Raw genomic sequence first — 72,089 nt, 5'->3', positions numbered from 1 at the left:
AGCAATTTTAATGGGCAGAGTTCTTCATCAGTCAGTCTTATTTCTCCACATAACAAACATCACTATTCTTCACCTTTGTATTTATTTATTTTATTTATTTATTAACTCCATGACTATGCCACCCAATAGCCAAAGCTCGCTGTGAGGTTCACAAAATAGATGATTCACATGTGAGGCTGGGAAGTTTGTGATTTGCCCGAGACCACTCACAGAGCATGGAATTAGCTCAGACACGTTTGCTCAGAACTGCACTTACGGAGCTCTTCCAACCTCTACAACAGGAGGGAAGCTTCTTCTTCATTGACTCTATCTCTGGATTGGGGAGATGTCAGGAGCTGGCAGGAACATGTGGCATTGTGCTCAGCTACCCCATGCAGGGAGCTGCCAGAGCTACAAACTGGAGCATTTACCTAAAGCAGGGGTGGGCAACTGGTGGCTCTCCAGATGTTGTTGGACCGCAAGTGCCATCAGCCTAGCTAGCATAGCCAATGGTGAGGTATGATGGCAGTTGCAGTCCAATAAGTTGCCCATCCCTGCCCTAACGCTAAAAGGCTCCTGGTTCTGGAGTGACTCTGTTCACTCAAGGTAGCTCTTCACTTCTCGTATCACAAAGAACTGTAAAATCTTCCTGTTCAGGTTGGGAAATGATATTCCTTAGTGGCTCTTGTTCTGACCCCTGGCTCCTCCTAGTTGATGGCTACCTATGATTCAACTCATGCTACACTGAATGTAGCCCACAGCGCTAGATGACCGGAATATGCAGTGTGGGACATACACACACAGGGCAATTAGCTCATATCATCACTAATGGGAGCCAGCTTCTTCCTCTTAAATCCAGAGCTTCCACTAAGCCACAGAAATGGTAATGGGGCGAGTGAAAGTGGGAACATGAGTTGCGGCAGAGCACCACTGGATGGGTCACGTGTTATAAGGCATACGTGCAACAAGAAACTCAAATTTATTCAGCATCTTGTTATGTTGTGCCAAGTGAGGAAAGACTATCTAGGATTTTATACAGATGCTTGCTTTTACAGGCTGAGACATTTTTATGACAATTTGAATGTAGTCAGGTAAGCAGAAAGAAGACTTCCAGATGTTTTGGACTTCAGCTCCCAGCATTCCTGACCATTGGCCATTCTAACAGGGACTGTTGTTGTTCAGACTACTGGGAGTTAAAGTCCAAAATCACTGGAGAGCTGCCTTTTGCTAACACCTGGTGGAGAAGACACAAATCTGGACTTTGAAGCTGGTTGACAAGAAGCAGCCTTTTTGGAAGGGATGCTGAGATGTGCTGCTAGCTGTGGGTGTGGGACTGATGCTTCTTTAAAGCCCAGCATTACCAGTTTGGGGTGCCTGCTTGCTACTCAATGCTCATCTTATATATTTATAGACAAAACCAAGGAGAGAAGACCACCACCATATGTCTGAAGTACACCTCCTTCACAAGGAAATTGACTCTGTAAATGGCTACTCCTGGACCACTATGCATAACTGTGCCTTTGTTCATGGGGAACACATACTTGGTAACTATGTTTACCTGAGTGCTGGCTCCAGCCAACAAGAAGAGCACAGGAAATGCTTTTGGATTACTCAACAGTTCACTTCTGATCCCATCTAGCACTTTGCATATCCATGTTCACCCTTTCGACCCCTTTGATTCCGTCTGTTCAGCAATCCTTTATCCTATTTTGCTTTCATTACATCCAAGACTTAAGTGACTCCCCACTCCTTGGAGGAATAAGTCAGGGATCTATTTCTACACCTTGACTTAAGGCTGCTTCAATTGTTGCCATTTTTAAAGGATATACATTTCAAACCAGCACCCGCACTGGGTACTCTCTGAAACAGTAATATTTGAAGCCTATATTCATCTTTGTTTAAACATATATAGACACGAGGGCTTGGATTCTAACTTCCCTTCTGCAACCAGAACAGAACGAGGCTTTCCCACCTTCTTGTCTCTCTGCAGGCCCCTGCACCCCTGATAATCTGCTCCTGAGAGTTGGGAGGGAACAACTGGTGTGGCATATCCTGCAAGAGGACTGCAGATGGAGGGGGAATCATAGAATCATAGAATAGTAGGGTTGGAAGGGGCCTCCAAGGCCATCGAGTCCAACCCCCTGCTCAATGCAGGAATCCAACTCAGAGCTGCTGGAAATTGTGTCTTCCCTCCCTTATGTGATCAGAGAAGGGATGTAAGATCCAAAACAATGCAAATATATGCCAGGGCCAATTGCAGCTCTTCATTGTATTTCAGCTGTGTAGATTTCTTTTTTCAAGGTGTGTACATGCTTCAAACATTATAGGATTTAATAGGCAGAAAACATGAGCCTTATCTATTAAGGCTGCAACCCTATACACATTTACCTAGGGGCCAGACCCATTTAATTCAGTGGAACTTACTTCTGAGTAGACATGCATAGGATTGCACTAAAATAATTAATGGGTGAGACAAACTTTAGTCTCCATTTAGTTCTGCTCCTGAAAACAAGGTTTTCATCAAGACCGCACAGGGCAGAGGATCTATGTCATGAACAGAATCACATACCTGGAAACAGTCTGAGGCCTGCTGGATAATTTATACAAGAGAAATTGCCAACACAGTTTACTCCCACAGTATCTCAGATCACAAAATCAGCATGAACAATGCCAATCAATTCATACTGAATCCTAAGTGGCAATGCTCAAGGACTGCTATGGTAACATTTGTAGAATGGCTCCACAATTTTTTTTGACCATGTAAACTGATAGGAATTACCTCTATGGGTTGATGTTAAGTACATTTACGTATTATTATTTATTAAGACTTATATACCACATTATTTGCTAAAATGTAATGAGATCATCATTCATGCTTCATCTCTCTAACAGCATTAAAATCTGTGCACTCTTACATATTGGCTGAAATCATGGAAAATGTCTACAATTTTAACAAATAGAGGCAAAGGTATTGCTCAGTCCTAAAGCAGTTATTTAGGAAAGGGAGTTAATAACATTTGCAAAAGATCCCAAGAAAATTTTAAGTACCTGATTTCCCTTGATATAAACTGAAACAAGGAAAACTAGAATTCCTTTGTTCTTTTCGGTTATCTCTGTTACGCCCCCTCCCTCGAATTCTTTTTCATCATTCACTTTCATGCATACGTGGATCGTACATGACAAAGTGTGCTAGCTCAAGCTCTTGTAGCCACAGTTTTATTTCTTAGAATTTCTCAGAAGTGACTCTGAGAACTGCATTTGAATTTTCTGTGTGTGCTAAACTACATTCTGAAGTGGTGACTATCTTCTCAGGCTAAGCTTCCTACCTGCAAAATGTGAATGACACATAATACTGACCTGCCTAACAATAATGTTGTTCACTTTGACTCTAAAGCAGGGGTGGGCAGATGGTAGATCTGTATCTACTACTAGACTAATTAACAGCAGCAAAAGTTTCCCTGCCTCTCCACCACCCTAAATTAGAATGCTAGAAACTCTGATCTATAGTAATTTAAACGTAGATTAGAACGTTTATATTCAGCTTAACCCAGTGTATGGGTACTGGGTACTGTAAATAACTCATGGGTACTGTAGATAATCAGTTCCATCCTCTGAGGCACCATGTTACCTGCCTCCCCACCCCTTCCTGACATTATCTTGCACCTGGCTCAGGTTGGTGGTCCTCCAGTTGGTGGACCTTCTAGGAAAGCCTGAAATCTTCCCATGTGCTGCTCTAAAGCATAATACAAATGCCAAGTATTATTATATCACCCAAAAGTGTGCTTAATAAAATTTGTGAAAAAAAGCCTTAGGAGAGTTCAGATATGCATTCATCATGCCCAGGTTTTCTTAGATTATTATTTTGCACACCAAACTTACTGGAAAATGATACAGAACTCAGGGGTGTCAGGAAATATATGTAGTTTGACAGGTTCCTTTGTCAGCGTGGAATTCAGCACTATGCATACAAAACAACTAGCAAAGTTTGGGGTATAGGGTCTGCATGGTCAAAATGGTTTTAGATAGAGCTGTGCACAAATGACCTCTGGAAATTCTCTACCCTATTTGTGGGCAGAAAAAAATGAGGGGACAATTTCCCTGCATTTCTCAAGGGCAAGGAGAAATTCTCAGTTTCTTGGATGTGGAACTCACTATTAACAGCAGCAAATGAGTTGGCAGCCTGGTCACTACTTTGCATCCGTCACCATGCCCCATACCTAGTTTCATTCAAGGGCATTGTGGTGTGTGTGTGTCTGTCTGTGTGTGTTTGTGCGCGCACGCGCTCATGTGTATTCTATCTGTTTTACACCTTCCCATTGCTTTGCAGCCTCCTCGGCTGCCCGCGCTTCCTGATCTGAAAAAGCGCTATGGGAGGAATTACCTCATGATGTCGTCCCCTGGGCTTTAATCGGTGTAGGAAGCTGGGGAGGGTACAAGTCGCCAGAAAGATTGTTGTGCAGTGAAAGACAGGACACTCACACACATTCCTCAGCCACCTAATAAGTAAGGTAAGCACAAGAACACCGAACCCAACCCATGAGAATTTATCCAAAATTTTCTTCTCCAATGAATTTCTTTTCGAAAGAAATTTCCCTTCTATCAAATTCATTGAGATGGTCGGAGAAAAAGGTGGAAGAAATTTTGGGCACAATACTAGTTTGTCTCTTACATTGTGCTGAGATTTTAAAAACCCTTTTGTAGATATTTGCTTCAAAATTAAAGAAAAGATGTATATTCTGAAAGCAACCTTTTCTACCACACACGTACTTACCCAAATTAGAAAAATTATTCAATGAAATTTGAATGGCACAAATAAACATGAGCTATAAAGCCAGTTTATAATTACACAGCCGTGATATTGTCTTCAGCTTCTTTATCTCCCAAGTTAACACTGCCTGTAACTGTAGACTCTTCATGAGCTGCAGTGTTGTCCAATTTGTTTTTTGAACAATGTGGTATTTGGCCACAAAAGTACATATAAATCCATGGATTAACACAGCTATTAAGATTCCCTAGGAGCATAAGAATGGCTATTACTGGACCTGAAAGGAAAAGAATTTACAAGTCATTCATAGAAGACATATAAATACATTGAAAAAATTGATCTTTTTTGTTCCATTGATCTTCAACCAATTATTTAACGGTAGGTTTGTTTCCCAGCAAGGAGGGTTTTTCAAATGTCTTTAAAAATATTTTGTCACATTTTCAAAATGCATTTTAAATGTTTTAGAATCAGATCAATGTAGCTTTTCACATGCATTATAGATTATTTTAAAAATTAATTGGGAATGTCTCAAATCGTTAGTGCATTATGGCGTAAGTGCTTTAATCTATCCCAGTTGTTCATAAAACATAATTCTTTAACAGCAACATACAGCAACTATCTAGATATATTTCAAGATGGATATTTAATAACATGTTTTGAACAAAAGTTCTATTAAGTTAAAGAAAACAGTACTTTAAAAGTTCAACATAAAAACACATGAAATCATTCATCAAAAAAGGGCCGTCTTACCTTCAGTCCTAGCATCACCGGGGTGCCAGGCAGTCCACAACTGTGCAATGAAGAAAGGTGACCAGCAAAATACATAAGCAACAACTATCACCACTGTCATCTTTATTGTTTTGATCATAGCCTTTGACATACAGTTTGCATTGCTTGCCTGGGATGGCAGTATTTGCTTCTGATGTGTTACTTGAAAATCATTGTAGCTTTTCAAATGCATATTCATGTGGATTGCTCTGCAAATCCTAACATGGCATATGGTGAGGATAGCTGCAGGGAGAAAGAAAATAGCCACAGAAATCCAAGTCACATACACCTTTGTGCCCCAGGGTTCAATGAAGTCAGCTTGGCAGTCAAATAGGCCTGGAGATACCTCATTCTTCCGAAAGATGAATACTTGAGGAACACTAAAGACCAAAGAGATAAACCAGCTGGTGCAGATGGAAGCATTCCAAAGAGCCCCTTTCTTTTGGAAAGAGGCCATGGGGTAACATACGGCTTGGAATCTGTCCATTGCCATAACTACTATCATATAAGTGGAGGCAAACATGCTCAACAGCTGGAGATAACTGATGGTTCTGCACAAGATGTCTGGACCCAGGAAAACATCTGTAATTTTCCAAAAGAGCTGAGGAAGGACTTGAAAGAATGCAACCATCAGGTCTGCAATGCTGAGGTGAAGCAGGAACTCATAGATCCTAGACAGTTTCATTCTCCTCCATAACACCAGTATGAGGATGAAGTTGCCCACAGATGCTGCCATAAATAGTACTCCTAACACAGCGATCTCTATTTGAGCTAATTGTTCATCTCTTGGTTGTCTTTCAGGAAGTTCAGATGCATTTGTTTCAGACGCATAGACACTGTCTTGAGAAAATGAGAAATTCTTCATTGTGGAGCTACTTTCTGAGACTGTCACCTAGGTTGGCAGCTGTGGAGGACAAGCCAGTAAATACACTGCCAGTTGTTCAGGTTTTAATGTTTCTTGAAACGTATGGATTCATACACCCATGAACTTGAACTCTCTCTCATCCTCCAAGGGGTGGGAAAACCCCTTTATTCTCAACCAGTAGAGCTTTATGTAACTTGAGAGGCTGTAGCTGCTTTAGCCAAGATGAAAATTGGGGGGGGGGGGACAATACAGTTAAATGTATACATCTAAAGAAACGTGTTGGCTTAAAGAAAGTGACCCTCCCCCATTGGCATCAAAATCCCAAAACAATAGCAGTGACATCCATGCTTATGTATTAACATATGGGACTGTTGCCTAGTATCTACGTGACAACTGTGTACTTTAATACTTATGGTCGACTAATGACAAATGTTTCTACATCTGTACGTGGAAAAGCTGTACCCCTAGGAATGGATTTTTCAGCATTCTTGGACCCCAAGACAATATAAATTGGCTAAATTAAGTGTATTCAAAGAGGATACCATATTTTCTAATTAATTCTGGGTTTTCCCAAAACTGAGTGCATTTACTATGAGATGAGAAAATGTCTCTAAAAACAATCCTTCTCCACACCCCAGTCATCCCCAGTCACAAAGCAAATGCATGTGAAATAGACTGTATATCCTAAAATCACACTTTTTTATTTTTCACTTGAGAAAAAGGGAATGCAGATCTGAAAACTACAGATGCTATTTTAATAGCTACAGCTTGTAAAATCCCTAGAAAGTGGTCCTGTCTTTTTCTTTCCTTGGGGTGGGCTACATTATTTTCTATTAGAGAAACTAATATTTGTTTTGGGGGGGACATGGATACTTCAGACATTTACCTTTTTAAGATGTACCCACAAAATGTTTCAGTTTGCAGCTAAAAACTGTAATGTATGAAGACAAGAAAAATGTGCTAGCAAGTGTATATTTTATATAGTTACAATTAGCAGGTTTGTATAGATTGTTTCTCAGTGAGGAGACACTCAGAAATAACCACAGGGATGTTTTGCCACGTATTGTATAAAGCAGCCCATAGCATGGCTAAAATGTAAAATCCTAAACATGTGGATTGTTTGTTATCAGCTAACTGTGTGTAAGATTTGGGTGTAAATTCCTGGAATATTCCTCTCTTAGCTTTCCCCCCACTGTCATAAACATCACATAGACAGAATAGACATGCTCCCTTCTTTCTTATTTCCACCAACTAATGGTTCAAATATTCTTTCCATATTTATGAAAAAGAGCCACAATACTTACTTATCTTGCAGCTGTTGTTACGTCCAGTTAATCAGTGTGCAAAAGGCAAGATGAATCCACCGAGTCCTCAAAAATAATCACCCCCCTGGCTGCTTAAAGCGGCATAGCAATAACTGAGTGGCAAAAAACTGTTTCTCCAGCTTTCGTTCGGGGCAGGGGAGAAGGAGGATGTCCTTGCACCAGTTGTCATGAACACTATTTCACTTTGGCTCTTGATGGGTTAAAATTATTCCACAGCTAACATTTGGTTTGTATTTATGTGATTCTTAAGAGCAACTGCTAAAGTACATGATATTCCTGCAAATTCACTACATTCTTCCCTTTAACATAAATCGTAACACTATGTTTTGCATTCAAGGGAAGGATTTAATGAATTTAACTTTAACATAAAACATAACACTGTTTTACAGCTCTGTTTTATGGTGTGTTCAATATTAATGTTGTTTAAACCAGTGGAGGCTGGTGACTTTGATTTTGGTAGGGCTGTAAATCCATTCTGGGTTTCAGTCAGAATCAGCCAGAACTCTAAAAGAACCATCCAAGGTGCCTCCAAAATAGGTTCAGCACCTTGGATAGCACCTTTAGAGTTCTGGATGATTCTGACTGAAACTCAGAATGGATTCACAATCCCACCGAAAACAGAGCCACCAGCTGCCACTGGCTTAAACTAAAGTGCCTGTATTAGAAAAAGACTGTAGGCTTGGCAGGAGAATGGCATGCCACACATAATGTCCTGAATTTCTCATGTTTACAGGTTGTAGTTCTACGACACATTGCAATACCTTTTTAACAGGCTTTTCTTGAAATATTTCCGGGAGGCACACAGTGTTGGAGCGCCCTAGCTGCCTCTTAAAGTCCCCTCCAGTAGCCCAAACAAGACACAGACAAAAGGGATTCTCTCCAAGGCTTTATTCCTTTACAGCTTAATGACTCTTTCAGATGCTAATTGCCAGCGACTAAGCAAGAAACTGCAAAGGGTATCCTAACAAGTTAACCTAAGCTCCATCTATGCAGTTGGTCCCCATTTTGAGGAGAAGGGCGGGAAAGCTCTGAAGCCTATGGGCTAGGAGGGGAGGCTCTCCCCCTTACCCGTGGGGCATCGGGGTGCAGCCATTACCGTAGCGCCAAGCGGGCTGAGCGCCTCCTCTCGGCGCCCTCCACCTCGCGCCTCTCTCTGCCCCGGCGCCTTGTGGGTAATCTGTCAGGGCGACAAGTTGAGAGTGAGCAGGGCTGAAGCCAGCAGTGGGCAGGGCCAGAGACAAATATGGGTGGGTCACCCTTTCTCTCTTTCTCTCTCTCTCTCTGACACCCCCTTTTCTCTCTCTCTCTTTCTGACAACCCCCCTATCTCTTTCTGACACCCTCTTTTCCCTCTCTCCCCCTTCCTTCCTGCACAGCAGGCTGCCAGGGAAGGGACAGATCACTCCCTTCCCTGGCAGAACTGATTGCATGCTGAGGGCTTTTGAAATTAGGCTAAGAAGGCCACTTGTGGAGCTAGGGCTGCAAGTTGTCCACCCCTGGGGCTCCTTCACATGGAGCTTTTATCCTGCTATTGAGATTGCTCACTTGCAGAAGTTTGCGGATCCTTTTCATGACATCATTACCCTCCAGGGCACATCCAGAGGTATTTCCTGGTTATTTTGTCTCAAAAAGATCCAGAACTAATGAACCACCTTTTAAACTCAGAATGTTAAGCAATTAAAACAGTGTAATTAATTAAAGGGGTTTTTCTTTAGTGTAAAGACATCCCTGATCTATGCCTTCAAGGTGAATATTACAGTACAATTTTTTTTACATCTTTTCTTCTCTTGAAAACAGGTGTGGAGATGAAACAGATGTTCACACTTAAAATGGAGAATGATATCATAAACATATATTAACTGTCATTATGCTCGCTGGTCACTCAAGAGATATATCGCATTACAATGTATGTCTCCCCAGCCCTCAAAAATGGGGTAGAGGTTAAGCCAGGGTTACATTTTGAAATATGGAATCATGTCATGAATGTGCACACCAACTTTCATTCCAATATATTAATTTACAAAACATATTTTGCTTTTTTTCTCTTGTCAATTAAATTTGGTATTGGGCGCCTAGAACCGAGCCAATATTTGAATTTGAAATGTAGGATTATGTCCTGAGCATACATATCAAATACCATTCTGATATTTAAATATTTAAGAGAATTATGTTAAAAAGAAACACACAAACCAAAAATGCTAAGCTGGTGAGTTAGACCACAGTCCTTGCATCACTCAGCTAATACAAAACATAATTTGGCACTGCTGCCATTATTTCCCTTAGTTTATGACATGAGGTACATCTTGCCCGTTATGGTGTTTTTCTTGAGGAGTTCTGTCTCAGTTGCTGGCTTTGTGAAGCAGAGTCTGTGCAGACTCTGGGAGCCTGGAAGAAATCCAGAAAGCTTTTGCTTAGTTTGGATGGACATTTGACATCCCCTGATGAGGGGAAAGGAATTCTGTTTGTCTTGACAGGAAAAAGAACAAAACCAAGATCCTTGAAAGTTTACTTTAGAGAAGACAACATTGCACTAGCTTTGACTCTTAGTTTGTGCTGTGGTGAAAGTGGGGCTATCAACCAGTTAAAAATATTTTGAGCCAACTCATCAAATTGCAATGCATATTGCAGTATCAATACAATTGTTGAGAACATTCATATAAATTAGGTGATTTTGCTCAGTTAAACTCAGGGGGAATACTTCTCTGACTTTGTGAATTGACTTTTAAAAGCACTAGTGTTGTTGAAATGCCTTGCAACTGCATAGCAAATAGCCTAGGACAGTGGTTATATCAATCACAAAATGTATCTCACAACCTTTACTTACAAAAGCCAAGCTATCGAAAAACAGATGAAACTTACTTCATAGTTTGGCTAAAAATAGGCTGTGAGATATCCGGGATAGCTCAATGTAATTATGGTAACATAAATATAAACTGAGTTCTTTCTACAAACAGAATGATTGCTAGCAGATGTATAAAAGAAAGGCTAATTAAATATTAGCCTCAGTGGGCACAGATATGAAGAGAGAGTTTTAGAGATTCTGTAAAATTTCACAAAACTCTAGGTTTCTCACTTATTAGCTACAAATTCTTTGATAAACCTAGGATGGTTTCAAATTATGTGATGCATTTTTTTGCAGTCATTTTATTTCACATCCATATTAGAGTGGATGCTTGTGATTCTTGCACCTGCTTACCCTAAAATATGATGTCCCTTGTAACATTTGGAGATTCCTACATATGAAATACAGATTGGCAAAGTAATTAACAGTGCAATCCTATGCATGTCTACTTAGAGCATGTCCCACTGTTATTTAATAGAGCTTCCTCCCAGGTATGTGTGTACAACCTAGGTTGTTGTCACACATGCTTGTTCACACAGACTTGTTATTGCTATGTATACACCTGGGGCTTCTTCACATGGCGCTTTTATCCTGCTATTGAGATTGCTTACTCACAGAAGTTTGTGGGTCCTTTAGATGAAGTCGTCAACCTCCAGGGCGTCTCCCGCACTAAATGGACTTTTATTCCATTTTTTCTGAAAGATCAGAGATGAGCAATCAAATTACAGTGTTTGTGTTCCACTTGAGTTCCCTCATGAAAAGAGGAAAATGCACTATAAGAGGAGCTAGATCACAGCGCCATCTGGCAACTGTATAATGAAACATACAGAAGACTCAGATAAGGGGGGAAAGGAAGCACATGTAAAGGCAGTCTGTCGTGATCCTGCATTTAAAACAGAAGCAGAAAGCCCATTTTAAATGTGGGATTTTAGGCTGGTGTAGAGATGCTGTTGTAATGATTAATGTGGGTCTTAGGGGGTGTTTTAACCAGAGGTATAGTGTTGCAGGCTCTGTGCTTTTATTAATTACTAGAACTCAAATGGGGAAATTAGCTCAAACACTCATTAAAAGTCCAAGAACAGGAACTTCATATTTATAGAATTTTGTTCTCAAAAACACACAGATGCACATTCATTGCAGAGGAAAAAATTGGCTTAGTTAGTATACTCACCATACTGACAATTTGAAAAGATATACAAAAGACGAAAATCCATATCCACAGCTGAGCAATACTTTTATTAGGGCCAACAAAAATTCCACAAGAATATGCAAGCTTTCAAGTTTGCCAGAATTCTTCATCAGGCTAGATGGTACAAAAAGACCAAAAATGTGGCCAAATGCGGTGGCTATGAGGTCTGTAGTTTAGACAGACCCAGCCTCAAAATGGAGATTGCAGACTGAATGAATGAGTCAGTACCAGGTTGTAGGTATCAGATAATAGCAAGAAAGGCATTTGGAGAGAGAGAAGCAGCAATGGTTGATCTGCATTTCTGAAAACACAAAGTGTGCCTGTAACTCTGATCTGCCTCTAGCCTTGGGTGAAAAACACATCTTCCTCAGCTGGCATAGAGCAGAAGTGCAGAGAAACATGACAGTCCTAATATCAGCGAACACAGATATTAATGTTAGGTGGTGTACTAGGTTAAAAAAAAAAAAAGTCAATTAAGGCCAAATTGTGAGAATTACCTAGTGGTTGGATGGGACAGAACCCTCAGTTCAAAGTCACTCTTCAAGTGGTAGACAGTGCTTCTCCTCTGGTGGTAGATTCTACCCTGAATTGCCAAATACGACATTTTCCAAAGCACATGCAGGAAGCAATCCTATGGCCGCTAGACAACAGCTAGACCGCCATAGGATATGCCCTTTTCCGGAAACTGACTGCCCCCACCCCCAATTCCACGCTGCCTCTGAGGCAGCGCGGAATGGCCCCATCCTCCGCACTCGCAAGAGGAGCACGGAGCAGCCAGAAAGGGGCATGGCTGGGGGGGTTCCAGGGGAGGGAGGGCGTAGCTGCGTGTACAACACATCCAATGTGTCGTACAGCAGCCTCCTTCCCCGCTCCATGCTCCCACGGCTACACAGCCACAATTGGCTGTCTAGCCAAGAATGCAGGGCAGGAGAAGCGCGGAGGGAACGATCCCCTCCGTGCTTCTCCTGCCCTACTTTGGATAGGTGGTCGCCTCCGAGTTCGGAGGCCACCAATCTCGATAGGATTGCACCCTAAAAAAGTAAAGGTAGCCATGGTGGTTAATGGGGGGCAGGGGGAATCTGAAATCCACAGTTGGACAATACATTTATTAGGACCAACCAATATTCCACAAAGATGTGCAAGCTTTCAAGTTCTCCAGAACTCTTCATCAAGCTAGATGGTACAAAAAGCAAGGAATGGGGGTTTCATGAAGGATACTTAGATAGTGCTTGACCTAGCTGATCTGTTTGGAGATAGAGTTGCTTCAGGACTGGACCATTTTTCCTGCCAGAGCTTTTGACTGGCCAATACAAAGGTCACCTCCTGGGTTAGTTGGCTGGGTGGTATAATGACAATAATGCACGCATTTCCATGTTTTCCCTGGATGCAGGGAATGACCTTCATTAATTTAATTGACAGGATTATTTTGTGATGATGCCACCTGTTAGGCAATTAGCAAAGAAAAAACAGAATGGGCATTCACCAGTCCCACATGCACACAAGGCTATCTTAGAATAAAAGGAAGCCACACCCTTCTTTAGTGAAGGAAAGGTAAAATCGTTTTACTCACAAATGTTCTTACATATAACATGCACGTATAGCATAGAATTTCAAAAAAGGAGTTTGTTCAGGCTATTTTGTGTTCCATTACAGGCAGTAGTTGCAGTAGTCTGCAGTAGTTCAGAGCCATAGCAGGGTTCCTTTAATGAAACTTCTGGGAGTCAGGGGGCCACATTGCCGCCCTGGGCCCCACTAGGGGCTACATCCCTGCCCCATTGTTGAATTTGCAGCAGCAGGGGGGAAGCTGCAAAATAGACCCCCCCTTTTAAAGGGTAAAGTTGGAGTTTACTGCCGAAATCGTGGTGATGGCAAAAGGGGGTTCTTTTGCTTTAGAATAGGGCATCTCTACACCAGCCTAAAATCCTGCATTTAAAACAGGGCTTTCTGCTTCCATTTTAAATGCAGCATCACCACTGACTCCCTTTACATGCGCTTCCTTCCCCCCTCCCCTTCTCCCCATGTCTGAGTCTTTCATTGATCTCGCTCCTCTTCTTGCCGCTTTAAGTCTTTTCATGGAGGAAACTGAAGCGGAACACAACGGGTAATTTGATAGCTCATTAATCTATTTAAAAAAACAAAGGGCATTTAGTGCAGGAGGGTCACAGCAGGGTCACAGCAGCATGTAAAGAGCCCACAAACTTCCAAGAAGGAGCAATCTCAATTGCAGGATAAAAGCTCCGTGTGATGACTCCCATAGTCTCTTTTTGGTGCCGCCCCCACCACTACAAAAAGGCCAGGGGAGCCGCATGCTGCCCATACCTGGCCCACCCGTTTTAATGGATGTGGGTGTTCTATGGATAGGTAATTCCTTGCAACTGTGGGGTCTTAGATCACACACAGATTGTGTGTGCGTGCGCGCGTGTCCACATGCGCACCTGTCTATCTATCTGAAACTACTTTGGAGTTTTGGATGGAAGAGGCCGAAGTAGAGAGAGTGGAGTGCTTCTAGCTACAGTTACCTAGAACTAGGAGTGCAGCTTTGGAGGGGCCGCAGAAATGTTGTCTTGGGATCTGCTGCCTACTGTAGAAGTGCATGCTGTTTGCCTTCTTTTATTTTCTGCTTGGGTATTTGCAATTAAAGCGAATTCAACAAAGAAACCATATGTCTCCAGTGTTCCAAAGGAACAAAACCCTATAGTGCTTCCTCTAGAATACACCTCCTCTCTTCCTGCAGGTCACAACCTAGAAATCAAGTTATTGAACTTGAACCTGAGTCTAATAAAGGAGTAGGACTGGCAGCACAACAGGAGATCATTACATGACTCCTTTTATCCCCTGGGAGATCGTATCTATAATACTAATCTTTCAACCTGCTTTCAATGAAACCTGCAGCGGTATTGTACATTGGGGTTATAGGTTAACCTTGGATTCTTATTTATGTGAATGGCTTCTTTCACTACCTACAAAAGCATTACTTACTTCAGGGGAAGCCCTATTTAAACAAGGATTTTGCTCCTGAAACTCTAACTCTCCTATCCAACTGAACTCCAGTTACTGAACTTTGTAACTTTGTCAATCTTTTGGTAGTTTGGTATGATATATAACAAATGAAAAAATCTTGAAATTGCAACTGGAAACAGGAAAAGGGTTGTAGACTTTACAAATCTTTTAGATATTTCTCTATTAAACATTCATCTTTATCTACTTAGGTGTAAATAGTATCATCTGTGATTTTGACATTTTCAGTTTCTAAAGCTAAATGTCACTAAGGTAGAATGTAAGTTTTAAAGTTTTCTTATATATTCATGTTTTCTTCTGTTTTTCCTAAATAAACCTTTAAAACTGATCTGGATAGTCATCTGGTAGATGGTTTTAAGGATAAATGAATGTTGAACTGTACTGTAAATATTATCTTCGTATGAGACAATAACTGCAATTCTATACACACTTACCTAGGAGTAAAACCTATTGATTCAATAGAACTGAGTAGAAATGTATACTGTTGAACTGTAAACTGTTTTTTAAAACAAATATGTTCTTTTGTTTAAACTTATTTCCCAGGGAAAGTCAAAACCTGTGGAACTTCAAAGACAGATTTCAGTGTGAAACTGTGGAACTACAATTCATCAAGAGGTTCAAGTCTGAACTCCTGCTATTTGAACAAAAGATAGACTTGTTGTTTTATCATAGTGTACATATTAATCAGCTCATCAATGAAAGGGTGTCTATCTAATCACCCAACAACTCTTTTATGAATGGCAAGTATTAAGATAATTAGAGCACAGTCCTACACATGTTTAGACAGGGAAAACAATCCTACAACTCTCAACATTCCCCAGCCAGCCATGCTAGCTGAAGGATGCTGGGAGTTGTAGTACTCTTTTCCTGCCTAAACATGCATAGAATTGCACCCTTAATGTAGTTTCTGCATTTCAGTTCCATCCAATCTCACTGTTTACCATTCTCTCCACCCCACAATGTGTATATAAACCTGCCACCCGAAGATAACACCTCATCTACCTGATGAAGTGGGCTGTGTCCACTAAAATTTATGCCATAATAAATTTGTTAGTCTCTAATATGCCAAAAGACTCTTTGTTGTTTTTGCTCAAACAGATTAACATGACTACCCCTTTGGAAGATTATCAATGCCAGGATTTTTGTATTACAAACTGATTAACACTGGTAGTCAGTGCTGCCACAAGCTCTCCCACTGCCCGAGGCCAGAGAGCGCACACACGCCACCGCCCATCATTGCCACCACTGTGCCCCTCCCACGGCCACTGTCTCCCTCCTTTCCCCCCGCCCTATGCAGTGTCTGCCTCTCTCCCTCCTTTCCTCTGGCCTTCTGTTGTGTCTCCCTCTCTCCCTCCCCCCTGCCACATCTGTCTGTCTGTCTCTTCCCCCGCCCCGCCATTGCTGCTGTTCACTCTTCAGTCCTCTAAGAGCAAGCAGCAGGTAGGTGAAGAGCTGCATCAGCCAGAAAAATGGTACCGCAGGCATTCTCCAGGGACACCCCTCCCACAATGCCTAGCTCTAAGGACCCCTCAGAGCCAGGAATTTGGGCCTGGCCAGCTCTCTGAAGAGCCACACCAACTGCTTTTCTTGCTGAGATGGCTTGTCAGAGGTCGCCTGCTCACCATTCGCTCTGGGAAGATCTCTCGCGCAGGCAGTAGCGGCAATGGGGTAGGGAACGGGTGGAAAATGCGGTGGTGGCAAAGGGGCAGATGGGCTGGCAGCCTATGGGTGCAGGTCCTCCTGGCCAGGGGTGGGGAGTGCGCGATTCCTGCTCTGCCGTCTGAGGTGGAGGATGGGTTGATTTAGCTGAAGCTCTCTGGGCAGTTCACAAAAATTAAAACCACAAGGTACAGTATAAAACAATATAAAATATGAAAGCTTAAAACTACAATATAAAAGTACAACCAGAATAAAACCTAGCAGTAATGCAGAGATTTAAAATACAGATTTAAAACAGCAGAGCTAAAACTCTATCTATCTATCTATCTATCTATCTATCTATATACCGCCCAATAGCCGAAGCTCTTTGGGCGGTTCACAAAAAAACCCACTAGAATGCTGAAATGCCGGGTAAATTAAAAGGTCTTCACCTGGCGGTGAAAGGAGTACAATGTAGGCACCAGGCACACCTCTCTAGGGAGCTCATTCCACAGCCAGGGTGCCGCAGCAGAAAAGGCCCTCTTCCTGGGAGCCACCTGCCTCACTTCCTTTGGCAGGGGCTCCCGGAGAAGGACCCCTGGAGATGATCTTAGGGTCCGGGCAGGTACATACCGGAGGAGGAGATCCTTCAGATAACCTGGCCCTAAGCTGTTTAAGGCTTTGAATGTTAATACTAACACTCTGAATCAGGTTTGGACATGGGCTGGCAGCCAATGCAGCTGGAAAAGTACTGGCATAATGTGATCTCATTGGCTTCACCCCTCCTTGTGAGATGGCCAACAGTGCCAGTAGTGGTGTTAGCTTGTTCCCGTTCTGTAATATTCAGAGTGTGGACTAGGTGTGAGAAGTGTATTGGCTCACCTGGAGCAGTTGACACCATTTTATGTCTGGCAAGCAGAAGTCCTATTATCACCAAAACCATTTGCTTCTCCCTATACCTGGCTCCACAAGCTATTCTGAGCTTCATCTGCAAGTGACCCTTGCTTTCCTTTTTTTTAAAATGCCATTAAACACTTTTACAGGGGTCAATAACCTCTGTCTTACCACTACAGCCTAGCTACTCAGTTTAGGACCAAGCTCCCTACACTGGCTTAATGATAACATACTCCCATTAGGATCAGAGCCATAGTCAGCATTGAGCCAATGTTTAGGGAGGAGTCTTTTGAAAGCTACATAGGCTCGTTATTTATCAAGCAGCCCAGATTACCATGTTTTCCCAACTGTCCCAAACTGAGTCAGATTAGTAAGCATTGCTGAGTATTGCTGCCATCCCAAATTAATACGTGTTTGGAGCTGAAAAAGGCCATGGATTATGTAGAAGTTTGGCGGGAGGTTGAAAAAGCAAGCAAACTGAGACCTTTGGAATGGGTGCCTCTTTGCAAATCTATATGCGTACCAACCCTTGCAGTTTCTATGGTCAATTTTGCCAAAGTGAATAGGCAACAGTTGTACTGAAGAAAGTATGCTTAAAATTATGGCAAAAGTGTTTGTGTAGAGAAATTCATAAATCACAAGGACAATAACGTTTATTTCTGGCCAGTACTCTTCATTCCTAAATTTTGGATATTTGGGCTGCCATCTAGTGTTTGAATGCAAAGAAGTGTTTTAAGAATATCGTCTTCAGCTGTTTCTGCCAACAAGTATGCATGATTTACCACAAAGAGCAAATGTTTTCCCCACAATATTTCAGTTGGGTAGTGGATTAAAGAATCTTAGTGGTGTTGATACAATGAACAGTGAACGGCATCAGATAAACCTCTCGATTTTGGAGTTTATAGGATGCACAGGAATTAAGCCTTACTGTTGAATTCTTTGCACGCTTTTTAAATTCAGGAAAACTTTTTCCACGCATTATCTACAAAATGTTTGGGCTACACATACTATTTTAAAATCCCTTTTAATCGTTAAACAAAATTCAGAACCAAGAAAAGCCAATATAAATCATGCACATCAAGCAAATAATCTCACTCATATTGCATAATTTATTCTGCAGTGTTAACTATTTTACACAATTTATTCTGCTAGTTGTGGGCAAGAGCAAGGAGCTATGAAGGGCACTGATGCCTTTTCCCCTAGAAATCTTTCACCAATCCATCTGATTTGTGATAGTTCACCAGGCCATGCCTACCCCCTTTCAACCATGTATACACAATCATGAGGTATAGAAACTTATTTTTTAATACAATAGCTGGTTTTCAGGAAAATGAATTCTGTGCTCAGTACCAGTTTTTATGCCTTTTCTTGAAGGCACTGCGTAAGTATATAATATTTAAAAATATGGCTAAGCAGATTTCTAAATCCTTTATCAAAGAGCACCAGACTGCTGTAGTGATAGTGTTTGCTATGGAGGGGGAAGAAACCCAGATTCCTCAGCCATGAAGCTCAAACATATAGCACAATCCTATTCATCTTTACACAGATACCAGCCTCACACAGACACAGGTAATGTCATGCCTGTCCCAACCCCCATAAACCCTCCACACGGCCCTGTGGAAGTCAGGAGTAAACAAAGGCTGTTGTGGATCAATCCCATCATTGCCTTCTCTCCCTCTTTCTAGTTTCCACAGAGCAACTGCCTTTGCCTCACACAATTCAAAGTCCAACTAAACCAGCACGGCCAAAAATTGTGTCTAGAGCAGCCAAAAACCTGGAAAAGCACCTTTCCTGGAAGGGAAAGAAATGACCCTTTGTCTGGAGTGGCTGCAGGAAAGGGAAAAGATGAGAGGGATAGACCCACAGCCACCTCTGCTGTCATCCCACCTTAAGAAGACAAATCAGGCAAGGAATAGAGTGTGGGCAAGAGCTAGTAACTCCTGCTGCCGCAGGGTTTGGGGAGGGAGCTCAAGCCTGAGTTGGGCAAAGCAGCACCAACACTTAAGTGTAAAATGGCAAATAAGTTTCATATGAGCTACTCTGGAACATGGCTCCTCCATTCTTCCACCTACATCTTTTTAGATCAAAATGTGAACCCCCTCTATCGCAGTGAGGGGATCCCATACACAAAGAGATTAGCATGGAACAACACACATCAGGAACATCTGGTTTCAATAGAGCTTTAAAATTATTTTTATTTCCCCAGAGCAGAAGTGAGAGCTACCTATAGAGATTAATGGAAAAAGCAAGCATTGGTAGCTAGCAGCAGTGTTCCCCCCACCCCCAAACAAAAGGTAACAGCAAATACAAGAGTTCCTGTGTTTAACTCAACTCTTTCTTTTGTGTGGACATTATTATTTAATTATTAAACGTTTACAACTGCACCACGTCTGCATGCAAGTGGCTTGGACATAAGGTTTTTCGTATGCAACTGAGCAGAGGACTGGGGCCAGGAGAAAGCCTGAGGAAACAATGTAAATAGATTTGAGCTTTGCTTCAACATTAGGATGTTTTGTAGGGAAGACCAAAACAGCCTCGGTCCCACCTCTGGCCGTGGATATTAACAGTGGACTACATATGCATTATCTCATCCTCAGCCCACCCCGACCCCGACATAGCGTATGCAATAAACCATTCAGCCCCCCAACTTGCAATAACAACAGTGGACTACATCGCAGGACTGCCTGTCCTGAGCCATGATTTCAGCCTACAATATGGGAATAAAGGGCTGCATTTGCACCGGCGAGGCTGTTCTTCAAATCTTTAAAAACTCCCCCGGCGCCTCCCGCGCCAAAAAAGGAGGGCTTTCCCCACACAAAAGTAGGCCTGCGTTAGAAAGCGAGCATCCACTCCTTTCTTTACCGCTACCTGTGGTTTCTAGATGCACGCACGCTGGTGCCCAAGCCCTGCAAAATTACAACCTCGGATTATTGCATTAATTCCTTCGGGGTACCTCTCAGTTCTGCCCCGGGGGGCGGCTGAGACATAAAAACGGCATTTCCAACACGAATTTATTTATTTTATTTTTATTTAATCGCCCCCCTGGCTGGTCACTCAGCCTCTCTGGGTGATGTACAACGAAAGAACAGTTCGGAACTCCCTGCCTAGACAAGGAGATGCGACCCTTGAAATGCTTCTTCTCTCGGCGGCCCCTTAGAAGAGGTCCGCCTAGTTTAAGGAGAAGCTGAGAAGACGCTGCTCCGTCTCCCCCCCGGCGCTGGTCCGAGCGGCCCAGCTAGCGCGCATGCGCGCCAACTCCAACCGCGGAGGCGTGCTGTCGCCTAGAGAGAGGGGAGGATCCGATCCCGTCTCCGGCAATTCTTCTCTGCGCGTGCGTGTGCCGTGCCCGACTTGCGCATGCTCAGCAACTCGAAAGGAAATGGCCGCTGAGCCTGCTGTTCCGGGTCGCGGGCTGGGCGTTCCGGCAAGTGGCCCGGGGTGTAAAGCGCCGGCCTGTGGGCAGCCCTGCTTGGGGTGAGCGGTAGTTCCGGCGTCCCGCTGAGGTCTCTCGCCTCGTCCGGTGTGGTGGTCGTGCGTGCGGCCTGCCTCGCGTGAAGTCGCCGTTTTTGTGGGTCTCCCTGGATTGTTGTTGTTCCGTTTTCCTTGGTTACAGGATTGTTGCGCCTGCCTGTGGCTCGGCGCTCTGGGCTCGCCCTCTCGTAATACCCCTTTGAGCCAGGAATCATCGTCTTCTCAGTGGGGAAATCTGGAAGTTCCGCGGGCGGGCGAGTCGCTCTTTCCCTCGCGTTTGAGTGACCGAGACTGTGCGACCTAGACCTGCCGGTGGCTTTGGGGGCATCGCGCCCCGTCACGTATGTTTCAGCTGGTGCCGTGCCGAAACTTTCGCTATCTCCCGCCTTTGGGGGGGCATTCTCGGGGGTGGGAAAACGAAATTCTTCCGGAATGCTTGGCGAGCGGTGGAGAATCTCGGTGAAATTCCCTGTGATAGGGAGGTTTGGCGCTTACCTTATGAGGAACTGCTGAGGGACGGGCGAGGTGTGTGTTCGTGTTCTTCCTTTGCGCAACTTGTCCCGGAGCCCCAGGCCTCCAGGGCTGCTGCATTTACAATCGGCAGCTAAGCTTCCTCCTAGGGGCTTTCCAGGAGACGGCAGAGCATTGGGGAACTGTCAGAAGTGTGCCTGAAAGACAAATAATTGGTTTAAGGCAACATCTTCTTTAAAAAGCGTTTTTAAAATGGTTGTGCCACTTCTCGGAGCTCTGCATGATGAATTTATTCGTGTGGGGGGGGGGCTCTTTAAATAGCCAGTGAATCCTAGCTTTCAAGGCTTCTTCCTGCTCTGCTGAAAAGGGAGTGTCCCCCATCCACCCAGGGAAGAAAAAAACCCTTGAAAGCAAAGATCGCACTGACAGACAATGTGAGAAAACAGAAGAACCAGGAAGGGGCTAAGGAACTGGGCATGTTTAGCCTTGAGAAGAGAAGACTGAGGGGAGCTATGATAGCGCTCTTCAAGTACTTGAAAGGTTGTCACAGAGAGGAAGGCCAGGATCTCTTCTTCATCATCCCAGAGTGCAGGACACGGAAGAATGGGCTCAAGTTACAGGAAGCCAGATTCCGGCTGAACATCAGGAAAAGCTTCCTGACTGTTAGAGCAATACGACAATGGAACCAATTCCCTAGGGAGGTGGTGGGCTCTCCCACACTGGAGGCATTCCAGATGAGGCTGGACAGCCATCTGTCAGGGATGCTCTGGCTTGGATTCCTGCATTGAGCAGGGGGTTGGACTCGATGGCCTTGTAGGACCCTTCCAACCCTACTATTCTATGATTCTAAGGATGGCAATTCTCCTCCAAAGCCTCAGTGTCCTTCTGCAAGAGCAAAGGGATGAGGGTGGGCAGAGTTGTCCATTGTACCCTCCATGTCTCTGCTTCTGCCAGCATGATCTTAGGAGCCCTTACTTTCCTGACATAGAAATAAACTCCACTGAAGTCAGTTTGGGTGGGGGGAGGAGGTTCCAGGTAAATGCATTGAAGATTGGGGATGTGGGAGGTTAAGGCTGCTACTCTTAGCAGACGTACAGTGTACTCCTCTGCAAACCTACTCAGAAGCCAGCCCCATTTGTTCAATGGCACTTACTCCCAGAAGAGTATAAGGTCATGTGTGTATATATAAAGTCACTCTCTGGGTCCTGCATTACAGTGCGATCCACAACTCAGTTCAGTCAAAGCCCCTCTTCTGAAGTTGATTTGCATCCTGTTGAAGTTAGACCTGACACTGTATCCTAAACTCTCTGAGGACTGGAGCAGTAAAGAAACACTGCTTGTTGAAAAAGACAAGAAGCCCCTGTGCCCTTAACAACAACAAAAAATAGCTCTTGCGCAGGTTTAGATTGCACTACTCCAGCATAGTGAAATTTCTATTTAAAAACAACTACAACAAAAGCAGTGATAGGCTGTAGTTCTCTTACTGGCTTTACAGCCACGTTTCTGTATGTACTTACTCAGAAATAAACATTGCTGTGTTCAGTGGGATCTTGAAGAAGCCCTGGGGATATTTAACTGATTTAGAGCACAGGTCTGTGCATGTCTACTCAAAAGTAAGTCCTACATAGTTCAATGGGACTTACTTTCAGGTAAGTGTGTATAAGATTGCAGTCTCAACTACACACATAGTCAAAATCACTTCTTGATCTGATGGTTTCCAGAGCAATGGGGCAGAGAGCTTCCAGAAAAATGGCCAGAGTGGGGGTGAAGCCAACCCCCCACTCTGTTGCCCTAATGGTTCTTGGTGGGGCGGGGGAGGGAGTGGGCTCCACCTCATACAAACATATAATGGATGAATGTAAGTCATCTTGCCTAGTATGTTTATTCCTCATTTTGTCATTCACTGAGCATGTACAGCATGTGCTTCTTATTCAAACAAATTTATTTATTGCATTTATATCGCGTCTTTTTTCCTCTTGCAAGGAACCCAAGGCGGCTTACGTTCTCCTCCTCCTCTCCATTTTATTCTCACAACAATAACCCTGTGAGGTAGGCTGGGCTGAGAGTCTGTGACTGGCCCAAAGTCACCCAGTGAGCTTCCATGGCCGTGTGGGGAATAGAACCCGGATCTCCCGGCACCCAGTCCAACACTCTCACCACTATACCATGCTGGCTTGCTAATCTTTCCCTTCATGCTACATTCTTATTTACAATTCTCCCCCATTCCAGACATTTTCTATGAGGCCCCTTCCCCCTCAAGCTGTTCTGAAGGCATTTAACAGGGCATTTGGAAATGAGCTGGATATAGAAATACAAAGCTGAGCTTGGGGCAATGTGGGGTACTGACAGTTGTAGGATTCCTCAGGAAACCATGATGTAGCATGGGTTCACGTGTTGTCTGAATCCAGTGCACGGTGATGGTGGCTGTTCCCACCCTACAACCTCTAATGCGAGTCGTGGGTTGTAGGGTAGGTATAAAGCTTGCGCTGCACGCTGCATTTGAACAACATGCCAACCTGTACTGCATTGCAGGGAACTATGTAAATGTGCACAGCATGCAGAGAAGCCATGACTTCTTCTACTGACGATTGTCTGAACCCAGTCACATTCTGCTATGGGGCATGTTTGTATTTCTACTGTTTTGTTTCAGTCTTGTGTCCTGAAAACATACGTAATGCTTGCTAATCTTTAGAGTGGCAGTGAGCAATAACATCTAGCTATGTATGACTCACTGAAACTTGTAACTAAATACACTCATTGCCTAGAAAGTGCTCTTCCTCCTCTATGCAAGCATGCATTTTGTCAGTATGAGTAGTGCCTTGGAAGCATTAATCTTTCCTATAAAATACTGGCACAGGGAACAGGTCACGCAAACTGTCACATGCTCTCTTGTCAGCTAGTTATCATCCTCTTTTGTTCAGTTGGTCTCTCACTTAAAAATAAAAACAATTTGACTATGTACACAGCTGTCTGTATACAGGTTTTCCATTCTTAAAATGCGTTGACAACCCAAAATGTGAAATACAACAAGGGGTACCGAGACACATACAATCTGATTTTTAATGATTTTTCAGTAGAGAGGTATTATATTAAGAGGGCATTTTCTTCCCCTATTTGTGGGGAAATGTGTTTATCTAATTAGTTTCACTCCTGTTCTTTGCAGGCACTTAATGGCATAGTGTCTCATCCTCTACGCTTTTGGTGCTCATAATTTTTTTTTGCTCTATTCTGTTGCTTAATCTATAGGAATGTTTGGGGTGTGATGTATCTTGCTTTAGCGCGTGGCAATGGATCTGAGAATATTTAATTCCCTTCCTAAGCAGGGCATCCTCTGATGTTAACTTATTTTTCATAACATTAGTCACTAGAAATTATCAGCTTATTTTTAAGAAGTGGCTTCTTAGGACGTCACAACTTTAAATTTAGTGAACTACCTTCTAGACCAGGGGTGGGCAACTTGTGGTCCTCTAGATGTTTTGTCAAAAAAACAGGAGAGAAGATATTCCCAGGTGCCTGAAAATGCCTGAATAAGCCCAACACATTTCAGGAAGATTTCTTTTCTCGGGGGGCCACTTATCTTTCTCCTCATATATTTTGAGAAATCTTACTAACACTTCATGTTTTGAATTACTTGTGAGGCCAATGATGATGGGTAATGGGAGTTGTAGGCCAAGAGATCTGTTGCCCACCCCTATTCTAGGTGAAGAACAAGTACAGTATTTCTTTGGGGAAAACGCTTATTTGCATGTATGGCAAGCATGCTTTGGTCAGACTAATGCTCGTTATTTTTTCTATTTCAGGTAATGTCATGAAGTGTGATGTTTCTTTTTAAGAAAGGATTCCTGGAGGGAAAGAACTTATGGACAGCCTCAGTAATTATAAGTAATGTCAGTTCGGTTGCATTTTGATACATGTGTGTATTTAGTAATTAGTACAAAATGTCTTTGGGGTAAACAGAGGACCAGGCAACTGTACTACTTGCATAGACCTAAACGTTTTTGGAGGATAAGTCATGCTATTCCTCTTAGAGTATTACACACAAGCAAACCATATTGTAAATGGACCAGAGACAAAACACTGTGGTATAACAAGTATCTCTATTGTTGTGACTTTATCCTTTACAAAGTTTCTGAACTTAGCACTTGTAAGGAATTGACAAAAACAAACAGTCGCATGTCACGATTTAAGAACACTTTAGAATCTGTCTCAAAAGCTGTGTCTGGTACTCACAGTGAACTGATTTCACGGATAGCTTGGCTAAAGCCACATTCTGGTATATTGAATAAATCAGTCGAAAATAATGGGAAGGAAAATAGTTTTCTTATAAACCCAGAAAATGACAGGCAAGCCACAAACAACAGAAGTCAGGAAGGCCGTGACAATGGCTTAGATGACAAGAATCCTGTGTCTGCAGGTGGAGCCTTGAGTCCTAGTGGTACTAGCCAATGTTCTTTGAAAGATCTTGCAGATCTCAAGAATAGTCTTTTTCATGTTAGCTATTTTGCTACAAACTTTGGGGAAACCTACAACTTTCTAGCCAGTCACATCAACTGGTACTTTGGCACTGGTGGTATGGATCAAGAGAAAAAGGGGAATGCTTTCCCACCTAAGCCACAGAATCAAGGAGGAGAAACACTTGATTCAACAGAAGATGACATATTAAGTAACGAAAACCGGATGAATGCAGTATCTGCTTTAATACCTTCAGCACAGTCTCCAGATGCTGAAAAGGCCAGTGCCAGTTCTACGGCTTCCAGCAAAAAAAGCATTGCAAGTTTTCTTTCTTACCCTAGTAATAGTGTACAGGCCTTTGTGGATAGTTATATTGGTGGCCTAATGCCCAAGTTACGGTCTGATACAAAATCTGCCTTGCAAGAAAAGAGCAAAGTACAAGAACATGAGATGTTGAAAGATGATAAGGAAACTAAACGTGCGGAAGAGAAAGAAAAGAGATTGTCTCTTCAAAGGGAAAAGGCAAGTATTTTTTTTAACTATCACCTTATTAAGTTGTTTCATTGGGAGGGAAAAACTCAAAGATAGACATGAGAAAAAACTATCCAGTTCCACAGTTGGGCGATACCTTCATTAGGATCATCCAAAATGCCACAGAGTGCAAGGTTGTGAGTTCTCCAGAACTCATCAGGCTAGGTGGTACTAAAAGCAGGGGGTGGGTTGAAAAAACCAAAGAAGTACAAAGTTCAGGCCAGATGTTGTGGCTATGTCATTAGGGGGCAGATACAGATTAGCAAGGTTGCATCTAATGGAAGCAAATTGCAAACCCCCCACCCCCCAATGGTTTTAAGGGGGAGTCATTTTACCCAGTGTAGAGACTATTTAAAGTTGCAAAACTTCAGTCACAGTTGTATGGAAATGCTTATGGTAAAGTACACATAGAGATGCGTGATTTATTGTGAGATCTTACAATAAAGTAAGAACTGATTATAATTTTTATGAAGTGGTTTTCTATTTAATGTAGTTTGGTGCAGCATTTCAGTCAAGTCCACAAAAGGTGCTGCCCATGCATACCTAACACAAGTCAGTGGTGGCACATCAATAGACTGGGGGCTGAAGATGATCCATTACCATCTAACATATAAAGCCAGCCCTACCTGCTTACTTGGAGGTAGTCTTTAGTCACCACAGATAAGTGCTGATCATAAACCTGAATAATATTGACCTTCAGGGCTGTTGTAAAATGTAATGTGGAATAATATCTGAAATCTGAACATTAATACACATAGTGTGTATATACTTAGATGTTAAACACTATAAAGTGCTGTATAAATACAATGGGTTGTATCCAGTGTTGTCTTTCTGCTGATGGAAACTGTTCCTTCAGTGGAACCAGGAGGGGGCAATTTCCCTCTTCCCCCCCGCTCCGTCATGTGCCCTCAAAATGTGTTCCAGAAGTCTAGAAAAACCCTCCAGAGCAGATTTTCGGGTGACAGGAGGAGAGAGAAAAAGCTATTTGTTTTTTAAATACATTTTTTTAATGAAATTCAGAGACGAATCCTGTGGTCATGGAGAGTGTTCCAGGGACCACAGGATTTTTCAGAGAGTTCCCTCTGAAGCCATAGACACTGCTGCAGCCTTAGAAGACGACTCTGGAATCCAAACCTGCCCTCTTTCCTTACTCCTTGCAGCCGCAGCAGAAAGAACTGCGGCGCCTGCATTTTGAGGTTGCAAAAGCAGCTTTAGAGAGGTCTGAAAGGGGGTGTTGCAGTGGGCAGGGAGCAGAGATGCCAGGATACAAGAAATCCTGTGGCCTCAACTACTACTCTCAAGCCTAAATTACAAAAAGGAGAACAGAGGTGAAAATTTCCTCCTATCTGGTAGGGCATTGGATACTTGGAAGCCTCCAAGATCAGAGGCTTCCATCTAACAAGGGTGCATCCCATGGGATAATGCCTTAAGTGGAGTAGGCTTATTTTTGGAGCAAAAAAACAAGAAGTCTTCTAGTTCCTTAAAGATTAAGGCTGAAATCCTATACACACTTACCTGGGAGTAATCACGGTTAAAGTCAATAGAACTGACTTCCGAGTAGACAGTATAGTGTGGCAAAAGCTTTTATGAGCTAGAGCTCAGTTCATCAGATGCTCAAATTGGTTATCTAATTGGCTAGGTATTTATATGTCACTCATACAGAGAAGAAAAGGACTAAGTGAGCCCATGAAAAGCTTATGTCAGAATCAATTTGTTACTTTAAGGTGATGCAAGGCCCCTTGATATTTATGAAATGTTTAATAAAAATTATTTTCTTAGATTATTGCAAAGGTGAGTATAGATAACAGAACCCGGGCTTTGGCTCAAGCATTAAGAAGATCATCTAACAGAAGAGTCTGTATCAACAGAGTTGAAGAATTGATGTACCATCTGTTGGAATTTCCAGACAGCAGAGGAGTTGCTATTAAGGTACAAATCAGTTCCATCACCTGACCATGAATAGGGAATAGAATCACAGTTGTGCAAAAAATTGGCCTAGCACAGGAAATAATTGGGAATATTGCACCTTACGCATACAGTTATATCCAAAAGCCAAGCATATATGCCACTTGATATCAAGACATGAGTCCACAAGGATCAGTGGCTTTTATATCAGGGATGGGTAACCTGTAGCCTATTTCCTCTTTGCTTGCCAAGGGCCATATGTAATCAGTCCATTGCCTGGCAATCCACTGCATGGGTTGGAAGGTGGAAGAAGAGATAGACCATGAAGGTGTCCCCATCCACTTTTCACTCTGGCCCCACCAGCTGCTGTCTTCAGCCCCACCCAATGCCAGTTTGTAGCCACCAACAGATTACCCTGGAGGAAATGCAGCCTTTGACATAAAAAATTGTTCCTCACCATATTGGTTCCTCACCAATAAATATATCTGCTGCAGAACCAGCAGCATTACATTATATTTCAAGAGCATATGACTGTGATATATAGTAGACTCATGGGCTATCTGGAGATCACCATTTTCATTTCTGTCTGATAATAGGGTCTGAGCTATATACTGTTATAGCTACTACACATGTAGTAATCTTTCATTATTGATCTGCAGCTTGAAGAACTATCTGTATTTATATTTTGTGTAAGCGAGAGATTTCTAACAGCATGATCCTGAACATGTTTACTCAGAAGAGAGTCCAACTGATTTCAGTGGGATTTGTTTCCTGAAAAATGTGCTTAGGATTTTAGACCAAGACCCGATTCACACGTTATTTAACCCAGGAATTGCCCATGCTGTGTTGTTGGGTTAGCTTTGGGTTGTTTAACCTGTAAACTACCCAGAGTTCCTGGGATTGGACATCACAATAACAAACGAGGAATATTTTGATTGAAAGCAGAAGAGATGAGCATGTGGGAGCCAGTTTGCTCGCTCCCACTCAGCCACGTCAATTTCTGGGTTAAATAATGTTATGTGCAAACTGTGTCAAAGTATAGTACATGTGAGAGAAGTTTTAATAACATCAGTACTTTCATTTTAATACAAGCATATCTGTTGTATCTAATAGTTTCCATTGTAGTTTATAGTAGGAATAATTAACTAAATTACTGCTTTTTGTTGCATTTAAAATATTTATTTTGTTTTCTAGGAAAAAGTCATTCCATGCTTGTTGCGGCTAAGACAGGCAAATGATGAAGCTCTCCAGGCTGCTGCTAGAGCGGCTTTGGCTGTACTTGGATATGCAGACCCTGTAAAAGGGTGGGGCATTCGAGTTCTCACTATTGATGGTGGGGGAACAAGGTATTTTTTCTTTCAAATATTTTTATCCCACTCTTCAGCTGAAAAGGTTTCCAGAGTGTCTTAGATAAGGTAGGGCTTAGAAAGTGTTAAATCTATGACCAGAGCTAAATTGAGATGATGGTGGGATGTTTTTAACATCTTATTTTATTAACTTCTACCCCACCCTTCAAACAAAAAGTTTTTCATGATGGCTGACAGAGGTAGGCCTCTCCTTACGAAACATAAGTTAAGAAAAATATAATGCAACTCTTGAAAAATATAATGCAACTCTTGGAGATTAAAAACAGAACTGTGCATGTTTCAGTATGTCACATTGGTATGCTTACATTTATGCCTTTGGGCTGTAATAGGGCTCCATCCTTTTAGAAAAGCACTGGAGAGTGTCATAGAAAATTCTTAAGCTAAGGGTAGGGTTGTATGTCATGATAAACCAAGGTTTGTCATTATTTGAACAAACGGTGTGTATGAGCTTCCTAGCGTAGGTGGCTGCAGGGATGCTGTGAGTTGTGGGGGGGGGGGGGTTCTGTTCAAACATACATAGGATTACACCCCTAATTGCTTTGTGTGTTCCCATCTCCTGTAGAAACCTGAACTGTTATTACATTTGAACTAGCACAGTATATTTTGCTCTTGGAAATCATCCAAATGGATTGCATCCTGCTTTGCAATCATAATTTGGAGGGCTTGTGCAAATACGGTTTGGGAAATTCAAATTAGATTTGGTTGTTGTTGTTTATTCGGTCAGTCGCTTCCGACTCCTCGTGACTTCATGGACCAGCCCACGCCAGAGCTTTCTGTCGGCCGTCGCCACCCCCAGCATCCCCAAGGTCGAGTCCGTCAACCTCCAGAATATCGTCCATCCATCTTGCCCTTGGTCGGCCCCTCTTCCTTTTGCCTTCCACTTTCCCTAGTATCAGCATCTTCTCCAGGGTATCCTGTCTTCTCATGATGTGGCCAAAGTACTTCAGTTTTGCCTTTAATATCATTCCCTCAAGTGAGCAGTCTGGCTTTATTTCCTGGAGTATGGACTGGTTTGATCTTCTTGCAGTCCAAGGCACTCTCAGAATTTTCCTCCAACACCACAGTTCAAAAGCATCTATCTTCCATCGCTCAGCCTTCCTTATGGTCCAGCTCTCGCAGCCATAGGTTACTACGGGGAATACCATTGCTTTAACTATGCGGACTTCGTTGTCAGTGTGATGTCTCTGCTCTTAACTATTTTATCAAGATTTGTCATTGCTGTCCTCCCAAGAAGTAAATGTCTTCTGATTTCCTGGCTGCAGTCAGCGTCTGCAGTAATCTTTACGCCTAGAAAGCCAACGTCTGTCACTGCCTCCACGTTTTCTCCCTCTATTTGCCAGTTATCCATCAAGCTGGTTGCCATAATCTTGGTTTTTTTGAGGTTTAACTGCAACCCAGCTTTTGCACTTTCTTCTTTCACCTTCGTCATGAGGTTCCTCAGCTCCTCCTCGCTTTCAGCCATCCAAGTGGTATCATCTGCATATCTGAGATTGTTAATGTTTCTTCCAGCGATTTTAACTCCAGCCTTGGCTTCATGAAGCTCAGCACATCGCATGATGTGTTCTGCATACAGGTTGAATAGGTAGGGTGAGAGTATACAACCCTGCCGTACTCCTTGCCCAATCTTAAACCAGTCCGTTGTTCCGTGGTCTGTTCTTACCGTTGCTACTTGGTCATTATACAGATTCCTCAGGAGGTAGACCAGATGACTTGGTATCCCTATCCCACCAAGAACTTGCCACAATTTGTTATGATCCACACAGTCAAAGGCTTTAGAATAGTCAATAAAATAGAAATAGATGTTTTTCTGAAACTCTCTGGCTTTCTCCATTATCCAGCAGATATTGGCAATTTGGTCTCTAGTTCCTCCTCTGCCTTTTCTAAACCCAGCTTGTACATCTGGCAGTTCTCGTTCCATGAATTGCTGGAGTCTACCTTGCAAGATCTTGAGCATTACCTTACTGGCATATGAAATAAGTGCCACTGTTCGATAGTTTGAACATTCTTCGGTGCTTCCCATTTTTGGTATGGGGATATAGGTTGATTTTTTCCAATCTGTTGGCCATTCTTGTGTTTTCCAAATTTGCTGGCATATGGCATGCATCACCTTGACAGCATCATCTTGCAAGATTTTAAACAGTTCAGCTGGGATACTGTCATCTCCTGCTGCCTTGTTATTAGCAATGCTTCTTAAGGCCCATTCAACCTCACTCTTCAAGATGTCTGGCTCTAGCTCACTGACCACACCGTCAAATCTATCCGTGATATTATTATCCTTCATATACAGATCTTCCGTATATTCTTGCCACCTTTTCTTGATCTCTTCTGCTTCTGTTAGGTCCTTGCTGTCTTTGTTTTTGATCATACCCATTTTTGCCTGGAATTTACCTCCGATGTTTCTAATTTTCTGGAAGAGGTCTCTTGTCCTTCCTATTCTATGATCTTCTTCCACTTCCGCGCATTGCTTGTTTAAAAATAATTCCTTATCTCTTCTGGCTAACCTCTGGAATTTTGCATTGAATTGGGCATATCTCCCCCTATCACTGTTGCCTTTTGCTTTCCTTCTTTCTTGGGCTGCTTCCAGTGTCTCAGCAGACAGCCATCTTGCCTGCTTTGTTTTCTTTTTCTTTGGGACGTTTTTTGTTGCCGCCTCCTGAACAGTGTTGCGAACTTCTGTCCATAGTTCTTCCGGGACCCTATCTGCGAAATCTAGTCCCTTAAATCTATTCTTCACCTCCGCTGCATATTCATGAGGAATATTAGTGATCGCATATCTAACTGATCTGTGGGTCTTCCCTATTCTCTTTAGTCTGATTCTAAATTGTGCAATAAGAAGTTCATGATCTGAACTACAATCAGCTCCAGGTCTTGTTTTTACCGACTGCATAGATGTCCGCCACCTTTGGCTACAAAGGATGTAGTCAATCTGATTTTGGTGTCGACCGTCTGGTGAAGTCCATGTATAAAGTCATCTCTTAGGTTGTTGGAAGAGAGTGTTTGTTATGCACAGTGAGTTGTCTTGGCAAAATTCTATCAGCCTATGTCCCGCTTCATTTCGTTCTCCCAGACCATGCTTGCCTGTAATTCCAGGTGTCATTTGACTACCCACCTTAGCATTCCAGTCTCTTGTAATGAAAATAACATTTTTTTGGTGTACTATCCAGTAGGTGCTGCAGATCCTCATAGAACTGATCTACTTCTGCTTCTTCAGCATCTGTGGTTGGGGCGTATATTTGGATCACTGTGATGTTAAATGGCTTACCCTGAATTCGAATTGAGATCATTCTGTCATTTTTTGGATTGTATCCAAGCACTGCTTTAGCCACTTTATTATTAATTATGAAGGCTACTCCATTTCTTTTGTGGTCCTCTTGTCCACAGTAGTAGATCTGGTGGTCATTTGATGTGAAGTGGCCCATTCCAGTCCATTTCAGTTCACTGACACCCAAAATGTCTATATTTAATCTTGACATCTCCCCAATAACCACATCCAATTTGCCCTGGCTCATAGATCTTACATTCCAGGTTCCTATGGTGTGTTGATCTTTAGAACATCGGATTCGTCGTTCACCACCAGCACCATCGGCTGCTAGCCGTCCTTTCGGCTTTGAGCTAGCTGCGTCATCACATCTGGGGCTAGTTGAACTTATCCTCTGTTCCTCCCCAGTAGCATTTTGACCATCTTCCGACCTGGGAGTCCCATCTTCCGATGGTATACCAACATATCTCTGGTTGTACTGATCCATTTAGTTTTCATGGCAAGAATACTGGGGTGGGTTGCCGTTTCCTTCCCCAGGGATCGTATTTAGTCTGACCTCTCTGCCATGACCTTCCCGTCTTGGGTGTCCCTTCATGGTTTAGTTCATGACGTCATTGAGGTGCTCAAGCTCCGGCACCACGATAAGGTAACGATCTCCTTTGCTGAAGAGATTAGATTTAGGTTTCTGCAAAAGTGGAAGTAACTAAACAAAGCACTATGTACAAAGGAGCAGGAAGCACCAGTCTCATTAATGGAATACCAGATCACAGATCAGTGTTACTTGTCTGTTGATTGCATTTATATGCTGACATCTCCCCAAGGAGCTCAAGCTAACATATGTGGTCCTTTTCCCTCCATTTTATCTTCACAGCAGCCTTGTGAGATAGGCTAGGCTGGGAGATAGTGACTGGCCAAAGATAACCCAGAGAGCTTTGTTGGAGAGTACAGATTTGAACCTGGGTCTCCCCAGTCTTAGTCCCACAGTCCAACCCACTACGCTACACTGGTAGTTATATGTGAACCAACCCTAAAACATAGTCCACATTGTCGTGCATTTATCCACAACCATGATAAATAGGAAGCTGTTTCCAAAAATGGAAGAGTGACAAGGTTATGGGCTGGAAAATATTTGTGGATCCTTGACTGGAGGGGATTTGTCTGCCTTTGTCCAAGCTTTAATTCGTCTTGAATGGGATGTATTTTCAAGTCAAATTCCTAATTGAAGTATATATGACAGGCGTGGGGAACCCCAGGCCCAGGGGCCAGATCCAGCCCATCTGAGGTTCGAATCTGGCCCTTTCGGGTTCCCCAGTTGGCCTTTCCCCCAACCTCTGGTGTTTTCCCACCTTTTGTGCCATTTTTCTCCATTATAAAAGGTTGAAATGCCTTTCCTAAGGCTTTGTTAGTGGCAGTGAAACCTGTAAGCTACAGGTTTTATTGATTGATTGATTGCCCCTTGCCTTTTGCCCCATCCGCCACTGGAATGCAGCCCCCAAGACCTTCTCCAGAATTGAATTTGGCCTTTGGGCTGAAAGACTTGAGAGTGTGCTCCGTGTGCTCTCTGTCTAATTGCTTGCATCGTCAACGCAGTATCTACTGTAGCAGACGTGTAACGGTTTTAACAAACACTTCTGTTTCAATTTATTTGTAAATCTGCATTTCTTTTATCATGACATGCCTTAGCCTCTACTGATGACCAGTAACTGAATCTATACAATTAAATCAGCATATCTAACTGTTGTGTCATCCTAATACCTTTGCAATGCTGGCATAACTTTACAAGAATTAATGTATTGGCAAATTCGTAGCAAGCTAGCAACTCTTGGGATGGGTAGTTTGGCAAATTGAGTGTGAAACTTGGCAAGCAAATTTGCTATAAAATATGCTTTTGTGTTGATGTTCATCAGATGAGCAAGTTGAATAGTCCTTTTTATGCTTAGATTGAACATTTAAAGAGAGAATGAAAGAATCATGCAGCAAGACATAGTGGCCTTTGGCAGCTCTGTTTAATTTAGCTAATGTTTCTGGACTGGCCAAGACCATAAGTGTGTTTCCATTCCAAAAGTAGTCATCCAGAGCCAGATCATAAAATATGTGGGAAGGGTGCATGTGAAAGTTATAAATGAAGTTAAAACATTTTGTTCAGTCACCTTATTTGCTGTGGCAAACATTCCAGAAACTTTCCAATCAATTCCTCTCATTTTTGGGGTAGATGTATTATTTTCTCAAATCATTGCACAAAAAGGAAGCACAACAAAAGAGGGTATTTACATTTTACAGAGAAATATAAATTTAAGATTTATAAAGGCTACAAAATACATAAGAAAATGACCAGTGCTCTAACTTAGTCTTGGCATTAATCCATTTATAAAAAGAAAAATGGTGGCCAGTTATTCATACACTTGCACCATTTTTAATGACACTCTTTAATATAAAAAAGGCCAGTTTGGCAATTGCTGTGAAGCCCCATAATTTATCTGTCCATTTGTTTATATCCTGTATTTTAGGTAGTTTCCAGTGTTTAGCACATATTATTTATTTATTTTATTTATTTATTTATTTATTTCTATACCGCCCAATAGCCGAAGCTCTAAATATGCTAGTAAATATTAACCTAGCATCTACTATCATAAGTTGATACGTTTTCATATTAGATCTCCTGTATAGATTAAAAGAAATTCTCATCAGATACAGGAAATAATACTTTAATATGTCCTTCAGAACAAGTATTTTTATTCTCACTTTTGAGGAATCTTTGACAATTGTGTAACATTTAATGGACTATCCTAACTAATACTGGAATAAAAAGCCACATTTGGTTTAGAAGGGAGATGTTGTACAAATTATTCTCCTTGATTATCGATTTTCTTCTGACTTCCCCTGTAAAACACAGTTCTTCCTCATTTCTTTCAGTCCAATGCTCAGATTGCCAGTTATAGGGAGATTTTGGACTAAATTCAACAACTGTCGACTATAAGATAAATTCGACACTAAGCAATTAATTGCTCATAAGCTACAGATCACCTGAAAACATTAATTACTTGTAATCACTATCATTCTGTCTTGTTTTGAATCAGTGAGCTGTGAAGGTATGTGGTAATGTATTCTGGTTTCCTAAGCAATTGCTTTCTTGCTTGGTATCTTCTCCGTATTGGAGCTCTTACTAGCACATTTTCTTCAAATGCCATTATTTCAGTTTCTGCACAGTTTATGACCTCAGCACTTTTCATCTGTGAAGGCACTTATTTCCTAGATTTCTGCACTATAGAGTTATTTTTTTCCAAGCTTTGCAATAAACTCTTATGCATACTTACACTCTTCACCATGTAATTAAAAATAAGGTACTCGGCAGTTTCCAGTTATATCATTCTGCTAGCACAAATGAAATTTCACTAGTAGAAACTAGGTTTTGAACTATGTACAAGAGGAGAATCCAACTAAAGTTATGTTTGTGCAAGTGTGGCTCCACACCCTATTGTGCATTAAACTTGCGCAATCCATGTTGCAACCAGTTGTGCAAGCGTAATGTGGAATTGCTTGAACAACGGAAACATTTGGCGGAGCTCCGCTAGTGCTTTTTAAGTTTGCAGAATGATGCTATTGGATACTGCCCACTGGGTGCATCCAAAAGTTCCTTTCGTCTGTCAGGAATCCATGGGACCAAGAAAGGGAACCTTTGAATCCGCTATTGCCTCTTGGTGGGAAAAGCGAGTATTCAGTTTTCTAATAATAAAGAGAGCCCATCTAGAATGTTCCGAGTGCTTCATATCCACAATCTTCTTGTAATTCTGCAACAATGTTGCAAACTAGGTCAGTATGGCCCTGAGGCTGAGCGTAACTAATGAGTTCATGGCAAGGCGAATATATTAACTAAGGACATTCTGATTTGTAGGTCAGGCACCAATCCTATGCACACTAAGACTCGGGCCCATTGAACACAGTGGGACTGCCTTCTAAGTAAACATGCATAGCATTGCGCTGTCATTTTTTAAATTTCTCAAAAAGCCTTGCATACTACTGTAAGGTTGCCAGGATGTCATGCAATTCAGTCTTCATCACAACAGTAAATAAATCACAAAACATGTTTGTTTGTTGTGCTTCCTGCAGTCGGGCTGCTAAGACAGATGCAGTTTTGTAACTTGTATGTTTTGATCATGGAGCCCTGTTGATCTGTACAAAACTTTATGGCCTGTAGCTCCTATCCTATTATCTCTTGCAGGAGGTTGGAAGCAAAAGGAATGTTTCAGTGCTCAGTGGATGATATAGGAGGAAAATTGTTCCAGTCCTAAAGTATAGAAATTGCCTGTCCCATCTTTGGAAGCCTATCTTTCCGTTCCTAGAAAGTACTTTTTCTATTAGCTGTACAGAAAGGAGTCCTTAAAGCATATAAAATGGTAGAACTAAACTTGTTTTGAATGTGGTGTTTGGTTTTAAATATGCCATGTTTTTCATGATATCACAATGGACGATGCCAAAAGTTTGATAAATCCTCACTATTGGGGTTCCTTTCAACACTTCAAACTGTAAAACTTGAAAGCAGTTCAGTTGGGGGGCTGGCTGTGAGTTTTGTTTGGCTGCAGTACTTTCTGGTTTTGTTTGTATATAAGTTTGTTTTTGTAAGCTGCCCACAGAACTTTGTTATGGGGCAGCATACAAATGTTGTAAATAAATAAATATAATATAACAGTGCCTTAAACAATAATGAATTAGTGTACTTACTTGGTTTTTACTTAACGCCCGATACCTTGTATAAAATGACTTGTTTTTCATATGTTGCAGGGGATTAGTGGCACTTCAGACTCTTCGTAAACTAGAAGAGCTCACTGGAAAGCCCATTCACCATCTTTTTGATTACATTTGTGGAGTGAGTACAGGTAAATATTCCTGAGAAGAATGTCATGTTCATGATACACAGACCCCTTTGCTCTGTGTAAGTGCAGAAGACCAGTTTGGCAAGCAGTGCTTCTGTGTTTTAAACAGTAGCCTGGGCAGTGCCCCTTCCCCCACAGACATTTACTTACTATTTATATTTTATTTATTCATTATATAGCACTGAATATAATACCTTGGCTACTAGTCCTGATGGTTATGTGCTACCTCCAGTAACAGAGGCAGTGAGCCTATGTACACCAGTTGCTGGGGAACATGGGCAGGAGGGTGCTGTTGCGTTCATGTCCTACTTGTGGGTTTCTGGTCGACAGCTGGTTGGCCACAATGTGAACAGAATGCTGGACTAGATGGACCCTTGGTTTGATCCAGCATGGCTCTTCTTATATTCTTATGACTCTTCTTATCTTTAAGCAGTTTACATATAAACATAAAAACCACTGGTAATTGTTCACATGCACATGCATGCACACATATACACACACACATATGCATGTGTGTATAATTAAAGAGTTACAACTTACAACAGAGAAACAAATATGTAAAAAGAAACAATAAAACAGCATAATCAATTAGAAGCCAGAGAAAGCCTGCACAAACAAGTAAGTTTTCAGAAGGCATTTAAAACTCACCACATTTTCTCCTTTCTGAACTGCACACTGGAGGGGGTTCCAGAGGGTGGCCACCACTACTGGGAGGGACCACTCCTGTGATGTTACATGGTGACATTCTTTTGGCCATGGAACAGCCAACATGGCCTCCTCTGAAGTTCTTAAAAGTCGACTTGGTGTATATAGTGGAAGGCTGTCTGCTAGTTACACTGATCCCGAGTTATTTAGGGGCCTTGAAAGTCAACAACAAAATCTTGAAAATGAGTCAGTAGCTAATAGGCAGCCAGTCTTTTAATACAGGTGCAGTGTGTCCATAACTGGATACCCAGTGAGCCTCCTAGCTACATGCACCAATTCGTAATTTTAAGAAGCTTGCAGTATTGGGCAGACTACTGTTTAGAAGAACAGTACTCCTCTGGCATGGGATCTGCAGATCTTACAGTACTGAACATATTCCTTTTTTTATATATAATTTTATTTTTTTAAAGAGAAAGAAAACACAACAACAATATAAACACACAATACACATACACCAAAATATCTCTTAAGATTGTAAGATATCTACCTTTGGCTCCCCTTACACAACAAATGTTCATTATTATTCTCTAGTTCTTATCTTAGTTGTATATCATACATTGAGTTCGCAGACATTATCTCATTTCTCTCCTAATTTTAACAACAAAAAAGAGAATTAACCATCTCAAAGTTCAAAATCCACATACAGAGATATCATTTTTCTCTATTTCTTGTAAAAATTCTATAAAAGGTTTCCAATCGAACATAAATTTAGTTGTTGATCCTTCTTTAATTATAATAGTAAGTTTTGCCATCTCTACCAGCTCCATCATTTCATGATCCACTCGCTCACAGTTGGTATTGTTTCATTCTTCCACTTTTGTGCATGCAATAACCTTACAGTCGTTATGTAGAGAAAGAGGGTTCCCCCCTTCTCTTTTACGTGTTTATCTGTTAGTCCCAATAAAAAAGTTTCTGGCTTTAATTCTGTAGTAGACTTTAATATTCTTTGAGCTAAAGACTGTATTCATTTCCAAAATGTTTTAGCTTTTTTACAAGTCCACCATAAATGATAAAATGTTCCCTCTTGATCTTCACATTTCTAACATTTTCCAGAAACACCTTTATACATTTTAGACAATTTAAACGGTGACATATTCCATCTATACATCATCTTATAAAAATTCTCTTTAAGATTTGTACATAAAGTAAATCTTAAATCTTTTCCCCACATACTTTCCCACTCTTCCATTGATATATTATGACCAACATTTTGTGCCCATTTTATCATACAATCTTACTTGTTCATCCTCTGTCTCATACCTTAACAGTAATTTATGCAGTTTAGCAATAACATGTTCATCATTTGTACACAGTGCTGTTTCAAACTCAGATTCTGTTTGTTCAAATCCGCCATTTTCCTCATCTATTTTAAACCTTCCTTTAATTTGCAAATATGAAAACCACTGACATACATGACCTTCTTCCAATAAGTTTTCCCTTGATTTTAACTTATATTCCCCTTGTGACAGTTCCAGCAAATCCTTATATCTTATCCATTTATGCATGCTATCAAATTCTCTTAAATGCATTGCTTCTTGTGAAGATACCCATCGTGGTGTTTTTTGATAGAGCCTTAATTTATATTTATTCCAAATTCTTAATACAGCCCTTCTTATATAATGATTATTAAAATCTACATTCACTTTTGTTTTATCATACCACAAATAACCATGCCACCCATATCTCAATTTATGTTCTTCTAGTTCTAAAAGTCTTCTATTTTTCAACGTCATCCATTCCTTCATCCACATCAAGCAGCAGGCAGAAAAATAAGTTTTAAAATCTGGTAATCCCAAACCACCTCTTTCCTTCGCATCTTGTAAAATTTTTATTTTAACTCTTGGGGTTTTTTGCTTGCCATATAAACTTTGTTATATCTCTCTTCTACTGCTTAAAAGGTAAATCCGATGTAATAATGGGTATCATTTGAAACAAAAATAACATTCTAGGTAATACATTCATTTTGATCACTGCAATTCTTCCCAAAAGTGATAGTTGTAATTTTTCCCATTTTAATAGGTCTTGTTTAATTTCATTCCACACTTTAACATAGTTACTTTGAAAAAGCGTACAATTCATATTTGTCAAAAAGACTCCCAAATATTTTACTTTCTTTTCAATTTGGAAGCCAGTCGTATCCATCAACTTTTTTTTCCTTGAACATTCATATTCTTTGTTAAAAATTTTGTTTTCTGTTTATTAACTTTGAACCCTGCCACTGCTCCAGATTCTTTTAATTTTTTCATTACATTTCAATTCCCTTTAAAGGTTCTTCCGAGGTAAACACCAAGTCATCTGCAAAGGCCCTCAGCTTATATTTCTCCTTTTTAATCTTTATTCCTGTAATTCGATCATCTTGTCTAATATCTCTTTTCGGTAGTTCTAAAACCAATATAAACAATAGCGGTGACAATGGGCAACCTTGTCTTGTTCCTCTTTGTATCTCACAAAGTTTAGTCAAATACCCATTTATAATTATTTAAGCCTTTTGATCAGTATATACCGATTTCACCCATTTTATAAAATTTTCTCCAAAGTCCAGATTAATTAAATATTTGCTATATTCTTTCTTAATATGAGTTTCTTGTAAGCATATTATATCATGTTTTAATTTTTGTAAATAATAAAATATTTTATTTCTCTTTTGAGGAGTATTCGCCCCATTAATGTTCCAAGTTAAAATTTATAATCCATTTTTTTAAAAATATAAGATTAAGGCACATTCTTAATTTCCACCTGTTGTACCCTGTGTGCTGTCCTCTTCCTGTACATCAGGTTGTAGGTCTGTCCAGTCTTTTCCATAAGTTCGAAAGAACTCTCTTGCTTTTTGAACTGAGTTCAACTTAAATCTCTGTTCCCTGCAAGAAAAGACCACATCTGGGAATTCCCATCTAAACATAATCTTTTTCTGTTTGAGGATTGTTATTAAAAATACATAATCTCTCCTTTTCCTCAGAAATCTTCCAGGAATTTCTTTCATGACGATAATCTCTTTGCCCACCATCTTCAATTTAGTTTTATAGTGCTGCTGGAGAATTGACTCCCTTGTAGTTTTCTTTACAAAATGGACAATAATATCTCTGGGTAGACCTTTTGTTTTTGCATATGTCGAATTCAGTCTATAAGCTCGATCTAGTTCCATTTCCATTATTTTCTCTTCTTTACTCAAAAAGGCTGCTATAGTCTTTACCTATTCCGTTCTGAGGTCAGGTTCTGTGCTGCCATAACTTTCCGCGACCCCTCTAAAACGTAACGAGTGTTCCTTGTCTTTAAGCTCAAACCAAGCTAAGGCATCCTGCTCACATTCTAACTCTGTAGTTACAATTTCTGCATTATTTTCCAGGACTTCCACTCTGTCATTATTTTAAATTCTTCTGTTCTTTGATTTAATGCATCATCTAATTTCTTAAATTCTTGTCTCAATTCTTCTTTCTTGTCTTTAATCTCCTTTACTTCCAATACTTGTCTTTCCATCCATTTTTCTATACGTTGTTCAAAGGTGCCCATCCTTTGTTCTATGTGCAGTTCAAAAGCCTCCATCTTTTTGCTTATAGCATCTGTAATATTCTGTGTTTGTTCATCCAAGGCCATATTTTGTATATCTTGCTTCTGCTCAGGTACCTCTTCCTTGCTTATAGATGTTGCTTTCACTGATAATTTCGTAGCTCCTGTCGGAGTCTCTTTTAAGGAGCCTTTCCTGGATTTAGTATTTCTACTTGGTTGCTCTGTAGGCATCTCCCAGGTATTTGCTCTACTACGAGTTGTTTTGATATCCTTTGCTGGTTTATCCAAATTCATAACACTCATTCAATTATCTTCTTCATTACTTCCTTTATAAATTAATCTATCTGGATATCCAGTAAGTTATTGATCCTCCAATGCCAAAAGAGATCTCTCTCAGTATCAAAAATAGAAAGATAAAAATAAAAAAGAACATGAAAAGAAGAAAGATGTTTCATAAGCTGCTGATTTTTTAACATCCAACAGGTGTCAGCAATACCCCTTCTTTACTAAATTTCACTCAATCAGCCCACAAGTTGATCTTGTTCCAGCCTATTCCAGGCTTTCTGCCCAAGATTTATATATTTTGACTTCGTCACTTTCTCAAGGTCATGAAGAAGATAAAAGCAACTGGACAAAAACATAGGTTTCGGCCATATAAATTCAAACATTAAAACCTTCAAACAATGATTTAAAGAAATAGAACGTTAATTAGACTGTAATACTTATTCAGAAATGCAAACAGTCTTAATACTCTTTTTTTTTCTTCTTTTGAAAGGACCTTTTGAGCTAAATTCACTTTGTAAAAGTCTGCAACTCCTTGATTTTAATTCAGGTTAGATTTATACAACTGCCATACTTTCGCTTTTTCCTGTGCAGGTGGTGCTTGCTGGTAGCTTAAATTTCCAAATGGTATCTAAGATTGGAGCACGCCCGTCCTTATATTCTCTTAATTAATTAAGAGTTTCAAAACAGCATTTCAGTAGGTGTTTATCTCCAGCGACTGACCTTAGTTTTGAGCCCCTTTGCATCCTCCGCAAAGGCAGCTGTTCTTCTAAGATGTCATCCAGATGGTACTGCAGGCTTCACCCTTATTTCTGGGGGTGGGGGAGGTTTCTCAACCTTTTCACAGCTCTGTGCAAGACATGACCTGCGGAGCTCCGCAAGTCACTGCCAGGACGACATGGCTCCTTACTGGAAGTTGATCAGTACTGAATATATTCCTAAAGTTAATTCTGGTGTACAGTTGTGTATTTCAGGGTCATGTTGTTTTCATGAACACTAGGTGGTGCTATAAATGAATGCTACATACATTGCACATTAGCATGTATCTCTCAGTTTCTAAACCCTTCTGTTTTCTCCAGGCTCCTAACAACTTGTCTGACAAAAACCTGGTTTACATTGTTAGCACTGAAAATAATAATCTTGACACCAAAACTATTCTGAGTTTAACAAAAATGACTGTTAAAAGACCTCTTTAAGCAGGAATACTATAAAGCAGCCTTCCTCAAATTGGTTCCCCCAGATGTGTTTGAGTACAACTCCACGATCACTATGCTGGCTGGTGTGTCTGCTACATCTGGTGGGCACTGGATTGGAGAAGGTTGCTGTAAGGATCCATTAGGTGGTGGTCATATAAAATACCATGTTTCAAATTTATAAATATTTTTTGTTTTCAGGTGCTATATTGGCATTTATGTTGGGGTTATTCCATATCCCTCTGGATGAGTGTGAAGAGCTTTATCGCAAATTAGGAACTGATGTGTTCAAGCAAAATGTCATTGTTGGGACAGTTAAAATGGGCTGGAGCCATGCATTTTATGATAGTGAAATCTGGGAGACTATTCTTAAGTAAGTTACACTTATCAGGGTATCTAAATCTTTGGCAATTTTGCTTCCTTCAGGGTGTATCAAAGTATACTTTAAGGATTTGTATCACTATAGCCATGTCAGCACAACTCCACAAAATAACATTATACTTAATGGTTCATTGACAGCTATTGCAAATATATATGACGAAAGCTATTTTTAGAGTGGATGTATAGGTCACTATAGCAAATTCTTCAAGAGACTCTTTGTGTTCAGGCTGCCCAAGTATTTGAAAGCCTTTTAATGTCATTCTTTTCTATTACTAAATAAATGGAGTTAATACATTGAGCTCTGTTTTCTGAATATATGCCCAAGTGCTCCATAGTGCTATCGATTGTAATTTACTTTTGTTGCTACAGATCACTTATAAATCACCTGAGCAATTTTGTCTTTTAAGAAAAATGCTAAAATAAAATACTATGAGGTGCACTCATCTTCTTAAGTATTACATTTAAAAAATGTGGTTGCAATTCATCAGTTCCCTAAAAAGAAACAAAAATGGGAAAACATAAATGATGTGGAAGGAGGCAGTCATTTTACTGAAGCGGTTCGAAGAAACAAAGAGCATAGGTTATTAAAATAAATATTTGTTAGCAATAGTAATTATCAATAAAATTAAAATATCGGATTTTAATTAAAAAGATGTAACTTAAAGAGTTGACAAACAAGATTTAGTTTTGAGCATTCATCAGCTGTTGTAACCACTGGTTGTAGAAATCATACAGAATTCAGGGATGCTGCGTTCTATTATTTGGGTGCTTTGTGTGTGCGTGTGCACACACAAGCTTCTGAATTGGGATCTGTATTGTCAACAAGCACATAGCACATGTTTGCACATATTGATCCTTATCCAGCTAGAGAGATGGGTGCAGAAAACAGCTGCATTTCTTTATAGTGCTAAAGAACAGCATATTCAAAAATAATAACTTCAGTAATTTGTCTTATTTGTCTAGAGAGCGAATGGGATTAAATATTATGATTGAAACAGCAAGAAATCCCAGATGCCCTAAGGTAAATGTACTTTTTTATTCTTTTTAAAATATACTGCAAGCGGGTTAGATAATCATGTCTTACACAATATTTATATCAACTCTCCCCCCACTCTCATAAAAAAAAACCCTTAGTCAAATGCTCATTTCCTCCATTTGGATAGCCTAGTACTTAGTCAGTTTGGCTGTTACTTTCGCAGTTTCATTAAACTTGAGTCCGCTGCAGTCACCCAACTTTTATTTATCTTGATGTTCATAGGCCATCAAGGATTGACTCTCCAAAGATGGCTCATGGCTTTTTAAAACTGATAAAATTCATTGTAACTTGCTACAAACAGTAAAACCATAATCTGTAAAACACTACAGTATCTAGAAGTGTTACAACAGCAAGAAAGCAATATTAGCAGAAAAACAATATAAATAAAACAGAAGTAAAAGAATCACTGAAAAGCTGTTTGGAACAAAAAAGTGTTCAGGGCCTGTTTAATAGTCAGCACTGGGGCCATATGTACTTTCCTAGGCAGGGAGTTTAAGAAACCTGGGGCCATCCCTGCAAAATTCCTGTCTCTAGTGCCTGGCTGCCTAGGGCTGATTTTAAGGCCTGGGCAGGCTTATACAGGTGCAAGCAGTGCTTCAGATAATTTGGTCCCAAACTGTTTAGGGCTTTGAACTACCAGCACTCTAAATAGGCCCTGGAATCAGATTGGCAGCCAGTGTAGCTGATACCTATATTGTAGGTAGATAGCTATATTGTATTAATTACCACAAGCCACTGGGCTGGTGGCCTCTTTTGAAGCCTCCAGGCTGTGTTCAACGATAGCCCCATGTAGAACACATTACAATAGTCTAATGATGACCCGGGCATGTATGTGTGCGGCATGATCTGCTTACTCTAGCTGTTAAATCAGCCAAAGCTGATAAGAGACACTTCTAGCCACTGATGCTAGCTCTGCATCTGTTGACAGTGCCAAGGCCAGGAAAACATTAAGCTGTGAACTTCGTTTTTCAGGGGGAGTGCATCCCCATCCAAAACTGGCTGCACACCTCCATCCAGATCAGCAGGTTTCCCCACCCGCAGTACCTTCATATTATCTGGATTTAGTTTCGGTTTGTTTGCCTCATCCATTCTGAAACTGCATCCACACACTTTTTCAGGGATTTCATTGCTTCCCCGGGGCAGGAGAATGGAAAGGAGGTAGAACTGCATGTGGTCTGCACGCTGATGACACTTCAGCTCAAACTTCACAATGACTTCTAGTTGTTTCAAGTAGATGCTAAGCAGCATGGGAGATGAGAGAACCTTGAGAATCCCAAAAGCAATGGCCATGGGGTTAGGATAGTAGTCCTACAGCACAACCTTCCGGGTCCATCCCTTCAGGAGGGACTTCTGCCGCCATAATACTGTGCCTCCAAGTACTAACCCAGTCAGATATCAAAAGCTTCTGAGATCCAGGAGAACCAACAGAGATGCAGTCCTTCTGTCCATTCCCCTGCAAAATGTTCCACCAGGGTGACCAAGACTGTTTCAGTTCTATAACCAAGCTGGGAAATAGATTGAAATGGATCCAAGTAATCAGTGTCATCCAAGACTACCTGGAATTTCTCCAGTATCATGCCCAGAAATGGTAAATGTTGCACTGGGTGAAAGCTGTTCAAACGTGTTTGAACTAATTTAGATTTTTTTTTTCAATGGGGCCTCACTACTGTTTTGTTACGGGCCTTAGGGACTGTAACTTCTCTCAGGAGGCATTAGTCAAAATTCATACTGTAAATCCCGCTGTGGCCAATTTCAGTTTGGCATTTTTCCTATAAAAAAACAGATATCTGTTAACCATCAGCATGTAGCAAAATAGCATTTACATGTATAGGTAGGTGCAAAGACTTCTACATTCATTGGCCTATTAATGCAATTAATGGCTGAGTTCACACGAGACAGCAACCCACCCTGCAAAATAAATCACGCAGTGAGGGTTGTTGTCTGAACAACCCATGGTGAGCCTGACAGACAATCAGGTCATCATGGGTTGTTCTCTCACTCCTTCCCCCTCAGTTCTCCTGTTGGTCCTGGCAGGTATCCCAGAGGACTTGGCGGCAGAGCCCGTCTTGTCTGCTGCCAGGTCCCTGTTAGCATGGGAACTGCGACTCTGGTCGCAGCTTCTGGCTTTTAAAAATATGTTTCCCTCCCCACATTTGTGTAAATTGGGTCAATTTTTTAAATTATTTGTTTGGCCCCAGTAATGTTCACATATGCCCCCTTTCTTTTAAATTATTTTTTTGTTGAATTTTCAGAGGTACGCAAGTGCAGAACTCAAACTGTCCAAAATAGATAGGCTTGCTTTGTCTTGTACCTTGTATGTTTCAGCTGTCAAACATGCAAGGTTACTGACAAGAGGGGACTGTATATAGGCTGATTTTACAGTTGACAGGTGGGGAAAAGGGGTGCAGATCTCCCTCTTAGCAGGGTGATCACCAGGGTTTTATGTATTGCTCCAACCCATGGGGCAATCACTCCCTTTTTTGCACTGTTTCGCCTGAGCCATGGCTATATTTGACAGCTGTCAAAGGAGCTGTGAAAGGTTGCTGCAGTTGGTGCAAATGGGAAGGAAAAGAGGGTGATGTGTAAATCTCAGAAAAAGAGTTTCTCTTTGTCATAGAGACCCTTTTTCACAGTGATCTACACGCCACCTCTTTTCCCTCCTGTTTGCACTAATCGTGGCAACCTTTGACAGCTCCTTTGACAGCTGTTGAATGTGGCTTCAGCTAAGATGAAAGCGTGTGGAAAAGGGGGTGGCTTGTACTTCTCTATGAAGCACACTTGCTGGGGACTCAGGCAAGTAGGCATCCTTAGCAGGGCACCCCCAAGGTGCCCTACCTGCCAACTGTAAAAGGGTGTAAAATCAGCGTATACACAGTCCTCTCTTGTCAGTTACCTTGCATGTTTGACAGCTGAAACATACAAGGTACCAGATAAGGCAAGCCTATCTATTTTGGGGAGTCAGAGCTGTGCACTTGTGCAACTCTGAAAATCCAACGAGAAAAAATAAAATAAAAAAATACAGGGTCATCTGCACACATTATGCGGCAGAAAAAATAAGAACAAAACCTTTTCTACCCCATTTGTGCAAATGTCGGCCTGAAAAAAATTAAAAGGGGGCAGTGAGTCAGTGACACCCCCCCCCAATGGCTTGGGCACCATTGGAGGGGCTGTTACTCGCTTATGGGCCAGATCGCTTAGCAAGAACGCCAAGAGTTTCTGCTGCTCTTGCCAAGTGGCTCACTCAACAATGCCCACAACCCACGATAGGTTGGCAGTGCCAGGTTCGTAAGACACGCCAACTCATTGTGGGTTGAATAGCCCCTAGGACAAGCCATGGGTTGTTAGGGTGGCTTGTTGCCCCTGCACAAGCCACCTTGTGGGAATCAGTCCAGGTTCGCACAACATGACAACCCACCATGGCTTGTCACCCATGATGGGTTGTTGTGTTGTGCGAACCCAGTCAATAATGACCATTTTTTAAACTAGGAAATCTGATCACTTGAAATTTAAAAGATAAAAATGCATTTCTAAATCTGACAAAAAAGCAAATGGTTGGAGCAGGTCTGTGCCTTAGAAGCGGACATTTATGGGGGTGAGGAGCAAGAGTAGCAGGAATAGAACCAAAAGAAAAGACACCCAGGCTTTTCTCCTTTTTCTTCAACCCCAAAATGCTCAGGATTGGGCAAAGGTGTTTCTACCCCATCTTGTACCATGAACCAATCGATATCTTACAAGTCTGCAAAAGGCAGGCTTATAAAGCCAGACAGAGCTAGGCAGGGCATGATTCATGTCCTGATTCCTGTCACTTTTGCCTAGAATCAAACTAAGGTCTGGTCTCCTATCTAATACCCATCCTTCAGTTTCACAACTTCTAGGGAGGCTTATAATAATGTTTTTTATTTTTGATTATTTTAAATAATACAAAAATAAGCATTTGAAAAAAGTAACAGTTAAAACAGAAAACATCCAGATGGATCAACAAGATAATATGCCATTTAGACTGGCTTTTAAAAGTTTTGGTAAATATGTTTTTGCCTGGCACCAGCCTCACACTGGGGTAGTGCTATGCAGCGAAGGTGCTTCCTTTTCAGGAAGGCAGGCAGGGGCACCCAGAGAAGAGTCTCAGAGGATGACCGGAATAGCATAGTGGTTATGGCAAAAATGGAGCACTTTTCGTTAAACATCTGAAACCTGGCACATATGGATCCCAGTAGGCAGTGTTCCTTTTCGGGCAGAATATGGATAAACATTGTGGCAGAACCGCCCCATGGTTTTATTTGTATAAACACATTGTTAAGGGTTTATAGCTTCTCCATACATTGGAGGTTGCCTGGTGGTTGTGTGAGAACGTATGGAACAGTGTAAGGGGCTGAGTGCCTGGGGGCGTGTGATTGGTCAGTGAGGATGCTGATGGGAGGGGTGCTGGAGTAAGTTAGAATGCGTAAAAAGAGGCAGTTTGAAGAGAGATGAGGGAGGGATTTGCTCTCTGAGATAAAAACATCTCCTCTGGATAGGGAGTGGTGGCTAGTAGTTTTAGGCCTTAGTTTAGTGTAGGTTAGGTTAAGAGGTTAACATATAAAGTAACTAGGAAAAAGAACATCATATTCAAGAAATTTTTTAAAATTCAATCTTTATAGTAATCTAAATACATTATTTTGATTCTTTTACATTGAGTCTGTACTTAAGTTCTCATCATGCTATTTATACTTAACCTAGGTAGAAGTTAAAAAAGGGCACAACTCGCACAATTATATTCTAGGAAAAAAGGAGTATAATAAAGGTGGTAAAAGGTGGAAGCCTGAGGTGGGTGGGAACAATCTGCCTAGGCTGAAGCAAAGGCAAACCCCTCCTGTCTTAAGGGACAATAGGCTGGGTGAAGAGAGGAGGGGTTTCGTCACACATGTTTTTTTAGCTTTTAAGTCCACAAACAAGGACAAAATTTTTTACCATATGGGATGAGTAATGCCGAAGGAGAATTTTAGCAAGGTAGTCACACGGTTTTGTGTGCAATCACAATTTATATGAATCCTTGGGTGGTCACAGCATTGCTTCTGGCCCAATATTTTGTTTGGACACTAGCATACTGCCATCATGTCAATAATAGCCAAAATATATATAATGGAATAAGGACCTAATGGTGTTCACCCGAACTATATACCAAAGCCCCAGAGAGAGTGGCCTCTACAAGATAGCCTCACATCTAGCCCAGTGCTTTGTTGGAGTGAAAGACACTGTCAGACATGGCACCAAAATGCCAGTAATACCTGATGTATGTAGGAATGAATGCAGAACTGGAGGTTCCCCGCAGTGAGCCACCCAAAACCATACATCCAAACCTCTAGGAGAGTCTGTTCTACAAACTGCTTATTGTGGGATGTATTTGGAAGGCGTGGGTGTATTATTTGGTGAGCCACATCTTATTATGGCTGGTTTAGGATGGCCCGGGCTTCATTTAGGTGAACGACACTGTCAGGCATGGCACTCCTATGCCAATAAGACTCAGCCTAAATAGAAATAAATATGCAACTGGAATTGTCCACCCCACAATAAGCTTCAGGCCAATACAAACTATACACTTCCAAGGAAATATCCTCTACAACCTGGCATACCATCACATCTGACCCAGTGTTTTGTTTGGACACCAGTTGTTATCGAGCATACTCAACCATGCCAACAATGGTTAAATATGTATAAATGAATACAGAACTGGGTATATGCATCCCAAAGTAAAATTTAACACAACCCAAATCATTTATCCTCACCTCCTAGAAAGTGACCTCTGAGATGCCAAAGGCTTCATGGAAAAGGTAGGTTTTGAGAAGGAAACTGAAGTAAGATATAATAAAGGGATTATCAGCGGCAGTTTGAGGCATGATGGGCAGCTATGCGCAGAATTGCGTTTAGGTTACTTCGTAATTTTTCTAGTAAGCTGCTCTAAGAGCTCTTGTGGTCTATAACCTGAAATACAAATAAACCAGAAAAAATTATGTAGCTGCAGCATGTAAAAGGTGAGATGAATGAAATGGCAGCTTGTTCTCGTGTGCCTTTCAAAAAGAACATTGAATTACATGTGCTTTGTTTTGGAAATAGCTTTTTAGAGACATTTAAGACATAAAACTGGAAGGATTATAGTTTCATATCCTGATTTGTAAACTGATATTAAACAACAGTTTCGGGGCGGAATGCATGGGCCCAATAGTAGTTCTCAGTTTAGTAAACCATGGTCTGTTAAGCAGAGTTTATTAAGTCTGAAGCAGCCCTTTGTCTCCTAATGTATACCATAATATTGGGGAAATGCCGTCCTTTAAAAATGAAAGAAAAGTATGCTAGAATACATTCTTCCTTCTGTACAGATCCAACCAACCACTTGCTAAAATACCATGGATGACTAAACTTGCTCATATTCTTGTCATTCAAAAGGACTACAGGAACATTAAATGCTAAGTGTGCATTAGCATTTTGAGTAATTTAGAAAACATCTTACATTTAGCAGGGTTGTCCAGTCCTTTAATTTGCAGTCTATCCTAGTTTTTCCTCCTTAAAAAAATATGTGGTTTTTAAACATTATAAACATTTCTGGATGCAAATAATTTCTTGCTTATAAAGAGCTTGGACAAGAACATCTAAACACCGTGCACTTATCCTAGTTTCTCTCTTTGTCTATTAAGAGTGGTAATAGTTTTCACTTGGTAATGTTTATTATGCTCTTAGGATGCAATCCTGTCTTGATAGTCGGCAGCCTCCGAAGTTGGAGGCTGCCGAATATCCAGAGCAGGGCAGCCAGAGCACGGAGGCAGTTCTGTGCTCTGGCTGGTTTTCCCTAGACAGGCAGTTTCACCTGTCTAGGTGCAGCTTGGGGGATGGGTAGGGAAGGAGGCTGGGATGCACATAGGAAGCTGCATAAAGCAGCTTCTGTGGTCTCCACCCCATCCCCAGGACTGCCCCCTTTTCATCATCTCCGTGCTCCATTTCCAGGTGCAGAGGCATAGCTGGTGTGGGGAGAACTGCACCAGCTACAAGGGGGTGGGGAGCGCAGTTTTGGGGCTCCAAGGTCAGATCCCTGGTTCCAACCTCAGATCCCAAAAACTGAAATACCCTATGTCCCCCAGATGCTGTCTATGAGACATAGGATTGCACCCTTAATTATATGTAGACATTCATATTTTGTTTCAGTTGAAGGAAATACCAAGTGTGGCATACAAAAGTGAATGGCATACATCCTATTTCTAACCACTGAAGTTGTAGAAAACTGTGCTGGAATCAGATAAGTGTCAATGTTTTGTTTCCTGTGTTGTTAGGTGGCTGCTATAAGCACCGTTGTAAGCAGAGGGACACCACTGAAAGCCTTCGTATTTAGAAATTACAATCACCTCCCTGGAGTCAAGTCTCACTATCTTGGAGGTTGCCAGTATAAATTATGGCAAGCTATCAGAGCATCATCTGCTGCGCCAGGCTACTTCCAGGAGTATGTATTGGATAATGAACTTCATCAGGTCAGTTGTAATGTTTTACTTTAAATAATTTGACTTCCACGTGGATAGTGAACTGTAGAGAAAGTTGATCAATTGGGAATGGTTAAGTAAGGTTGCGCAGTTGGATACTAATAGTAAATAACTTCCAACAAGAATCCATATCACTTCACATGACACATACATGTTTTATATTTATAGGAAATATTTATTTAGATTTAAATAAATAATAAAGAAATATTATAATTTTGTATGTAATAGGATTGTGTACACAAGGGAGCCAGGACTAGCCATGGCTCCTTGCCAGGAATTCGCACAATGGAATACTCTGCTCTGTTCATACTGCAATATGGACTTCAGTAGTTCAATGAACAGTCTGATTTTGTGGATTGTTTTAACCAGATTGTAAGGGTGTTACAGTACTATGATCTCTAGTAAAGTTCTGCATGTTTTGAGATAAGGCTAACAAACCTTAATGGCAGGGAGTCGACTTTGAGGATTGTATGCTAATGCTAATCATTGTTTCTACTGGAATCAAGAACCCTTTGATATGTGGCATTAAAAATTCATTGTCTTTGGTTCTTCCTCCAGCCTACTAAACAAGTTTATTAAGTATACCAGTGCCTTGATGTGTAACAGTATTGAGAGTCTTAGGGCTCCTTCAAGTCTTGCTAGTTTGCAACCAGTAAAGCATTTCTATAAGGAAAGGACATGAAAACTAGATTTTCTATATGCTGTTTCCCCCATAACACTGAAGGAAAAAATATTTAAAGCAGGCCTTAGAGTTCTATTTTATGTATTAAAGTACTCAAAGGAGTGAGTACCAAAACAAGAAAAGATTCTGCCATTATAAACCTCAAAAGTCTACTACTTATAAAAATGACACCTGTAGAGTTAATAATTGCAGGTTGGCATCCATAATCTACCTGAGGAAGTCTGCAACCATGCTAAATTTCAAACTGGTATGATAAAAATTGCCACAGATACAGCAAGTTAAATTGTGCTGAAAATTGACATATTTGTACTTTTTACTCAAGCAAACTTTTTACTTCGGTGTATCATGTATTTCTTTCAGATTCTGGAGGAAACTACTGATGTATTTTATTCAGGCTTGTCAAGGAATTTCACCAAACCTTTCATTGCTTTGGTGAAATTCTGACCAGCCCCTTGAAATCCTATGGCAGCAACTGCTGGGAAAGTTATGTGGGCATGCTCAGTTTCACTCTAAAGCTAGAATGCTGCTGCAGTACTCAAGGGTTTTGAGAGTACTGAGAGGAATTCCAATTCCATACAGCATTCTGACAGTGAGGGAGGGGTAGTGGGAAAGACAAGAGTGAAGTATTTTTGAGGGCTGAGGGTGTCACTCTGTGTGACAGATCGCTGCTGAAGAGAGGAAGGAAAGGAAATAGCTATGCTAATCCTGTGAAGGGTTACTCAACTCAGAAAAAAGCGATTCTGAACATACAGGGGCATATCTGTTCATTTGTATACATATGCTCAGCTAATGACTTGTTTGTGTTATGTTTTTTAGTTCATGTTTTGGTTTTTTTTTCAGAACACTGTAATTTCTTTGTTGAATTTCCTTGGTTTTTAAAAATCAAGAAACCTGTTGGATTAAGACTGGAGTTAAGGCTATCCCATGTTCACTCAAACTCCACAAATCCAGGTAATTAGAAGCTTAGGATGATGTCTTAACAAATGTGTCCCGTGATCAGTGATGATGGTGTGCAATATCACAAATTGAGCTTGCTTACAAGCAACAGACAGGCATGGGTCAACTCACAGGAAGACTCCTCTAGCAATACAGTAAGGTTCAGATGCTTCATAAGGCAATACAGGACCAGGACAGCATGAGGCATCTTTGCTGGTCACAGGCCCTCCAACTTCTTCATCTGGATTTGGGCCTGAAAGACCAAGGAAAAGTGTGGGTGCATGTAAGAAAGCACAATTTGTGATATTGCACAATATTATAGCTGACGTGCCCCATGTTCAGTCATCCTTGGCTTCCAGGTTCCTGGCTTTGTGAAGTTTGAGCCAACAAGGGATAACCTTAACTCTGGTCTTAAACTGGCAATTTTTTTATAATTGTATTATTTATATTTGTATTGAGTTTTATATTAACCAGTATAACTACAACAGGGATGGGTAGGGGAGGAAATTAGAATACAAAGAGGAACATATATCAGCTCATTGGTTATAAAGTTATGAGATGAATAAGAATGAAGTATGCAGATCAGTGTATGTAGTCCAGATGTCCAATAAGTGTCCTAGGCTACACGTTCAAATGTAGAGAGAACGCTGAGATTTCAACCTGTCGGTTGAAAAATTGGCAAGGGAGATTTGTCTTTCTAATAGTGAAGTATAAATCTTTTCCAACTGCAAGTGCTCTCATCCATTTTTGCTGACTATCCAAATCTCAGAGCACCCCATATGTAAGTCAGAAGCATGTAGACATCTGGGAATTTCAATGACAACCCTAAGACTAGATTAACAGCAAAATCACCCTGACCTGAAAGGAAACCACCACATGTCATGTTCATATCATGTGGTATACTGATCCAAAGCCAGCTTTTAGCTGGTTTTGATATTCTTTTTAAAGAGAGACACGGGTGTATAGTAGAGGTGTGCATTGACCCCAAGATTTGACTTGGACCCTGCTTCACTGTTTTGAAAAGCAGCCTGATTCAGCTTGGACTGATTCAGAGGCCATCTGCTTTGACTCTGGTACCGAACCAGAGTTGAGATTCAAAAATGTGAAGCTTCATGCCTCTCTTTGACTATCATAGGAAATCAAAACACGGCTGTAACTTTTTCTCTCTGCCAGAACTGGATGAAATTTACAGGCATAGTAGCCCCTTAGGAAGGGATTATGCCTGCTATATATCCGAAAAATAGGTGCAGAGCTTTTTTGCTATGCAACTTAATATTTTGATTTTATTTTTTTAGAGGGAGCTGCTGATAGTTTTTTTTATTTCTTGGCCGAAGTGGATGAAATTTACAGGGATAGTTGTGCCTTCTGAGGAGATTAAGCCTGCCAACTGTGAGATTAATAGGTACAGGGATTTTAGTGCAAGAGCAGCATTTACATGTTAAGGGTGGCCAAAACCAGATGCACTCATCCCTTTATGTCCCTTGTGGACCATTGTTACCAAGTCATGCACAAAGCTTTGTGTGAAGTCCAGGTTTGGTTCTGGTCACTTTAGAGGGAAGCCTACTTAACCTCAGGAAGCACCAGAAACAGTCCAAAGGGGCCCAGTTTGGCTCAGGCTTCAGCTAGTATGTATGAAATAATAATTTGGAGCTTTGTCCAGTATGGATGGTATAATTCTATTGCATTAACTTTTCTGCACTGCCATTCAACATCAAGACCACAAGGTGGCTTTCAATTTAAAGACAATATTCAATAAAGTTGCAAGCAATAAATTAAGTCGGTAACAGAGTTAAAAAAAAAAAGGAGCAAGAACAATACTTATAAAAACCATTATAAGACAGTTACTAGTTGGATTAGCAATAAACAGTGATTAATTTGGAAAGCATGTTTGGTAGAGTTAATTCACCTCAGTTGTGATGATTCCTAGTCAAGTTAGACACAGCAGTGTCGATAGTTGTTTAACATGTGTAAATTGTCCAACAAGGAATTTGGAGTCAGAATGCATAGAATTCTAAATTTTCTGTGTGGTATTGTGGTTTTTGTACATATGTTTTCAGTGTTGTTGGGATATGTGCAACCATTCCAATGTAACTCATTATTGGCTATATGTTTTATTACGCTTAGAAGCATGTCTAACCTGCATTCTTTCTAATGCATAACAATAATCAGGAGCAGGGCATCTTTTGTAGTGGTATTAACTTTATGGAATGGCAAAAAAAAAAAATTGTGTGCTCTAGAGAGACTTGTCAGCTGAATTGCTGTTCCAGTGGTGTTCTATGGTGGGTAGGCAAATGATGGAGGCAGGCACAGTAACAACTGGGGGAACACTATCCACTGCCTCGCTCCTGATCTTCTGTCTTTAAAGACATAGCTAATAGCTACATTTTTCATTTTTACTCTAGTTTAAGTGCAGAGTGCTTGATCTGGATTGGGACCCTAGTGTGGGGGCTGGGGGGGCTTTAACTCTCCCCACCCCCTTGCAAAATATTGGTTCATTATTTTGCAATAGAAATTGTAGGCATGGAGCACCCATTTTGGATTGGGTCCAAAGCAGAGGTGAAAGGATTAAAGCCCCTTAACCCCCACGCTAGAGTTGTCCTACTCTAGAACAAAAATGTCTGGATTGGCCCTGAGGCAAGGGTCTCACCTGGTCCCTGCCTCATCGGAGAGCTGGCACTATATTTAGCGTTAGTATTTATCTTTGGTGACTCCTAGTGCCTGTTAAAATTGTTCAGGCTTGCTGCTTTTTATTTTGTTTTTTGTAATTGCTTTATTGCTAGCCACTTGAGTTTTTTTTTTAATTTTGAGTTTTTCTTTTACCAAGAAAGGATGTACATTTTTAAAATAAATGAAATAACCTTTACAACAGAAGCTTCTAAAAGAAAAGGCTGAAGTATAACAGTTGATGCTGTAAGTGCTATATTACTGTTTTGTTTTGTATTTTATCCTTTTGGATATTGTGTACATTTCTTCCCATTAATAACAATATTTTATCTATGCAATTCTAGATTCATATGATTTACCTCAGTTGTCTTGGTTGACTAGAATGGTAAAGACAACTATGGCCGCAGGAGAGAGTTAGTTAAGAGAATCTGGATTTCTATAGCACATGGAGTTCGATGCAAAGAGTGCTCCAGACACAGCTCTGATTATGACCTGTCAGTAGAACTGTTGCAGTCATTGAACTGTCTCAGCAACTCAGACAGCTATTAGACAGTGTAGACTGAAATACCACCCACTATGAGGTATGCGTAATGATCAAAGGTCTCTGGACTGTCTTGTGGCATATGAAACAAATAGATAAAAGGGGGGGGGGAATCCTACATCTCAAATTGATCTTAAGCCCATGTTTCAGGCAGGTGCTCAGAGCACAGAAAAAGGCTGTGCCATGCAGATTTGAAAGAAGACTTGTGATGCCTAAGTAGTAAGGGGGGACTTTCCTTGGGATGTTATTTCACTCCAACTCTGAAATGTACAGTGGTCTTATTTCAAGAATAAAGCTTTAGGAGCATAATCTTACCAGCAAGCAAGGTGCTTTTCCCCATTTATCTTTCCAAAAGCGCCAACTTACTTATGTTCCCCTTGTGCTTAAAAGTGTCTTGGTGGAACAATGGGGAAGAGGCCCCTTGAGGTGCCAGTGCACTCCACCTCCTTCTCTCATCCTGAAAGTCCTCTGTATGGTACAAGCCACTGGATTTCTTTACTTAATTTTTTCTGTTACAATTGCTGTTAGTATTTTTCTCTTGCATCTTTTAAAATCCTTCCTCTGGTTAGAATACTCCCTGGCATTGTTGTCATGTAATGATAACTGCTGGGTTGCTGTGCACGAGCCTGCAGCACGCCCACCTCTTCCTCTTTCACCCCACAACCCACGATTGGCTCCTTCACAGTTTGTGGAGTGCTAACCGCCGGGTTGTGACACAGCTGATCGTGGGTTGTGAGGTAAAAGTGGAAAAGGCGGGCCCACTGCAGACAGCATGCCGGCTCGTGCATGACAGCTCTTCAGTTTTTAAACAGATAGGTTGCTGTTATGTGTGAACCAGGTCCCTGTATTGATATCTACTGTGTGTTAAACTGTTAAACTACTCTTCATATTGGTGTGTATTAGTTTTAAAGGTGCCGGCACACAGGAATCAAACTTTGTTTAAGATGAAGTATAGCCAGTGTGCTATTAGAAATTTATGCTGCAGACTTGTGCAGGATTTTATCCTAGGTTTGCATTTATCCCTGGAATGTCTGCAAGTCTGACCATGTAGAAATAGAGATCTTTGTGCCCAAATCATTGCTGTTTTTGTAGTAACGGAAGCAAACGTTAAGAAGGACAATTTGAGTGTGCTTTTGTTTCCCTTGTGGGTAATTCCTTCAAAACAAAAATTGTGGTCGTTACATTAAAACATTATGTGAAAGGAATTGTGTTTATAATACTTAGAGTCTTAAATATTTAATTTCAGAATGGAAGAAAAAAACATAGGTTTACATTATTAATTATTAAATAGAAAACTTTCAAATGAAAATCGAAGGGCTTGCTGTTAGTGTGAGGGAAATGCCATTTTAAATTTAGTAAATATTTCTAGTCAGTATCAGTTCAATGTACACACAGCAGATGAGTGTGCTGCTTATGCTACCATCTGTCTCCTGGTAACCATCCTAATGTTTGAAGAGAAAATGCACCTCTGTAAATATACTGGAATATGGTACAGATGCATCAGGGAGCCTCCTCCCTGTCACATGTCTGTGTATTTATAGATATCTTTTTCTTTTTTAAAACATGGCTATTTGCTAGCAGACATTCAGTGGACAAGTGGCAAGCTCCTGTTCTACATAAAATACAAATTGGCGCTAAGCAAGCCAGATTTAATTGTTGCCTCTTGTACTGGATCCAGAGAACAGAACAAGAAGGGTGTGGACCTTGATGAAACATCTTACAATAGCTATTTTGTAAGATACCTTTTAAAAAAACATGAGAGTGTTATTCCCAGCATATCAACCATCAGATTTTTTTGTGTCTCTTCCCTTGATTTTTATGATATGAGGTATTCATTTTACAATTTAAAAAGAGACTTCTGACATTTTCCACTAGCTTTTATGCAGCATTTTTACTGTAATACCCATGCTTCAGTGATAGGATCACTGTGTCCCATATGTAGTGATTTTTAAAATATAATTAGAGTTTAACAAAGCACAAGCGGCATTTTTGTCATAACATGGACGTGTGTGTTTAAAATTGATGGAGATGTGGTATGGGGGCAGGACCCACTCTACTATTTGTGGCATGGAGTTCAGGGTGCTCGATTTCATCTCCTTGACCATTTGGTAACAGAACTTAGACTGGGTATGAATCCTGGAACATGACGAGCGCTTTCTTCTAGGAATGTGTCCCATGCCTTGCTGTCATCGTATTCAGTTTCAGCATTGGGAATCAACAGGGAGAGGGAATAGAAGTGTGTGCTGAGGGCAGCTGTGGAATTTAGATGGGCTTGTCAGCTGCCAACCCAGACATAGTATTGGTACCTTTAAGATCCCACCGATCCCCTCTTGGACTTGTACTGTGGTCCAGCCATACTTTCTACTCTCCACCCATCTGTTGTGAGTAGAGCTAGAATTGTGTTGCTGCTGAAAATGAGAGAGGTGGGAGGCTGGAACTTCAGAACCCTTAAAAGTGCCGGAACTGTGCTCTGGTAAAGCTAAAGAATGGTGAACTGTGAATATACTTACTGTATAGATGACACAGTTAAGTATGGGTTTGGCTTTGCACAAATTTAAAGGGAGCATAAAAGGATGTCTACCCCACACCCTTCCCTTGATCAAAGAAACCATTGACTTATTTCCCCTCAAGCTCTCCAACTTAGTATTGCAATTGCATCCTTTTTCCGTTATTGTAATTCAAGATTTTAATTTTCATTCAAAAGAGCTTTCCAGTAAAATCCATTGCAGTGTAAATGGTGGTGATACATCTTAAATTAGGGCTGGGGAACCTTTGGCAAGACAGATATTAGAGTCCCAATTCCCATCAGCCCCAGCCAGCATGTCAGTGGTCAGGAATTATGGGCATTGTAGTCAACATCTGGAGGCCACAGATTCCCCACTGCTGTCTTAAATGATGCAAAAGGATCAAGTACCCATCTTGCTTACTGGGTCAGTGGTAAATCTAAATCTAGCTTGTACAGTTAGCTGTTAATGTTCAGTTTTTTTCTCCCTTCTATAAATGAAAAACTGGAAGCCAGTTACTGTAAAATTCTCATATAATAATGCGCAAAAACAATGTGTAATAAACCTTTCATTATCATATTTTACCGTAACTGTTCTTCTACCCAATATTTGCTAGACAAAAGAAAGCAAGAATTCAACATTCTCAGAAAGTGGCTGGCTTAAAAACCACTTCTACGTGTTCTACAAGCACAACATTCGTATTATAATGTTGAATTCAATTTAAAAATATAAAAATCTGTAAGGGAAAATGTCAGTTACAAATTTTGCTTGTCTGATACTCTAGTGTTAGTTCGGACTCTTTTCCACAAATACAATGAAGGTAAACAACAGAGCAAGTCTGTGAAAATGAACTAGAAATGCAAAGCATGTCTGCACAGGCATTGAGGTGAAATGGTTGCTATGGAGCCAGCAAGCTCCATGTATTGGAATTGGCTTTTCTAAATCACATCTTTCAGTAAGTACCCTGGTACGCGGATCACATAACTTCACTGTGTTGAAGTAAAAACTGTGTTAAGGTGGTGGTGGGGGAAGTGTCATGTACAGTGTGACAACTGTTCTTGATAATGCACAATAGCTTTTAAATGCACAGTACTGCTGTAAATGAGTAACAAGATTTTTTTTTAATCCTAATTAGCCTCTTAGGTTTAGGGTGAATGCATTTTTGCCTTGATTCTCGTTGACATGTGTACTAATGGCCATTTGTGCAAGGCCAAACATTCTGGTAGCTGCAAAGCATTCTGAAAAGTGCTATCATTTGTTCTAGACCAGCCACTGAAATATTGAATTGCAGAAAGAATAAAAATAGTTTTCTAGGGCATATGATCTTGGTGAAATCTTGAAAAGACCACTAATATGAGTTTCCAGCAGCACAGAAAGTACCAAAAAGAAATTAGAAAAGCATGCATATTAACTTATTTCTCCTTTCATCTTCTCCCTGTACTCATCGTGTTCACTGGGGAGGTCTGCAGAGTTTTGAAAAAGGAAACAGATACCTGTTACAGGAACACAGTTGTCCAGAAATACCTATTATCTTTAATGGTTTGATTTCGGTGGAGCTTATCTTTAAGGAAGGCTTCTGCCTCTTTTTCTCCTTACTGTCATATGCTACTTTTGAGTAAAGCACATAAAATGGGATTTTAAAAAGCAAAACCTTGCAAGGAATAATCAAGACTGAGTTTCAGGTGGCAGTTTTCTGCCTCATGACTTGTTTGCTTCACACTTTTTTAAAATGAGTCCCTTTAAAACAAGTGGCATAAATAAATTCCTTTGGCAGTTGCCTGTGTGACATTTAGAAGTTCCAATCTAGAAAGAAGCAGATACTTTAATACCAGAAGGTGCCTGGACATCAAAGCTCTATGTTAAAACTGTACTAGCTGTCAAGTACTTTATTCTCTCTTTTTGGTTGAAGCATTATATTTGAATTTAATTTACAGTTAATAGTAGTATATAGCAAAGGTCACATGTTTTAACTGTTACCAGTGGGCTGATGGTAACAGCAGGGCATGGGATCAATGTAAGAATGCAAGAGTACAAAGAGAGGCAGAGATGGTGCATGTATATTTGGGGACTAGTGAAGAGAAAAACTTGCAGTTGGAATAAGAATAAACAGAGAGCAGAGAAGACAAAGTAGAGGGCAAGGAAAGGCAACATGAGAAGTGAAGGGAGAATAAATGGAATGAAGTGCTTGTCAGTTTTGGCAAGCTGCCACACAGTTCAATAAAATCCAAGGCTTGTGCATACACTTCATATGCATGTTTGTTAATAGATCGCTCAGTTTGACGAGAGGTGTCCATCAAAGTTGTTTTTTTCCTACATGTTCAGGTATCTAAGCACATGATATTTAAAGCAGGATATGTCATTATGAGATTGATCTGTTCTGTAAAATTTTAAGTTCAGCTTTAATCTTTTATCAACCCAAAGTTTGGAACAAATTTTCACTTTACATTTTAAACAGTTACTCAAGTTTATGGTCTGCATTTAGAAAAGCAAATATATACTGCAAATTGAACATAAACAAAACTACAATGCATTACATGTCTAAAGGTGAGATCCGTGGATTCTTATATGTCCATTAGGGCAAAAACATTATTGTCAGTCATCTGCCTTTTGTTTATTAAAAAAACCCTTATACTTAACAAATGCAAAGCTAAGTAGCCCTTTCCTTTTGGAGACAGCTGTTGTGATGGAACCTTAAGGGCAGTTTTGACAAGATGGCTCTTAAGACAAAAGACTAGCTAAGTTGAATGGAGGGAAAAAACCCAGAGAAGTCCCTGCCAGAATGGCTTATAGCTGAATAAGCATAATGCAGAAGAGTGGTAGAGGGAAGATGAAAACAAGCAAATTCAGGATTCAAGTATGTTCACTGTTCAAAGTGACCAGGTAGAACCAGTGGAAGGGGTCATGCTTTAAACTCTTGCAGTGATATCAATTGTGTAGCATATGATTTACAAACTGGATTTTCATGAATCCAGTTTACTTAAAATGGAATGTGTAAACCCCAAGTAGACGCTGCTGCTGCTGCTGCTGCTGCTGTTTACTACTTTCTGCTTTAAAAATTAGAGTATTAGAGTGAAAGCAGTAGATTTATTCATAGAGCAACAAGTGTTTACTATGTGGTGATGGGGTAAATCTGATTTTAGCCAACATTATAAAATGGGCACTAAGAGGCTACTGTTCTTGTTACTTCTGCTGAGGGCACAATATACTAACTTGTCCAGAAAGAGTTCAAAAAGCTTTTGTAGATTGTATTGAAAGCTTTCTCAAAGGACTTTCTCATCAGGCCAATGATCTGCATCACTACTTTATCGACTGCAGCTGTGGTAGAAAGACTTTCTCTCTTTAATAAAGAATTCACTTAACTGTAGTTTGAATAATATATTAAGTATAGATGTGATTTGGATATTCTTGGAATGGGATAAATTTAAAATTAGAACAGTGTTGTTGTATAAAAAATTTTTTCCATGGGACTAAGCGCAGCTGGAGACTGAAGCTGGTTTTGCATATCAAAAGCTCCAAGGAAGAAGTGGTCCAAATGCCAGCATAACTTAATAAAATGCAGTACCTGTAGTTGGCTGTCTGTGGATTTTTTCCCTCATATGCCAGTGGATCTCTAGTACAGGTTGACAGTGTAATCAGTGACTCTAACTTCCTGTTAACATAGTCCATGATTCAGGAAATCATTTTGATGTGTAACTGCAGAGGGAAGAGATGCTGGCTGGGAAATAGGAATTGTAGGACTTTTTTCAGTCTAAACGTGCATAGGATTGCACCCTGAAGGGCACCCTGAAGGCTAGTGGGGAGAAGAATTGGAGCGGGGGGGGGGGGAGCTTTTCAAGGTATGCAGAGTTACCACCAGAAGGGACAGCTAAAAAGTTCACCTTAACTGTTATAGAAGAGCTTTTAACTGACCAGATTCCACATATGTTTATATCAGAAATTTACTGTGCAAGTTGCCTAGAAATCCTGGAGTAGTATTACAAATTAAATTCAGCATCTACAGTATTGTAATGATACTCTATATGTAAAAGTAAGCTTTTCTTTTGATACTCACTCAGAATATTGGCTCATCCCTTAAAGCAAGCAGAGGGGATATTTTTTATATATCTTCCTTGTATTGTACTGTATCAAATTTTGTTTGGTGGCAGAAGGTAAATAAAAATTGAACACTGAATGTGCTGGTATATTTGCATTTTCCAGTATTTTAGGAATCTACCTATGAATACTGATTGCTCATACATCTTGCTTTCTTTTTTGATTCACAGGACGGAGGCCTGCTTTTAAATAATCCTACAGCTTTAGCAGTGCATGAGTGCAAGTGTCTTTGGCCAAATGTGCCACTGCAGTGTGTAATATCCTTGGGAACTGGTCGATACGAAAACGAAGGGAAAGCCAGTGTCACCTATACTAGTCTGAAAGCTAAACTAACTAATGTCATCAGCAGTGCCACTGATACTGAAGGTTGGTACTAGTGACTAATGTCTTGCTTTTATAGTAGACGTTTGTAGCTCTTTTGAGCTTCTGGTATAAAGTTTTTTGTGACTAGAAGCAGCATAGCAGACACTATACTAAGATATGAATAAATGTAATTCACCAGTAAGAACATCTCAAAGAGCATTCTGTTTCCATCAAGGGCATGTTTCATAACCTTTGTTCAAACTGGGATTATTTTGTTAATTCCTATCTCTTGCCATCCACATGAGGATTTTAGATTTTTTAGTTCTTATACAAAGCATGCGTAAAAAGAGAATTAAAATGTGTTGTTTAACAACGTCTGTGTTTACGATACATTTAAGATTTTGCCTTTTTGCCTGACTAATATATTGTGTTAGATATTTGGTGAACAAGGATTGTACTGACAGCTGATGAGAAAGCTTGCCAGATATGCATTCAAATTAACTGCTTGAGAGTGTACCTTGATTATGCTGTTATTAAGCTCTCTTTGATTGATGAATACCTCATTTCTGAAAAGTGTGGCCATAATGCTGATGAGGTGTTAGGGGCACAAAGCTCCAGAAAGGTTACCAGCCTCACAATTCAGTAAGAGTGCTGGAATGAGCATTATAGTAACCAGGCAAGGACTTCTGTGGATCTGGGGCGGTGATAGTAATGGTGATGAATATGCAGACTGTAGGACGATGCTGCTTTGCCGTATTTCACATCAGTTTTTCAGCAGTGTAGAAATAAGCATACAGTCAAGACTTGTGTTACTGCTTAAAGCTTCTAAGGTGAGGTTGCCAGCATCACTATTGGGAAGGAAGGCATGGACAAGCATAGAATTCAAGAAGGAGAAATAGAGAGGCTTGAGCTCAAATGATGGTGGCAGATCCATGTGTTTTAATTAGGGTCAGCCACCAATCATAAAGAAAGTGGGGTGAGACACACATGAAGCCGGGGTGTGTGTGCTAATTTCCTGTCAGTGGCTTACCTCCCTACAGTGCCCCCAGTTTTACTTTTCTTCTAGACAGTCTCACTTCAGGTATGGGAACCAATCTGCAATAAAAGTAGTTGGATAGAAGGACTGCAGGGAAGCAAGCAGTAGGTATGAGTAGGATTCATACCATTAATTTGCTTGCTTGTTCTGGTCATTTCAACCTCCTGATTTCAACTTGATTAGGACAGATCCAAGTTTAAACATACTAATCTACTGCCATCCTATGTCATTTGAACCATGGATGAACCAATCTGAAAAGTTTCAAATAGAAATAATGAATGGAGAGTGGATGGAGGGAAAGATATAAAGGGCTGCAAGTTGTAGGGAAATAAGACATGGAGAGATTAACAAAGGTCTTCCCTGATGGTAGCAGTATGTTAAATCTTAAGCAAGGAAGCATTAGAACAGTGTCAGAAACCAAAAAGAGAAAAGGAAGAGCTGAAGTGAGAAGGGGGAAATCGCTATATAGACATTGGTCATTTTTTCATATGCAAAATGACCTTCTATCAATCCATGTCTTCAGTTATCTGAGATTTTCACTAGGATGTCCTATTATGATTTTCAACTTCAGTCAAGACCAAATGTCTCATTTTTCTTTCCTGGATTATTTTTTATATCCACCAACACGGTCGTCATTCACCCTGTTGACTAGGCACTGAAACCTTGGCTTCTTTTCACTCTGCTTTGCTCATCATATTCAGTCTGTTGCAAGTCACGTCACTTCTTCCTGTACAGTGTTGCTAAACTCTACCATTTCTCTTCGTTCCCTTATCTAAAATTCCGGCTTATGCTCTCCTTATCTCCCACTTTGGCTACTGAAAGCATTTTTCTCCACTGGCCTTCCTTTGTCCACACTTTGATCCTGTATTGAGGACTCTGACATCACCTATCTAGTTATACAGAACATTTATCCACTTATATATTCCTTTGTTTTTTGCATAAAAGCTTTCCTATGGCCTTGCTCCCACTCCCCATCTCTGCTGTCTTATCCACCCATGGCCGTCATTCACCCAACTGTATCACTTAGCTGCCTGCTTGTGAACAATACCGCTTGTTCTCTTATTCTGGAATTCCCTACATAATGCCACCTTCTGTCTCCAAACCCCAGCTCAAAACCTTCCTCATCTAGAAAGATTTCATCTGGATCCCTTAATACTTAATTAAAGCAGAGCCTAAGTTCACATTACTGTATATGTGTTCCCAAACTAATACTGTGTTTTTACTGTTTCTGTTTTAAAACCAGAAGTCCACACTATGCTGGATGCCCTTTTACCTCCAGACACCTACTTCAGATTTAATCCTCTGATGAATGAAGACATAGCTTTGGATGAAAATCGTAAAGAAAAGCTTAATCAGTTGCAGACGGATGGCATCCAATATTTAGAAAGAAATGAAGAAAAAATGAAAAAAGCTGCCCAAATATTAACGCAGAAAAAAACAACTTTTCAGAGATTGAACGACTGGATGAGATTAAAAGCGGACATGTATGAAGGGCTTCCATTTCTTTCCAAATTGTGAAAATGTAAAGCATGAAAAGTCATAGGTTGTTTCAGAAATCTGTTCTGTACTAAAAGGGATCAGCATTGATTAGTCATGATGTAGGATCTAATGGACAAGATGAGGTTGAGAAAAAACACCTCAGTCTGCGATGATATACCACAAGTTCCTTTGGATCTGAAGATCCTCTTTTGCAAGCAGACTGCCAATTTCTTCTCTTCTCCTCCTGCCCTTCCCCAGTCTGCTGCCCTGAGGATTCCCTGGCCCTTCCTTTGAAGACAGTTTTCCACAGGACACAGTTGTGGGATTGGTGAAACACACTTTCTGTTTTGCAAAAGCAGAAATGCATTCCACTCATGCAGTGGAATCTTGGAATTCATAACTTTCTTTACAATTTCTTGAAATATTGGGTTATTGTTTCTGAGCTTTCAGAATCTCTCATTAAAGCAACACAGAGTAAAATGGGTTTTTATCTGACATTCATTACAGTCCAAATTTGTGACAATTATGAGACACATTTTGTTTTGGAAACATATACCAAAAATCATGTTGACAAACATAATGTGTTTACCTACTTTTGAATGGTTTGGAAATGGGGGGGGAAACTAAACCAATTAGACAGCTTTCTCTCCAAGTACTTCAGCCAGAATAAATGAATTTAGTTTAGTCCCATTGAACTTAATGGAACTAAACAATCTTAAATCTACTGATAGCTGGTCAGCTAGGTTGCAGATTGCATTGCAATGTATTATAAACCTGCAGTATGCTACAAGCTCTTGGCACTGCCATCAAATGCCATCCCTTCAGTTTAATAGCAGTGTAAATTGCCTTATGACAAGGTGTGTGTGCATGTAAACACATTCTTATTTTAAACTGTTGAAATATTTTGTATAATCTTCATAGTTTACCCATTTTACTTTATACAATTCAGTATTTGGCTTATTACTGTGAGGTCTAGCATAGTTAATGTCTATTAACTATGTATATTTTTCAGAAACTTTTAAGTACTTTTCAGAAGTTCTGTTCCAGAGTAATTCCCTGCTTGAAAACAGTCCTAAAAACCTCATGTCCTGTAAGGAAGAAAATAAATTTGTAAAATGATTTCTTATGTGCTCATAGTATGATTTCATTAGTGATGTGTAGTCTATTTATTAGTTAAAATAAAGAGGCTTACGTATGTACCTCATATTGTATGCATGAATTCCTCAAAGTCTTGATTTTTAATCTTATATAGTTTTATTTTGTGGTGTGCTTTGGCAGAGTCAGTGTGATTTTCAGTATCAATGTTTAAAATAACATGGAAGTCTTTTTGTCCTGTTAATTGCAGGTCATGTTGATATGCTAAATCGGCATTAGAGGTATTTCAAACACTCTCAAACTATGTTTTCTTCATAAAATCAGTGAAATCTTCACATACATGTGTATGAAAATGCCTTTCCTAGAAGACTCACACAGTTAAGTTAGTAGTAGAACAAACATTACAGTGAGTAAAGTCTGCTTAAACAGTGGCAACTCTAGTTAAGGTGTTTGGCTAATAAAGATAGGAAAGACCTAGACTGAAAGATGCTGTCAGTCAGGGTTGTCAGTACTGGGTTAGAAAGACAATGACCTATGGTGTGTTCTTGAGTTAACGCTCTGGGTTGTTTCTCCCTCAACAACCCAGAGTGCCAGCTTTGGATGTCACAGGGCATTCCTGAGTTATTCAGCAAAATGGAAATGGCAAGTGATTGGGAGGCAGCATACTCACTTCCACGCAGTCCCAACTACCAATGGTTTAAAACACACGCATCCGATTTCCCGTGGGTAGTCATTACATGTGAACTGGGCCAATGGCTCAGTCATGATGGCTTACATGCAACCGCTAGATTCAGAGGCAGTATGCCTTTAAATGCCAGTTGCTGGGGAACAACAATAGGAAAAGGCTATTGCTTTCATGTCCTGCTTGGCCACGCTGGGAAACAGGATACTGGACTAGATGGATGTTTTAGATAGATCCAGCAGGCTAGTTCTTATTTTCTTAATTAGTTTGACTTGGTAACAAGCAGATCGTTTTAAATGTGCAATTGTTTCCTGATACACATTGTGCTTAGAATCCTAGAGTGTTTCATTGCTGCTCTTTGGAGTTTGGCAGCTCAAAGCTTGATTATGCTTTCTGATGGAAGGAGAGTGAAGAGTGGAGAAGAACAGTTCCTCGGGAACAAGAAGAGCCCAGATTTTGAATATGAAACAATACATTTGTATGGTTTTATCTGACTTCAAGGGATATTTTAGCTGTGTCTAGCATAAACAGTTTTAAAAATTACCATTAAGAACTTGTTCTGTTCTCCCAAGCATTGTGCATAAAGAAGCCAAGAGTCACAAGACCCCTTTTGGAGAAAAAAAATATTCAGGTCACTTTGTTAGTTTGGAATGAGGGTTCATTAATCTCACGTATGTTTCTTGAGTCAAGTTTCCAAACCTTGCTTGCATGTTTCTAAGAATTATGTGAGACGCCACTGGCATCAAAAGATTTTGCTGTCTGTTTATAAGCATCATATTTAGCTGTTCCTAACACAAACAAGCTTTTTGCTAGGAACTGACTGTAAAATCTTGATTAAAGAATTTACTGTTGAATGTTGTTCATGGACTACATGCAACATCGCACAAGCAGAGTTCTGCTTGCACAACGGGACTTCTCCTTCCTCTCTTTCCCCCCTGCAGGCCTCTCCGCACCCCCCAGTCTGCACTGGAGAGTCTGCCAACCCTTGAGCAGATTTCAGGGGCTGCAGGGAGGAGTGAGTATCTGTTCTAACAATGGTGTCCATTCTGCTGGTGGAAGTACACCATTAGATACAACCCATAACCTGTGGCCTGCAATTCCTTTAAAAAAATGTTTTAAAATAATTGTTTTAATCATAATGCTGCTAATCCTTCAATTACATGGACAGATCGTTGTGTTGCATGTGGGAAAATGACCTGAATATTCCACAGGTGTTATGAGTAAATTGCAGTTTTGAGATTCTATATTCTACTTGAATAATGATCTAAAGATCTGACAGTCATTGTTTTTCATATTGTTAATAGGTTGGCCTATTTTTGAATTTCAGGAGCGTATGAGGAGTTATTAAAGTAATGGTGTTAAGCTGTGTGGCAGAAATTTAGTTTTTCTTCCAAACGTGGCGTTCCTTTTTTACATTGTAGTCCAAGGATACACATTTGTTGCCTTATCTGAAGGAAATGTGGAGTCTTAGTTTTCTTATCTCAAATGAACTGGCTGCTTATCCAGTCCGTTTTTGTTCAAAGCCTAACTGAATGCTGCTCTTGGACATATGCAATTAACCTTTCCAATTACCCCATCAGACACTTGTAAGGTAGCTTGTTTGATCTCCATAGTCCTGCAATAAAGATATAGCGGTTGACTGTAGTAAATTTTAACTGGGTCATCTCTGCCTGAACATTTGCCTTAATTATTTCATTAGCTGTGGAAGACAATCTGATGAACCAATCCTGTTTCCTGTTTTCTCAATACGCCAGACACTTCAATAAGCACTCACTATCGCTCTGCATCCTTACATTCAAATAGTGACTAGGTTTGTTTGGTAATCTATATAAAAGTTTAATATTGAATGGCAAATGAATCAGGTAAAGGTCAAAGGCACTGGCTCATGTCAAAGCTGGTCACTGACATAAGGATTGATCAGTTTTGCATTTCCTGCAGTTTGGTTTTTAATTGTCTTTGATTTCATACTGCAGTTCTTACTTAGTGTGTTTTGCATTGAATGGGTTTAAAAAATTAGTATAATTGATGACATATGTGTACTTGGTTGGAATATTTCCAAGTGGTCCATCTTATTGTGTGAAAATGTTATCCTGTACTGAAGCCTGCTATCAGTTCAGTCTTCTCATTTTGTATGAGAGTTCATTTGCTCTCCTTTTTGTTATACCTGTTTTTTTCTCTTCCCATTGTGCATCAGGAAACTCTCTTTGCTGGGGACTTCAGAGGGATTTTTCTTCAGGATGCCTCTCTGTATCTGTGAATAAAACACTGATGTTCATCTCTTATAAATGTTGGCTTTATAAAGAAAAATGGGTTGAAGAACAACAGGGGCAGGGGGGAAGCAAAGTGCGGATGACTGGTGATCCACAATCAGATCTCCCAACATCTTTTTCCTTGAACAGAGCTGTAGTGGTTGCGAATTTTGTTCAAGAAGGCAGTACTGGGAGAGGCAGCTTTTAAACCCTTACTCACCTGTGTAGTTTCCCTAACGGAAATTCCTTCCAAGCTATTAGACCCAGAGAAAACTTCTATAAGTGTTTTCCGCCTGTCAGGCATAAGAGAGGGTTTTTAAATTCCCTACCTGTGCCGCTTCCCTGGTCAAAACAGCTGTAGGAGGACTTTCAATCTAAAGTAAAGAAAGTCTTCAGAATCTCTCATATCACATGTAGTTTGGTCCTCAGTAATGCAATTGCACAGTCATAGCAGAGTTGGGACCCATCCAAATTACAAGGAAGTTTGTAACACATCAGGAAAGTATTGGAGCCAGATGTCTCAGCATACCACCATAGTACAGGTAGCAGTTTCTGGCTTAGGTATAGGCTTCTATTGCAGTAGAACAACACAAAGCCATACATATTTTAAGAAGGGGCATACTACTGCCCATTGCTGACATGCAGTCCTTGAAATCAGTACCCCTTGCTGAATTTCAAAATGTTGTGATATTGATAGTATCATTGACTCATCTGAAACTTCACCTTCTATTCTTTATTGCTGTAACACCTTAATTCTAGATTTTATACTCAGGTATACATAGTAATGAACTGAACTGTGCAGGCTAATTGATTTGGACTGTTTCAGGGCATCGCATGCATGCAGTACTTTCACAAGTGTTTTCATTTTAAAAAATAGGCCTAGGCTTCCAAAGTAGTGTATACTCTATCCAGCACTAATTAGGATTTAGTCTCTCCATCACACCACCTGAAGATACACTACTATCACATTTTTCAAAGATATTGGTAAGAAAATTGCCAGCTAGCTCTGTCCCAAAAATATTTGCAGAAAAATCAAAGCCACGCTTCACTTTATGAGCAATGTAGTTAGATGTTTATGTGATTTGGATGTTTTAGTTGGATGTTTTATCTGATGAAAGAGGTTCACATCCAAAGCTGTCTGGCTTACCTGATGTTTAGACCTAGCTGACAGCATATACAGAGTAAGGGCAGACCTCAGGCTTAAAAGATTGTCATTTTTTTTTGCTACAACCCCAAGATCCACCAAATGGAACTATTTGCAAAATAATGGCTTCAGCTGGCAAACTAGATGAAAACTAGTGGCTCAAGGACTGAGCTGGAGCCAATCTACATGAAAACAGGTTTTGAGGTGATAGTTTAAATAATGGATTTTCATGAAATCAGGTTAGTTCCTCCAGGCCAATGGTGGCCAGTAATGCAGTGCATACATTTTTTAAAAATCCCTTAGTGTGGGGCAAACGAGTATAACTGAACATCATCAAATGGGTAGGTGCGGGAAAGTGCGGAGGCTTGTTCTCCCCCCCCCCCGATCCATCCCTGTTATTTGCCTCATGCAGACTGAACTTGCCATGGCACCATTTGAATTCCCCCATTTCTAATGGTGCCGGTGAGACG

General features: G+C 40.6%; 2 protein-coding genes across 5 annotated transcripts; one reads left to right on the top strand and one right to left on the bottom strand.

The window, feature by feature from the left end:
• Nucleotides 1-2,779: 2,779 nt before the first annotated feature.
• Nucleotides 2,780-7,714, bottom strand: LOC146339994 (isotocin receptor-like). The gene is made up of 3 exons (XM_084811817.1): nucleotides 7,682-7,714; nucleotides 5,495-6,588; nucleotides 2,780-5,021 (listed from the first exon to the last, which is right to left on the bottom strand). The coding sequence occupies exons 2-3, from the start codon at nucleotides 6,375-6,377 to the stop codon at nucleotides 4,822-4,824; spliced, it is 1,083 nt and encodes a 360-aa protein (XP_084667943.1). The 5' UTR covers nucleotides 6,378-6,588; nucleotides 7,682-7,714; the 3' UTR covers nucleotides 2,780-4,821.
• A 12,916-nt stretch (nucleotides 7,715-20,630) lies between these two features.
• On the top strand, nucleotides 20,631-69,592 carry PNPLA8 (patatin like domain 8, phospholipase A2). Of its 4 annotated transcripts, none has more exons than XM_084810747.1 (10): nucleotides 20,631-20,756; nucleotides 25,025-26,198; nucleotides 27,987-28,136; nucleotides 29,307-29,458; nucleotides 37,518-37,612; nucleotides 43,495-43,666; nucleotides 44,638-44,695; nucleotides 52,009-52,203; nucleotides 63,802-63,997; nucleotides 66,214-69,592. In XM_084810747.1, exons 2-10 carry the CDS (start codon nucleotides 25,110-25,112, stop codon nucleotides 66,486-66,488), a joined length of 2,382 nt encoding a protein of 793 aa, XP_084666873.1. In that variant the 5' UTR covers nucleotides 20,631-20,756; nucleotides 25,025-25,109; the 3' UTR covers nucleotides 66,489-69,592. The 4 variants fall into 4 exon arrangements, with proteins under 4 accessions (XP_084666873.1, XP_084666875.1, XP_084666876.1 ...); XM_084810749.1 differs by having other exon boundaries at nucleotides 20,631-20,850; XM_084810750.1 differs by having other exon boundaries at nucleotides 20,631-21,094.
• The last annotated feature ends 2,497 nt before the right edge of the window (nucleotides 69,593-72,089 follow it).

The sequence above is a fragment of the Heloderma suspectum genome, chromosome 7, assembly GCF_057233095.1.
Source record: "Heloderma suspectum isolate Gila_16-S chromosome 7, 16-S_ref, whole genome shotgun sequence".
Classification (NCBI taxonomy): Eukaryota; Metazoa; Chordata; class Lepidosauria; order Squamata; family Helodermatidae; genus Heloderma; species Heloderma suspectum.
The sequence above is the reverse complement of the archived record's forward strand: the minus strand, read 5'-3'. Positions and strand labels throughout refer to the sequence as shown.

What these genes read in the sequence shown, in the direction of transcription:
- LOC146339994 (XM_084811817.1), bottom strand. Translation starts at nt 6,377, where the DNA reads ATGAAGAATTTCTCATTTTCTCAAGACAGTGTCTATGCGTCTGAAACA. An exon ending in CGGTGATGCTAGGACTGAAG is followed by an intron (nt 5,022 to 5,494) that starts GTAAGACGGCCC and finishes TTTTCCTTTCAG; the next exon opens with GTCCAGTAATAGCCATTCTT.
- PNPLA8 (XM_084810747.1), top strand. Translation starts at nt 25,110, where the DNA reads ATGTCAGTTCGGTTGCATTTTGATACATGTGTGTATTTAGTAATTAGT. An exon ending in ATCTGGGAGACTATTCTTAA is followed by an intron (nt 43,667 to 44,637) that starts GTAAGTTACACT and finishes TTATTTGTCTAG; the next exon opens with AGAGCGAATGGGATTAAATA. An exon ending in TGGATAATGAACTTCATCAG is followed by an intron (nt 52,204 to 63,801) that starts GTCAGTTGTAAT and finishes TTTGATTCACAG; the next exon opens with GACGGAGGCCTGCTTTTAAA.